At 38.0% G+C, this 72,089-nt stretch overlaps 7 protein-coding genes across 7 annotated transcripts; 3 read left to right on the top strand and 4 right to left on the bottom strand.

Annotated features, from left to right (window-relative positions):
* Positions 1-2,938: 2,938 nt before the first annotated feature.
* Positions 2,939-3,904, bottom strand: LOC125361862 (olfactory receptor 51G1). Its single transcript, XM_048360468.1, has one exon. It carries the CDS (start codon positions 3,902-3,904, stop codon positions 2,939-2,941), a length of 966 nt encoding a protein of 321 aa, XP_048216425.1.
* A 6,533-nt stretch (positions 3,905-10,437) lies between these two features.
* On the bottom strand, positions 10,438-11,397 carry LOC125362035 (olfactory receptor 51A4-like). The gene has a single exon (XM_048360690.1). The coding sequence runs from the start codon at positions 11,389-11,391 to the stop codon at positions 10,438-10,440; it is 954 nt and encodes a 317-aa protein (XP_048216647.1). The 5' UTR covers positions 11,392-11,397.
* Positions 11,398-22,597: 11,200 nt separating this feature from the next.
* On the top strand, positions 22,598-23,545 carry LOC125361889 (olfactory receptor 51L1). Its single transcript, XM_048360498.1, has one exon. It carries the CDS (start codon positions 22,598-22,600, stop codon positions 23,543-23,545), a length of 948 nt encoding a protein of 315 aa, XP_048216455.1.
* An 11,805-nt stretch (positions 23,546-35,350) lies between these two features.
* On the top strand, positions 35,351-36,304 carry LOC125361391 (olfactory receptor 52E2-like). The gene has a single exon (XM_048359839.1). It carries the CDS (start codon positions 35,351-35,353, stop codon positions 36,302-36,304), a length of 954 nt encoding a protein of 317 aa, XP_048215796.1.
* Positions 36,305-46,239: 9,935 nt separating this feature from the next.
* Positions 46,240-47,175, bottom strand: LOC125361392 (olfactory receptor 52E2-like). The gene has a single exon (XM_048359840.1). It carries the CDS (start codon positions 47,173-47,175, stop codon positions 46,240-46,242), a length of 936 nt encoding a protein of 311 aa, XP_048215797.1.
* A 6,449-nt stretch (positions 47,176-53,624) lies between these two features.
* On the bottom strand, positions 53,625-54,566 carry LOC125362001 (olfactory receptor 51G2-like). Its single transcript, XM_048360650.1, has one exon. It carries the CDS (start codon positions 54,564-54,566, stop codon positions 53,625-53,627), a length of 942 nt encoding a protein of 313 aa, XP_048216607.1.
* Positions 54,567-65,888: 11,322 nt separating this feature from the next.
* LOC125362004 (olfactory receptor 52E1-like) lies at positions 65,889-66,824 on the top strand. The gene has a single exon (XM_048360653.1). The coding sequence runs from the start codon at positions 65,889-65,891 to the stop codon at positions 66,822-66,824; it is 936 nt and encodes a 311-aa protein (XP_048216610.1).
* The last annotated feature ends 5,265 nt before the right edge of the window (positions 66,825-72,089 follow it).

Below are 72,089 nucleotides of genomic sequence, written 5' to 3' on the forward strand. Positions count from 1 at the left end.
TTTTATCCTTCTCCCCCCATTCTCTAAAATCCACCTTTCCACACAAGTGCATAAAATGTTTTGATCATATTTACCATCCTTAATCTACTAAGGCTGATATAAAAATAATATGGATTGGGTAACTTAATAAAAGTGGTTTATTTTCATAGTTCTGAAGGTTGGTGAAATTCAAGATGGCAGTATTGACAGGTTTGATTTCCTCTGAGGCCTCTTGTCTTGATTTGGGGCTGTCCCTACCTCCGGCTTCTCTCCACATATGCTCATTTCCTCTGCTTACAAGAAAACCAGTTTTATTAGATTTTGCTTCTACTTTTGCTTTTAAACTTAATTACCTCTTTAATTCCAAACACATATCCAAGTATGGGCACACCTTGAGTTCTTGCAAGTAAGGAATTGGGGACAGGAAGAGTTCAGCTCATACTTAGTCATAATCTGACTACTATTTATATTATTATTTATATATCTTATAACAAAAAAACATTGCAGGCTGGGAATGTGGCTTAGTGATAGAGTACTTGCCTAGCATGCATGAAGCCCTAAGTTTGATTCCTGAGCACCACATAAGCAGAAAAATCCAGAAGAGGTGCTGTGGCTCAAGTGTTAGCCTTGAGCCAACAGAGGCCAGGGACAGGCCCTGAAGTCAAGCCCCAGGACTGGCATAAAACAAAAACAAAAACAAAAACAAACCATACTTTGAATACAATAGAAGGATAACTTTTACTTCCCTCCCCCAGTAATATGTATTTATAGTCTCTGAGGCTGAGTTCTCAAAGGAGAAAACTAGTATTAGATATTATTTGGCTAGTTTGAATGCCGTATAGAAGAAGGGCAGGAGGAAGGAAGAGAGAAACAAGACACACATAAACATACAGAATGAGAAGGTTAATCTCTTTACATCCTCAATTAGATAATAGCAATTGATTTATATTGCAAGGAAGGTAATGTTGTCTGCTTTACATATTAGCCATGACAGTTTTCTAGGTGGGAAACAGACTATGTGGAATAACTGGAGTTTACAAAGTCAAAAGTGCACAATGTGAAGAAGTTCATGTTTGGAGGTTTATTAGATTTGTGATCAGCTCCTGCCCAAACACATCCCTACTGGTGGACTCTAGAAACAAGGAGTAATGAAGTGTTTGTTACTCCCCAGTGTTTCATGCACATTACAAATAACTGAAGGAGGTGGAAGTGTGGATCATGAAGCACTGAGTAACACAAGAATCTGCAACAATCTCATGGTGATTGAGACATAAAGGAGCCAGTACAAAAGGGAGAAATCTATTAGTATATATGTATACATGAGACCACCTATTTGAAAGATTTTTATCTCTATCTTACTAGGTGTTCATATATGTGACCCTGTAAAGTTATATAAGTATGGTTATTCCCATTGATTTCTCTTTTGTTGCCTTCCTCACAGGCATAGAAGAGGATCTAAAATGGGCTGTTGCTTAAAGTAGTCAACTTCCTTATCATGGTGAAATGCTACATCTTTGTGTTTTTCTTCCAGTGGATTCCTTTTTGGTATCTATAGTTGGGCCAAAATAATGAAAGGAAAGGAATTGCTGAGCCAACCCTTTTTCCTTCTCATGACTATAGGCAAAGCCCTCCAGGAGGACGCATCTAACTACATGAGCGTGTAAAGTCTTGTACTAGTTGTTATATGTTTCAACATACACAGGAATGAATCCATAAAACTGGCCAGTTACAGTAACTGAAATAAGGAATTTGGAAGGGAGAATTCAAACAATATAATTAAACCAAAAAATGAACTAGGAAACTCACATTGGAAAGGTGGGGATGGGTGGCTCAAGGTGAGGAAGATACACAAATAGAGGAAGGGGGAAGGATGCAGGCATAAATCTCAATGCATATCCTATGAAATTAGGAAAACATAGGAGGAGAAGTTGGGGTGGGAGGGAAGGAGAGTGATGAAAGGGGTCACATTGATCAAGATGTATTGTATTTATAAATGGGAACTGCTTTGTACAGTACTTATAAAGATAATAAAAACATAATTAAAAAGACAAAAAAAACCCTCCTGATCAATTGGGTCATATGTACCAAAACAAACAAGCATGGCGTAGAAAATATATGCCCACTCAGACATTTAAAAAACAGCAACTGTCTGTTTACCTGTGCGTATGCATGTGCACATTGTTTGATGTGGCTAAATGTAGATGAGAGAAGCCTCTTGCAAAGAAATAAAAGAATGTGCATTTTCCTTCTACCATTCCACTTGTGAAATGTATAATCACTAAAGAAAAAAACTGAAGTCCGCTATCTAGCTACTCAGATGGTGAGTTGATACTCCTTCACTCCAATTTCCTCTTTTGAGGATTATCCATGAAGTTTTTTGTATTGATTCTATCATATTCCTCTCCTGAATCTAGGTCATCAGCCCTTTTCTAATTGTCTTTCCATAAAGTAGGAAATGTGCTCCTTTTCCTACTTTTGAGAATATGTGTTTAGCAATGGCTGGGGTATAAGTGTGACTATGTAAAACTGTTGCAAACAAAAAAAAAGCCTGTGATTATAACAATGCAATAAACTACATCAAAATATACATTTTAAAAGTACAATCAATCCACCGACTACAGGATGATAAAATAAAACTTATGTAGTCTTTTAGATTAAAAAAGTAGTGATAGGTAACATTTATTGAGGATTGTGTATTTGCAAAAAGCACTGGGTTAGAGATTTACATGAATTTATCTATTCTTCAGCAATGCAGATAAAGAAATAAGTATTACGATTACTTTGAGATTTAGTATTCAACTGAGAAAACTGCAGCAAGGTAGATAACTTTTGAAAAGTCATCTAGCCCATATAAAGCACACTTTAAAAATTATTTTTGCTGTTATTAACAATTGGGAGCATGCTTTTCTAGCTGAAACCAAAAATACTTGTGAGCTCTAATGTGGCCATTCATACTAACCTAATCCTGACGGGAACAGCTAAGCGACTTCACAAATTCAAACTTCTTCAAGATCCTCTGGCGGATCTGCTTGGTCTTGATGCTGTAGACAATGGGGTTCATGAGGGGTGGTACCAGCAGGTACACATAGGACATGAGAAGATGCACAATGCGGGGCAAATGTTCCCCAAAGCGATGCACGAGAGACAAGCCGATCATGGGGATGTAGAAAAGTAAGACAGCACAGATGTGGGAGACACAGGTGTTGAGGGCCCGGAAGCGCTCTTGTGGAGAAGCTTTGCCCAGCACGGTGTGGAGGATGAGGGCATAGGAGAGGAAGATGAGCAGGGAGTCCACGCCCACCGTGCAGGCCACAACGAAGAGCCCATAGATGTGGTTGACAATGATGCTGGAGCAGGCCAGCTTCATGATCTCTAGGTGTAGACAGTAGGCATGGGCCAGCACGTGGGAGCGGCAGTACTGGAAGCGCTTCAGGAGGAACGGCAAGGGGAGGATGAGCACCGAGCTTCGGAACACGGAACTCAGCCCCAGCTTGACAATGCGTGCTGGGGTCAGGATGCTGGAGTAACGCAGTGGGTTGCAAATGGCCACATAGCGATCGATGGACATGGACAGTAGCACGGAGGATTCCACGAGAGACAAAGTGTGGATGAAGAAGAGCTGAGTAAAGCAGGCTGGGATGCCAATCTCTCTGGCATCAAACCAGAAGATACCCATCACGGTGGGCAGTGTGGAGAGGCAAAGACCTAAGTCTGTGAGGGCCAGCATGGCCAAAAAATAGTACATGGGCTCATGAAGGGTGGCGTCAGTACGAATGACATGGAGGATGGTGAGGTTCCCCAAAATCACTGTCAAGTAGATGGAGCAGAAGGGAATAGAGATCCAGCCATGGACATGTTCCAGACCATGAAAGCCCGTCAGGAAGAAAGTGGCTTTTTGGAGGCTGCTGTTGTAAAGGACAGCCATAGATTTCCAATCTATCTTTTTACCAACCTGAGATGCAGAATTGGAATCCAGTGGGTTGACAAGGTTGACTGCTCAGTCACCTAAATATGCCGGGAGCCGTGAGTCAGGAAGGGTCTGCAGAAGGGCTGGGGAAAAAGTGGGGGGCCTTATCTACTAGCTGTTCCACAGTGACTGGGAAAGGGTGTTGATAGTGGATTATCATAGCCCCCAAATACTCTGAGAGTCACTTATAATGGAATGTCCATTAATGCTGGTCTCAGAGATTCAACAGGATTACCATAGGTAGTATTTTTTTTTTTACCCTGAAAATGTCTCCAACCAATGAGTAAAGAAAGCAGTCATAATCTGTATCACCAATGTAGGAGAAATGGCACTATACATTACCCTGCATAATTGTCTACTACAACCAGGTATGTAGAAAGTGGTTTCAAATATAGTTGTAATTTGCCTGGGTATTTTGTTTCATTCCAGGGTGCAGAACCTTACAAAGATACAAGAGAAAGTTTGGTGAATGTTGAAATCTTTAAACTTGAAACACATGGTCAGAGTGATGTGTGTTTTCTGAATTTACATAATGCTCATCATTGGATAAGGAGGCAAATTGCATTTTTTTTCTTTGAACTGATGGATGGAACATTACTTTTGTTGGTCTTACTATTAGGAATAACGCATATATGAAATTGTCTTGAAAGGCAAACTATAATATGTGGAAGACACAAAAAAAGTAATCCTGGTTCAAATGAAGCAGGAATATACTAATAAACAAAACATTTTATTTACAGAGAATTGTTTGTAGAAAAGCTATTTGACTACCTTGATGAAAAGTAATGAAAATATTGCTCTGTATTCCTCCCTGATATTTTGATGAAGGGCAAAATTCATGCATGTAGTTCATAAATCTAAAGCCTAGAACTGAGTAGCTTTGTGAAAACAGTTGATACTTGAGAAAAGAAGGAATTCTAGGCAGGTGGCTTTGAGACTTAGTCCTGGTTGACACCAGGAGAGATGGGTTAAGCCAAGACATAATGCAGAGATGAACATGAAAAAGAGAAATGAACCAAACCTGAAGCGAAAGATGACAGAGAAGAAATCTGAAAGAGTGGAGAAAAGACTTTGTGTTTAGCTTAGAATGAGAAAACAAAGTCTAGAGACACCTGAGTGGTAATGCAAAGTTAGCTGTTCTGATGCCGATAACTTCTTATAATAACAGATTTGGACTGTCCTTTGCTCTGCCTTCACAACTAATTAGGTTGTAAAGCACTTTAGTGCATGCTATCTATGCAGGTGACCAGGGTACTATTTATCACATTTGTAAAAATTTACAATAGACCAACATATACTGTGATATCTATCTATCTATCTATCTATCTATCTATCTATCTATCTATCTATCTCGGCTACTTTTCTATAAACTAGTGTGAATTATGTCATTCAATCATGACAGCAATATGGATGAAAAGCACTTATTCTGTTTTTAAGAGTCTAGCATAGGGGAGAAAACTGTGGAATAGAGAGGTAAAATGATCTAGGTTAAGTTACAGAACAAGTAAGAGAAGTCTTGAACTTGAAATTCAAACCGTGAATGTATAGTACTAAGTCTATGTTATTTGTGTCATCTCCTTATACTATATTTCCTATTACTATTGCATAGAAAATTTGCTGTTATAAGAGTTAGATAATCAACAAGCTAAAATTAAAAAGTTAAAAGAAACCTTGTAGTTTTTCTTGGACATGTTTGTGAATAGACACCTCTACTTCATGTACAACAGAAAATAAACTGGCATTGGTCAGCAGTAGAGAGGAAACATCTCGGGGAATGAGTTAAGTTGGGGATATGGTACATGCAGTTCTCAGCAGGAATTCTTGGGGAGAGAGTGCAGAAAATGTTTGGTTTGGGTTTTCATTTAACTGAGAGCTTGAATTACAATACAGCTGCCACGAGTTTGGGGGAGAATTGCTACCAATTCAATGACTGGAAACTGCTTTAATGAGGCAAGGGCATAAAATTAGAAGGAAAAAAAGAGACAGGGAGTAGAGAAACAGGGAAACAGAATAAAGAAAGGATGTAATGTCAATTGAATCAAGTTAGTACTATAGGTTACAAAAAGATGAAGAAATGTAAGTTTTAAGAAGATACTGTACTTTTTTTGTGTGCTGATACTGGGGCTTGAACTCAGGGCCTGGGACTGTCACTTAGATTTTTCACTCAAGGCTAGCACTTTATCACTTGAGCCATAGCTCAAGGTTCATTGGAGATTAGAGTTTCATGGACTTTCCTTCCTGAGTTGGCTCTGACTTTCAATCCTCAGATCTCAGCTTCCTGAGTAGCTAAGATTATAGGCATAACCCATTGATGCCCACTGGTATTTATTATTATTATTACTACCATGTGTCTTGGCACTCTACAAATTTCCTCTCCTCTGTCAGTAGAGAGTTTCAGCATTTTAAAGTGCTCTCAGATCTGCTGTAATATTTGAATACAAGTGTAAGATAAGGAAGATAGAAATTATAATTGTAATTTTAAAGATTAATGATCATGCTCTGAATAATGACAGAAGAGATGTCAGGCAGGGGAAATGTAATGAAAGAATGAACATGACTTTTGAATGAGCACACACAACTATATAGCTAGGACTGTAGCCACTGAGCTTCTATACCCACTCCTCTGCCCTTCAGAACTTGTCTGAGCAGGGGTGTGGGGATGTGGCTAGGGTGGAGGGCTCAGTTTGTGGGCCTGCTTCCTTGTGTGGAGTCAACATCAGACTACTGACTGTTCTTCAAGTGAACCTGTCTGCACCACATACCTGTGCAATAGCCAAAGGGCTGGGCCAGCATGCTCCAAAAAAAGAATCCAGACCAGGCAGTAGCCGAGCTTCAAGAATATTCTTTGTCTAAAATACAAGATCCTTTTGAAGTGTCCAGGAGTGTCCTCAGAGGCTTCTGCTAAGGAAGAGAATCCCTTAGAGATTTCATAGGATCTTTAATTGAGGACACAGGTGGAAGAGAAGGTGGGGAGGGAGGGAGGAGTGATACAAACACTAATACCTAAGAATCAAGAAAAAAAAAGTCAAGTGTTAACTGGAGGGATCTATCCTAGTTTAAAATCTCTCCCCCCTCCCTTTTTGTTTTTTCATTTTTGCAAAGTATTAGAGAAGGTTTCATTAGAATAAGTGGGTACATCTGCTCGATTGCTACCCTGTAACTCAAGGTCCTGGGACAGCCTCATCGAAGGGGACCTCTGACGCCTGTATATAATTACAGAATAAATGTATACCATAGTTTATATCAAAGGATTCGGGTGCTGGTGGATCATGCCTGTGATCCTAGCTATTCAGGAAGCTGAGATCTGAGGATTGTGGTTTGAAGCCAACCTGGGCAGGAAAATCCATGAGACTATCTCCAAGTAAGCACCAAAAAGGCCTGAAAGGGGAACTGTGGCTCAAATGGTAGAAAACTACCCTTGAGCAGCAACTCACTGACAGCGCCATGGTCCTGAGTGCAAGCCCCAAGACTGGTGTGCACACCCACACCCACACCTGAATTATGTGCACACAAGTGATGACTAGTATGCTAGGATTACAAGGAAATGTACATGGTATATGAGCATGAAGACAGGAAATCTGATGTTCAGTAGCCATAGCAATATCTGTCCAGTTTGGAAATGATGAAATTGTGATTTTATCAAGTTAAGTGATTGAGGAAAAAATTAAGGATCTTCACTAATTTCCTTTCTTTTTATTCATTTGTAATCTATTGACTATTATGAGACTTCCCTACATGCTCACAGGGCATAATGAACAAATTCATCCTCTCCACCTTGGTCTTGTTCTTTCCTCCTCTTCTATTTTTTTTTTGAACAATGTTGGTAAATTTCATTATGAAGTGTGTAGGTATGTGTGATATAATTTCTTGTGTGTGATGTAATTTCAAAGCACCAGCACTGAGGACACCAGGAAGGAACATTTAATAAAAAGAGACAACCCTTTTAGGAATGAGAAGTCACAGTTCTCTGAGACAATGAGGGTATAACAAGGAAAGCATAAAGCACATGGTATAAGTAATTCACAAAATTTTGGTTTTCCAGGCAGATTGTTAAAATGGTAACAAAAAAAATTTACAGTAGAGAGTAAATCAGTGACCCAAGGGACTTGATTTGTTTTGACTTTTATATTGTTTATTTTTTAATGTAAATAATTTCATTTAAGTGTTTAGGTGTCTTGTCCACATCTAAAGTCTCATTTCTAAAATCTACTGCTACAACCTCTTTACCACTTTTAAAATGGGCAAATGAACAAAGAGAGGAAGGGTGTGCAAATGAAGCTGCCACACTCAATGTTCATATGTGAAAATGGAACGAGGAAAATTGAGGGGTGGGTAGGGTTGGAACAGATGGGGGAGAATAATCAAAGAGGTGATTTTGATCAAGATGTATTATACTCTCAAACTTACATGTTGAAATGTAACTACTTTGTACAACTACTTTAAGAGAATGTAAATAAATAGATCAGAAAATAAATACATAAATGTCAATATAAAGTTTTTACATTCTTATTTTGGAACACCCAAACATTCTCCTTTGAAATATATTTAGATATTTCTTCATTGAATAAAATCACATCTTTCTTATCTCACATGTTACCTTACCAAAAACTGTTTCCATGTTGTTAGCCCACTTTTGGGTTTTTCTCTTACGATTTTCACTAGTTTCACCTACATATGTTGATTATATTTCTTATTTACAAGTAAACTTTCTTTTGCAGACCATAAGGTAGAAAATTGTGTATTGTCTGTCATAAGTAGGATTCTGAAGTAGGATAATAAATTATTCACTACATAATTTCACAATTTTTACAATCATAGGATTCCACATAGTACAATTTTAAATATGTGAAAATGCATTTATTAATAGATTTAAACATACTTTCTATTCTATAAAAGTCTATAAACTTCAATTTATGCTTATTGATGAATATTGTAGTAGTTCACTTATAGTTAATTTAACACAACTATAGGGTTGTAAAATACTTTGGAAAGTTTATTGACACATATACAGATGGTTGTTATAGTATATAATAAAATTATGACACATATGATATATAAAACAACATTAAACAAAGTTAGCCATCACCTCAAGTAATGTCCCTTCAAATTTTTGTTTGGTTTTGTGCTGTTACTGAGGCTTATACTGAAGGCCTCTCATCCTCAGGTGAGCTTTTAGCTCAGGAATGGTCCGCTGCCACCTGACATATATATATGTAAAACTCTGCTTCTGATTTTGGCAAGTTAACTGGAGATAAGAATCTTGGGGATATTTATCTGCTTCAATTGTCTTTAAATCAAGATACTCATATCTCAGCCTGCTGAGTGTCCAGCAGTGCTTGGCTCTTTATAACAATTTTTACTTCACATGCATATTGGACAATTACCACACAAGTGTAATCTTTAAAACACAGGGTTTGCTTTGGTACTACCCTTTGTGTATTTGAAGTTGTTATACTGCACCTGTATTCATATATTCATTCTTAGTAATTTATATAATTTGAATATAAAGTTGATAGAACATAAGCTTATTCTATTAGGAAACAAAATAGAATAAAAATCCATGCCTCTATTATAATTACAGCTGACAACTCAGTAGGAATGCCACATTCAAATGAAATGTACAATATCAAACTAGTCCTATTTTAAAATTTGAGTTGGTTTCTACATTTATATTACAGTAATATTTATTTAGACATTAATGTATTGAAAAATCATTTTGAACAGAATATCTTTAAGAGGCTTAAGTTAATTTGGTGATTCCATCTAGATGCAGAAAATATCACATCTACATAACATGTATACATAAATGTGCAGGCACATGTAAATAGACATCACATAAAATTCCACTTAAAATTTTAATTCTGAATGAATATAACATGGCAATACAAACTCATTCATTTATTGTAAAATAATGATCTGTCAGCCTTAGTCTGCGTTAAACTTTTATCCAAATGATGTTCCAACAAAAATGTGGCAATGGGGACTAAGTATTGATTTTTATAGAAGTATTTGTGGAGAAGAATTTGAGTTTAATTTTCTCTGATCTGTGGCTGGGGACCACCTGTTAGATGAAGGGGCCGTAAAGCAGCTGCCCTACTTCCTCTATTCCTAGCTGGATAAAGAATCCATTCTAACTAGATTAATTTATCTTTGTGTCTCAGATACTTGTTTTAAAAATATGAGCTGAGTCCCCTGAGGTCTGTAGATTGTTGTGGGTGCTCTACTACTACAGTGAATATTCCTTTAAGCGTAGAAAAAAAGGTCATTCTATGATTAAAGGACTCTATCTATCTATGTCTGTATCTAGGAAAATTAGAATGTCTTCTATGTTTACATCAGGAACTGAATTCTAAATCAAACCCATAGATTCACAAGGGCGATTCTTCTATGCTTATAAACATGCTAGCAGATAGGGAGAAGGAGCTAACGTGGTTGTTGAATGAATCACTCTAATTGTTCTGGTTGTCACTTACTGATTGGGTTTTCACAGATTAAGAATCCCGGTGAGCTTTGTTCTGGCACAGTTTCTCTAAGACCAGACTTCTTATCTGTTGGCTCTTTACACAGTACACGATGGGGTTCATCAGAGGAGGCACCATCAGGAAAACATCAGCCATGAGGATCCTGACTAACGGAGAGCTGTTTTTGGCAAAACGGTGGATAACAGCAAGGGAGAGAACAGGGACATAGAAGATGAGCACAGCGCAGATGTGGGAGACACAGGTGTTGAGAACCTTGAGCCTTTCCTTCTGGGAGGCTATGCTCAACACCGCTTTCAGAATCATTGTGTAGGATACGAAAATAAATGTTATATCTAGGATGCCCGTGAGAGCCACAAATAAACCATAGACAACATTGACTTTGTTGTCGGAACAGGCCAGCTTCATGACATCCTGATGGAGGCAGTAGGAATGGGACCGGAGGTTCTTTTTGCAGTATCTTAGATGTTTTAGAGTTAAAGGGAAAGGCAGGATCAACAAAACATTTTTGAGAGCAAAAGCAAACACAATCTGAGCGACCCTGACATTGGTAAGGAGAGAGGTGTATATCAGAGGGTTACAGATGGCAATAAACCGGTCAAAAGACATGATGAGAAGTACAGATGACTCCAGAGCCGAGAATTCATGAATGAAAAACTCTTGGGCAAAACAAGCATTAAGGGAAATTTCTGGAGCATTGAACAAGAAAACCTTGAGCATTGTGGGAAGAGAGGAAAGGGACAGTCCAAGGTCAGAGAGAGCTAGCATGGAGAGGAAATAGTACATGGGTTCATGCAAAGAGGGCTCTGTTTTTATGAAAAACAGGATGGTACAATTGCCCAAGATGGCCACCACGTACCTGAAACATACGGGTATGGAGATCCAAATGTGGGCAGCCTCCATCCCTGGGATGCCAACCAAGTAGAACATGAAGACTTCATTTCTGGAGTTGTTGAGGATGGACATGCTGGTATGGACGGGAAACCAGATGAAAGGCTCAGAAGAGGTGAGTTGTCCTAGTGCAAACTGACTGGCCCAAATGGCTGGCTTTATTCTCTTGATATCGTTTTGTTCTTGTCAAATCAAGGGATATAGACATAGACCTTAGATAGGCATCTAAGTGGAGAAAAATGGATAGCCAAAGAGGTACATATCACAATCCAACTAAATTAAACACTGAAAGAAAAATAAAATTATTGGTCACCATCGATATCTATTCTTACTAGCTTAATAAAAGGACTATTATAGAATTAAGATAATTATTAAAATGTTTATTTTCCAGTTGAAAACCTGACAATTTGCCTTTTAATGTAAATATTATAACCTATGTCTTGATAAGGCAGTGTTAAAATCAGAAAAACTATATTTCAGGAAACATTTTTTAATGGTTTCTTTCCTTCATCTTTTCTCTCTCTTGGTCCCTCCCTCCCTCCCTCCCTCCCTCCCTCCCTCCCTCCCTCCCTCCCTCCCTCCCTCCCTCCCTCCCTCCCTCCCTCTCTCCCTCCCTCCCTTCCTTCTTTCTTCCCTTCCTCCTTTCCTTTCTTGCTCCCCCTCTCTTTCTCTCTCCTTCCCCCCTCCCTTCTTCCTTCCTTCCCCTTCCTTCCTTCCTTCCTTCCTTCTCTTTTGTTTCCTTGCTTTCTTGATTTGCTTAATTTGAGGTAAGAGTCTTAAAGAAATTCCTCCTCTGGCTGGCTTTGAAGCACAATCCTCAGATCTCAGCTTCTTGAATAACTAGGATTAGAGGTATGAGCTAGCAACACCTGGCACGTTTTAATTGTTTTTATAGTAACCTAGGAAACTAGGATATTCTCTGTATCACGGATATTCTATATTTCAATATATGATGCTTATGAGGGGATGTAAAATTGACCTAATGTCAAAGACTATTCTTATACAACATACACCAATGGTAACAGCCATTTATGTCTTCACTTCTAGATATGTCAGTCATGTTGTCTTCCATATTATATATTGAATCAGCTTATATAGCTGGGAAAAGCTTCAGTCTAGCTATCTAGTTAGATTATTTACCTTTTAAAATGTTTGATTCATGTGTGTTGTATGTCTTAGTGCATTTGTTAATTCATTTCTTATTTCTTAATTATTTCATTTGTGTCTGGTTTTAAATACATCCAAAATATTGAGTTTTATTTTGATTATATATATATATTCTTTTTGAATAAAGATAATGAATGTTTTTCTTCCTGAATTACTTTAAAAGGCTGTGCATTTCAGTTTGTGCTTATTAATTATTCTATTAATTTTCATTATTTTTGTTACGATGCATCCATATTGGGTTTAATGTATTTTTATCCTCAGTGACAAAAACTATTTTTAAATATTCCACAATGTGGAAGGATTGCTTTAGTCATATGAACAAATCCATTACCTTATGTTCTTAAATTATTTGTATTCAAACCAGATGAGATGCCTCTTTTATGTGACATTGGAATATACAAATCATCTCATTAGCTAGAGTCACTATGCTACGCACCAATATGAACAAATCTTTTCTTCTGCCTTCCTGAAATTGCACCGACCAATTCCTCCTCATTCCTCCACTTCCTTAGTGTTACATTAATTTTTTGAACTCTTATTTGAAATCTCATATTCAGTTGGCGTTTTCTTGATAGTTGGATGATATATTTTTTAAATTCATGCTGCCAGATTAGACATTGTCAATGGTTCTTTGTAATACCCAGAATATGCTAACTGACTAGGATTTATTTTCAATAATGGTTAAGGGATCTTTCCTCATAAGCAAACCTGAGTGCACTTTGGTCACTTTTTCCCATCTGCTGTAATACCTAGCTTGACATACGGTATAGACAGGTGGTGTGGTAACAAGCTCCACGATGGCTATGAACGTCTCGTCCCACATTGAGTATCTTCCCCTTGACCCTTGTCAGACATAGAGCACTATCATGGCAAGCAACATTCAGGCGAGGAACTGTCAGAAATTAAGATCTTTACAGTTGGAGCACCATGGCCCATGTATTTGGCTCACTTTGACACAATTATGTGTTTTTACACGAAATCCTATCTATTATCTATCATTTATCTCCTTCCTTATCTATCATCAATGTAGAAGTTACCTCGAAAAAAAACAATGGTGATGCTTTTACCATTTAGTATTTATATCTATTACTAATGTAAGTTTGTTGTAGACTGGAGAGAGATAGATCTGAGTTGTCTTACTATAATATGCTAAATACATTTTGCCTTCAAAACTTAGACACCGTTTTCTATATATAACTTATTAAAGCACACATTGAGAAACAGTCAATTTAGTGGAAAATTATTAGATTATATGCTGTTATAAATTAAGAAATGATGAAACAAATGTATATAAAATACTATAGCACTTTTTTTAATTTTACCATCAACCTCGTCATCATTTGGCAATATTTTTCAAACAGGTGGGTGATTTCTTAACAGTATGAGTTTCTGTTTGCTGATATTTTGAAGAATTCTGTTCTTACAGTCCTGAAAACTTGGCTGAATACTTCAGTTGTGATGAAAGCTATTCTGTTACTTGTCTAGCTTAAACATTATATATTTGTGTTAAATGCCTCGGCCATCAATGGAATGCTTATCTGTGAGAAAGCATATCCAGATCTTCCCTAGTCTTCTTTGTGACACGGATCTGAACGGAATGACAACAGCCTCCATTGAGGCTGTGCTTCAACAGGATTGTGGAAGACTTAGGTTTTGGTTGTTTTGTGTTTAACGTTAAGTAGAGTTGCTCCAGATTGTCGTCCATAGAGACAGAGGGCTCAATGTGTGTGGAATGCTAATATTGTTAAGGTAAATAAAATAATTTAAGAATGTGTGGCTTTTATCGCGTGGAGTCCTTCTTTTGTCTGATGTATGTATTAAACCCAACCGGTTCAGGCTTCATTTCCTCACACTCCCTGTTTGCTCCACCCCAAGGAATGTTTCCTGGACAAACATGGAGAGACATGGCTTCTCTTTCCATTTTCTCCATGTAATCTCTACCGAATTTTCTCCCTAAACTGCAATACTTTGCCAAGTTATTTCCAGTCTTTTGTTTAGCATATATTAACCACTTCAATGAAGCTTTTATTGAGTTTATATATATTAATATTTAAATAATACAGCCAGTTTTCTGCTAAGCAGGCTAATGGTGAGTACATCCTCAGATGGGAGCAACACAAGGGTAAAAGAAAAACAGGGTATCAAGAATATGCTACATATCACCATGTCATGTTTGATGAGATCCACAATGGGAACATTAGGGCTTTCAGCTACTTACCAAGCAAACTACAACTTGATGTGCACTTCAAAGTCTGAAAGGGATGAATTCAGGATGAAATCACCCAGCCCCAATTGCTAGGTGCATGCGTGCCTTCTGAGAGTCTGATTCACGTTCTTCTACCCTGAAACCCTTTAGTAGAACTAAGGTCTCTAGGGATGAAAGCTCCTTCAGCTGTTGCCCAGTGTAACTAAAAAGCCCACAGGTCTTAGTGTCCACTCAACTTGAGTTCGGCGGACTAGCATGGTGCTCATGGATTAGCTGTTTGTATTTCATTCCCAATGAGGCATTCCCTGCCCACAATCCCAGTGGATTCCTCTTTCACTTTACTTGGAGATTCTTCTGGAGAAGTAGCCACATTTCATTTTCTGAGATAATTAAATAATTGAAACCAAGTAATTAAAATGGTTTAAACAGTAAACTAATGGATATGTTTAATAGTCAATAGAATTCAATTATTATTCACTTATATTTAAATTGACTTCAACATGACTAAGTAATAGCTGATTGATATTAAATCAAATAATGTTTAATAGTTGTATACTATCTGATATTTAATAAATTTCAAACTAGATAGTTAAATCCAGGAGAATTGCAGATGTGGTGAAAGGTATGGCAAGGCTCAGAGGGAGAACAAGGTGGGGTCCTATCATGTGCCTTAGGCAGATCTGGTGCAACCACTAACTTCTGAAGCCCAAGTAATGTACTAGTGAGTCCAGCACACGAGACAAATCCTCAGCAAGCCCAAGGTGTTGTTAGGAAAGGATGCTCATTTCATTTCTCACTAAGAGCAACAGGAAAGATAAAGCCCTGAAATTATTGATGTGAACAGGGTCACAATTATAATAATAAAGGGGAAGATTAGCATCTGAATGGACTGAGCTACAGAACTGTAAAAGTACTATTTTATTAGCAGTAACTAATAAATGTCTGTATTTTAGGTTTTCCACAGGACAAAAACATCAGGCAGCTATAGTAATACTGCTTACCTTGAAGCCACCAAATAAGCCAAAGAAGGATACTGTGAAATTGTGAGCAAAGATCCTTTAAAACTCTCAAGCTCTTGCTTGCCTGGACTTCAGATCTGAGTTAGTTTCAGACTCTGAACCAATTGGTTAGAGATAAGAAACATGTCCCAAATAAAATGGTCATTGGATTCCATGGTACTTAGACACTGCTAAGGAGAACTATTCTGCTGCCTTCCCCCAAAGGAATTATGACCAATTGCATGAACCCTAAGTCAGGCACTTGGAAGAATAATGGATACAGGATAGAGATTGACATTGGTCCTTGGACTGCGTAATGTAATGGATTGATGTATTTGGTAAACTCAAACCCTCATAATTTCCCCTTGGTTTAATGAGCAAGAACTTCTCCAGTGAGGCTTGAACTCGAGGCTCACAGTCTTGTTTGTCTGGACTGGCTTTGAACCAGGATCCTCAGATCTAAACCTCCTGCTTAGCTAGGATTACAGTCATGGGCCACCCATGGCCTAACTTCACTATGACTTTTTATGTACTTTGATCATATTCACCTCCCCTAGAAGCTTCTCCCCTTCCTTCCTTCTTTCCCCTTCCAGTTTTTAAACAGAGTGTAGAATTTTTCATTGTCAGCAAAGAGCCACTTCATCAGTGAAAGCTCAAGAACCTTCTGTATTTCTGTATTGTATTTTTCTTGTAATATTGTTTTTATATTCTGTCTTACATGTATGGAATGCTGAAAAATGTTTTCCCAGTTTAAAAAATTACATTAAGGGAAGACATCATATTTTCCAATGTGATCCAAACATTGGTCCAATCTCTGTCAAAATTCTCATGTTTTTCCTTTGCAGAAATACAAATGTAAAGACTGAAAGATTTTTTAATAATGTAAATTAAAGTGTACACTTGCTTTTGGTAAAAAAAAAAAAAAAAGAACTTCTCCAGTGAAACCAAATAGAAGTCTGTGAAACTTTCTAGATTCCTGTAGCCAATAAATGAATTCTAAAACAATATCACACATCAGTGACAAGAATTATTGTGACGTCTCTATTACATTTTCCTTTTAGTTTATCAACATGACCTCTGCATGCTAGTTAAGTGTTTGGAAAATGAAGGTAGGGTTCTGTAGGCTCAACTACATAGTTGACATATGTGATATGTTTGTGTGTGTGTGTGTATAATATTTATTTGCTTGTCTTGATTGTATTTCTATCTAATTATCTGTCTGTCTATCATTTATCTATCTGTCTAGACTTATTGTATCTGCATACTTGATTCTGGAGAATACAACCTTAGACAGTGGATCATTTAAATAAAAATAATAAAATCTTTAATCTGTTGTGGGACTGGTTGGTACAAAAGAGGAACACACATAAAGCCAGCATTTGTGGTAGAAGAAGAAGGTATTTTAAATGCTACTGCAAGGTACCCACTCAACTTTTACACTGTAAATAGCAAAATTTATGGCTAGAGAACATATTCTTTGATAAATATAAACTACAAAATAGGAAAAGAAATAAATAGAAAATTGAAATATTCCTGTAGATGTTTATGAAAATAATCTTTTTCTGTATCTTTTAAAGTAGTTTCAAAACTGACAAAAAACTGAATTGTGTGTACTTGTTAACTATAAAAATCATAATTAAAACTACTCTTGAGTATCTGTTTCATAATGAAATCATATCAACTATATATAAAATATTCTGGTTTAAAGAGGGAATATTTTCTAAGTTATCTTTTAATGCTACTTGACTTTGAGAAAAATGTGACAAATATTTTTTTCAAATATGGAAGAAAATTTCAGGCCATTCTCAATGATAAGTCTTGAAGTAAAAACTCTAGAAAAAATTTAACAAGTATAAACCTGCCAACCTTAAAAAAAAGTGCTTTAAAAGGAGGAGGAAGGAAGGAGTTAGTGCTTATAATAGAGAAGTTAAGCCAGCTCCAAACTCACTGTGTTCACCTAAGGAATTATCACACATCCTCTCTTACTCCATACTGAAAAAAAGACCATGTTTTGGTTTCAAAATGTCTGATGTCGTAGATATTTCAATTCCCTTAAAACATTCTCAATAAAACTCTCAGTTTGTATCTTGCTATAGATCGATAAACATTCTGAAGTTTACAAATAAATGCAAAGGGATAACAATTTATAAAATAAGAGTGTGTTGAGACATCATACCCTCGTGGACATCGCGATGTTGCCTTTATTGTGCTTAGTATGGAGTCTTAACCCCATTTTCCATATAAATGATCTTTAAGTGCACAGCAATTAACCGTTCAGTGAGAAATGGCATAATGCTAACATGTTAACAGAATTGCCTGTCACTGTGCTTTATTACCATGGTTTTATATCATGCTTTTAACTAAAACTGGCTTCAGGATTGCTCTGGGTTAGAGAAATGATCATGAAGTTGCTTTCCTGTGCTCATGTGAGAAGTGCAAAGGCTTGTATTTCAAAGAAAGTCCTGGGACTCACAGGAGGCAGGAATGATACATTTTGTTCCGTTCCAGTATTAAGGTCATGCACTCTCCCACAGCTGTGATTAGGGGTTAAGGCAATCTTTTCCTCCCTGGAGATCTGGAAGCGAGTGAGTTCCTAATTCCACCCCAGGAGGAACGAGGAGTATTTACACACACAGAGGAAGCACTCAAGAGTCACTTCTCAGAGGCTTTCCATTAACTCCGGAGCGAGGCCCACGAAGAACCAGAATTGCAGCATCTATCATCAGTACAGGTGGACTCTTCTCAGGTGAGTGGAAACTGCATAAATACCAAGAAAAGTGGGAAGGTGGAAAAAGGAAAGAAAAGAACTTGAAAAATTAGCATTATGTGCAGAAAAGACACAAATCTGGTTAAAGAGCAAATAGAAGAAAAGGCAGTGGGAAGCAGAAAGACAGAGGAAGGGTGCTCAGATAGTACATGAAAATGGAGAAAGGAGAAAGTCACAGAAATAGAAACAGAAAGAGAAATAAGGTTAGTCAGCAAACATAAAACTGACCTTGAATTATTTGGGAAAGGGGTTATTGCTTATACATTAAGTAGTCCAGGTGATGCACTTGTCCAACACACACATTCCACAGAAGACTTAATTTTTAAATGATACATCAATAGTGGGGAAGATTTCAGCATAGTTTTTGTGACAGCTAATACTAAATAGTAAAATTATTAGATGGGCTATATGTAATCAATGAATGAGGTCATAATTGATATAAGTGGTATAATTCTCTGTGCACAATTTTGAAATGCATGACTTATTCTGTTTTGCTCCAAGCATAATCGTAAGCTATGATGGGCAGTGGAAAATGGCTTTTGATGCTTGTAGTTGGGATGATTAATAATCTACTAAAAATATACTCAGATAAGATACAGAGATAGTGTAGGTACAACCACAGGAAAGTGATACAGGAAGATCATCAATAATAGAGGCTACAGTAAAAAAAAAAAACACCACCACATTCTCTTTGTTTGAATTTTCTTAATTACTTGGAATAGGTGATTATATGACTTGGGTCTTTTCATGCCTCATTATTTTCCTCAGTCACTAGCTTGTATTTCTCTTTCATACTTAGAGATTAAATTATGCTAAAACTAAACAAAGAACAATAATATCTCATTGTCAATGATCTACACATCTCTAGAAGAAAATGAACAGAAAAAATAAAACAATAAAGGGACTGAGAAAGCTGTGACAGATAGAGTAGTGAGGAAAGGATAAGAAAAGAAGAAAAGGAGCTGGGAATATGGCCTAGTGGTAAAATGCTCGCCTTGTATACATGAAGCTCTGGGTTTGATTCCTCAGCACCACATATATCAATAAAAGCCAGATGTGGTGCTGTGGCTTAAGTAGAATGCTAGCCTTGAGCGAAAAGAAGGCAGGGACAGTGCTCAGGCCCTGAGTCCACGCCCCAGGACTAGCAACAAAAACAAAAAACAAATAAACAAATATCTTTAAAAAAAAAAAGAAAAAGAAGAAAAGTAGGTATAAAAATTCAGAGGTAAACTCTGGCTACCAGAAAAAGGCAAATAGATGGAAGGAGAGAAACTGGATGGACTTGCAACCATGTAGGATGAATAAGACTAGATATCTAATATATATCCCACTTAAGGACAATGGTGAATAATGTACTATAGTTTGAAGATTTTTTTTAAAGATTAGATGTTCTTTTTCAAAAAAGTTGTCAAAGTGATGTACAGAGGGGTTACAGTTTCATATGTAAGGCAGTGAGTACATTTCTTATCTAACTTGTTACCTCCTCCCTCATTTTCTCCCCATCTTCCTCTCTCCCCATTTCCATCCCCGCCGTGAGTTGTACAGTTGGTTTACACCATATAGTTTTGTAAGTATTGCTGTTGCATTGGTTTGGCCTTTTATCCCTTGCCTCTTGATTTTGAAATTGCCCTTCCCTTCCCTTCCCTAGTTCCAGTACAAGTATATACACTATCAAGGGCATCAAAATAAGTTCCAGTGACATCAGGGGTAAAACCATGAGAAAGAAATACAAAAGAAAAAGGGCATAATTTCACATGGTATGTTGAAAATAACAACAGTGTTAAACCACTTGTTTCCATAACTTGGAGTTCATTTCGCTTAGCATCATCTTATGTGTTCATATGAACATAGCTATTGAACTATTGTGATCTTGTGTTAAGAGATTAGATTAGCTCAAATATTATTATTACACATGTTCACACAGGGAAGATTTTCATGGAAGGTAATTTGATTGGTTGTAATAGTTATTTACACAAATCTATCAAAATGTCATGATGTAGATTTTAATTTTATGCAATAAAAAGAAATGCAAAATCGAAATAGGCGCATTTCTATCTATTCAGCTATGGAGAGGCCTATATTTGAAAATTTCCAAACATTAAAATAATCACATAGGAGAATCACTGTGGAGCAAAACATTGTAAACAATGTCAATTTGTTATTTTTTTCTGGAAACTTACCTGAAAATCAAGGAAAATGTGATTTATATTAAAGTTGCAACTAAGGAGAAAATATAGAGAAATTTTCCAGCACAAGATAAATAATTTTTCCATAGTGGCCAGGATGTTTGCTATGGTTTCTTATATTTGTCTGATGTGTGCATGTGTGTGCTTTTGTGTGTCTGATGTGTGTGTATGGTATATGTGTGTGTATGTGGGTGTATAATGAATATACAAATACTAATGCTTAGATTGTTCTGATGAGCTCTGCTGTACAGTTGGAAGCAGAAAAAAAAGCTTTTTGAGCAAGGAAAAAGATAAATATGTTGTCAGCTAGAGGTTTTAGGAGATGGGGAAGACTCAAAAGAAGCATTTGCTTCATAGTAGAGCAAAGTAAACACCTTTCGTGAGAGTTCTGCTTGGTGGGTGTAGAATTCCATGAATACCTGGACTGTTTTATTCAAGCAAGAAGGTGAAAGCTCAGTTTAGCCTACTCGAAGCTGGAGTAGAGTATCAGAGCTGAGTCTGACCCAGAGGGTGAGAGGTACATAATCTTGGACAAAATGAGAGAATTTTTAAATTTAAATTTATTGTAAAGGTGATATACAGAGGGCTTACAGTTATATACGTAAGGTAATAAGTACATTTTTTTGAACAGCATTGCTTCCTCTCTTATTTTCTCCCACTTCTACCATTCCTCTCTTCCCCAACTGCAAAGTTCATTTCTAATTAGTGTCTAGTAAGTATCAGTTTTGCATTGGTTCACCCTTTGTCCCACTGTTTCTGTGATTCCTCTTTCCTTCCTCAAATCAGATAAACTTATATACAAGATACAGGATACAAAAATTAAAAAAAAAACAGTGACAAACAGTATTCCCTGTAATCAAAGGAAATCAAAGGAAAAAAACAAAGAAAGGAAAAAGAAATAACTGCAAACAGTACGATAAAAGAAATCCTCTGAGAAATGTTTCTTGATTCATTTAAAGGCTAGATTAACATTTTCTTCCATTCTGCAGCTATCAGAGTCCGAGTCAAGTTCTTTTTGGAGTTAGAGATTGTGTAGTTTAAGAGTTTTACCCTTAACACTAAAGAATGAAGATAAGAATGAGTCAAAAATGAGAAATGTAAAAATCAGTAAATGAAAGCCTTTTATGAAATACAATCGAGAAATAAGGCATCCAATGCTGGATACTCAGAGTTCAATGACATGAGTTTCATGGCCACTTCTGCAATGTCTTTCCAGTGGGCTAGCTCTTAGTCCTCCACTAGACTCTCTCGAGTCAGAGACTGGCGTCTGCCAGGAAGGAGGAGCCACAGCTGCACAGGGCTTTCAAGTCAGCCAGCTTGGACTTCAAAGGATAAGGTGTTAAAAATTTCCTAAGGGGAGTCAATAGGCTTGATTAGACAGGGAAACTGTAAGAAACCAGACATGGATATGCGAATTCCTATTTCACCACTTAAGCATTAAATATTCCATTGCTTAAATGTTTTCATTATTAAATAAAAGAATCAATTTGAAAGGAAACTACACTGAATTATTGGGATTCCCTGCAATTGTCATGTCTGAAAATACCCAAAGAAGCTACTGATTGGCCAGAGAAAATTTCTGACAAGAAGTTTATGCAATTTCATTGGCATACATTCTGACTTTTCTTTAAGTTTACCTTTACAATATATTGTAAACCTTCCTCTGTCTCCTTTTGTGTTGCTTAGAGTTTTTCAATGACCCTAATGAAAATCTAAGAACTCTTCACTGAGAGATGATGATATTTATGTGCTTTACACTTCTCTTTCTATTTTACTGTTCATGAATTCCTTTATATCATTCTTCCTTAAAGAACCATAGAGGATTCTTGTTCTTCAAGTAGGACGTTAGAAGAATGATATACTTTGAGCTGGTTGCTTTGTATGTACCCACACAAGATAACTTGGAGGGATAAAGACCATCAGAGTGTAATCTACGTTGTTCGCCTCGTTCTTCACCATGGTGCTCTGGAATAAGAGTGAAGCTGTGGAGCCCGTATTTATCCTGAAAGGCTTCCCGGGATTGGAGTATGTTCACTCTTGGCTGTCGGTCCCATTCTGTGTTGCCTATGTCGTAGCGTTTATCGGTAATGTCACCATCCTCTCTGTCATTTGGGTAGAGTCCTCGCTCCATCAGCCCATGTATTACTTCCTTTCCATCCTGGCGCTGACGGACCTGGGCATGTCCATGTCCACACTGCCCACCATGCTCTCTGTGCTGTGGTTGGACGCTCGAGAGATCAAGGCAAGCGCTTGCTATGCTCAGCTGTTCTTCATCCACACGTTCACATTTCTAGAGTCTTCAGTGCTGCTGGCTATGGCCTTCGACCGTTTCGTGGCCATCTGCCGGCCCCTGCACTATGCCACCATCCTTACCAACAGTGTCATTGGCAAGATCGGTTTGTTCTGTTTACTACGAAGCATGGGCGTGGTGCTGCCCACACCGTTGCTGCTCAGACGCTATCACTACTGCCGTGTCAACGCCCTCTCCCACGCCTTCTGCTTGCACCAGGATGTCCTGAGGCTCTCCTGTTCCAACGCCAGGGTCAACAGTGTCTACGGATTGTGTGTGGTCCTTGCCACCCTGGGCGTGGACTCGGTCTTCATACTGCTGTCTTACGCTTTGATCCTGAGCGCCGTGCTGGGGATCGCCTCCCGGGAAGAGCGGCTGAAGGCGCTCAACACCTGCGTGTCCCATGTCTGTGTGGTGCTCATCTTCTTTGTGCCAGTTATCGGGGTGTCCATGGTCCACCGCTTTGGGAAGCACCTGTCGCCCATTGTCCATGTCCTCATGGCTGACATCTACCTGCTTCTTCCCCCCGTGCTGAACCCAGTCGTCTACAGTGTCAGGACCAAGCAGATTCGCCTAGGAATTCTCCGCAAGTTCACCAGAGGCAGGAGGTTTTAACGAACCTGTAATCTCTCCTTTCCCCACTTGTAAGAACAGGCTAGCTATCTTACCATGTGGTAAGTGAATGATTTATGTCTTGGGTCATGATTATATGCCTAAGTTCCTATTTCTTGACTTCCTAAATAAGTAAGCTGTGTGGATTGTAACTGTACTGTCATTCAGATTTTGGGGGGACTAAATTGTAGTAGACTCTATTGCTTCATGCTTACCTATGATCTTTAGGAAACTTAATCATATATAATGTATATAAAAGAAATGGAGAGTGTGAGAAACTGTACACATCTGTTAACATGTGGAATGATTACTATTAATGATATATAACATTAACTTTCGTTATGAAATGTCACCATAGATACATAGTTTCTGTTGGACATAATATTTTAAGATATGAATGTAAGATGTATTATAATCTTTTCTGGTCTACATGAACTCTTTTCACAGTGTGCTTGATTGTCAGAAAACAGTGTAAAAACGTGTTCTATTGTTAGTGTGTTTAAAAATATCTGCCTACTATGTTATTTAAAGTTCAATAAGAAGACAACCACACTGGGTTGAATGGAGTTCACGGAATACCAGCATATATGATTATTAACTTGGTCAGGAAAACAACTTTCAAGGGGGATGAAGACAAATAGATCCCTAGAGCTGAGGGAGAATATTCAAGGAAGGAGCAAAATTGGAATAGGAAAGACCTTTCAGGATCATGAAGTTGAGACTTCTTTGGAGAATCTATGGTTTCTAGCTACTCAAATGTCAGCAAAAGTTGCACAGTTACCCTGAGCAAGAAAGAAATCTTCCTGTGGGGAATCCTGAACCAAGGCTACCAATGTAGCACCCTTTCTGAATGAGGAAGAAGGAAGCACCAGCCAGAGAAACAACATGGATAGGAAGCAGCTGGAACCTTCTTGAAGGAGAGATAGGCAAGAGATCACAGTGTGGACTTTGATAAGCCAGAGACCCTCCCTGCAGAAAGCAGATAGCTAACAGAGTCACTGAAAGATTCAGAAAGTCTAACCACAGGCCTACTGCTGAAATATGATGGTGTGAGTGCTGTAAATATCCACCACATTGCCTCCCCTTTCCATAGGGAAGAAGAAACAGGAAGTATACTAGAATTTCTCTTACAAGTGTTTCTGCAGCACCCTCTACTGGTCAAGCTCAACACCATGTCCTCTGCATGGATAGATGGATGGATGGTTGGATAATGTTCCTTGGGTTTGGTTACACTCTTGCAGAGTAGGCAATTTGAAGACCATGTTGGGAGTTGGAATAAAGGCATTTTTTAGCTAGCATTTTAACTAATATTATCAATGTTATTCAATGTTATTATTCTGTGTAATATTTGTGAGCTTTATGTGTTATTTTCCAAAACTGGATATTCATACAGTTTAGAGTTACTTTTATGGGTGATGGTATCAAGGTGCATTTTATATGTCTATGACTTTCATTCAGAATTATTTATTAAAGAGAGAATTCTCCCTACATGATAGCCTGGGTCATACCATGTGAATGTATCTGTGTGGGAATAATTCTATTCTTTCTATTTTGTTTGATTGGACAATGATTTTTCTACCATCCAATACTGATGTTAACTACTGTAACTTGATAGTTTATTATGGGGGATGTGCATCAGCTCAATAGTTCAAATACTTCAAATGTCTATAACTCTCTGGGAATTTATGATTTTATATTAACTTTGTATGATGTATTTCATTTTGATAAAATCTGGACCTTATATACCAATTTGGAGTGATTGTCCATTCTTAAAATATTTTCTGCTGATCTGTAAGAAGTGTATCTCTGAGACAAAATGCGACATTTTTACATGTCAATAATCTTTGACATTTTAAGAATAGAAATATCTCACATATTTTATAGTTTTCTTCTTTGTATTTTTATGCCAGTTGTAATTAGCATGCTTTAAATGTTAATTTCTGTTTACAGTTGCTAGCTTATTCCTTTTATGTTTAAAATTGGTAACTGGACTTGTCATGATTTAAAAGCATTTTGCATTTACTAATTACTTATTAATATTGTTTGTGAATAATAACAAAATTTGTTTTCTTCCAAACTGTGATTTGTACTCCTTTATCTTACCTAGTTATAGTGAGTAAGGATTTCAGCACATTTTAAAGACAAATGTAGTGAATATTTTCTTCTTTTTTGTATCTGGAAAAATTGTCTTAATATTCCATAATTCAGATTGATAAACATTGTAGTTTCCTCTTATAAATATGCCAGAGAAATTCTCTTCTATTTTTAGTTTTATATATCCTAGTATGACTATTAAATTAATTTTCTTGAAATTCAAAAGGTTGTATAAGGAGGTTACAATTTAACATGTCTAACTGCTTCTTCATCAGAGTCACCATTTCTCTTATTCTAGTTTATATTATCAACATTAAATTTAGGACAATATTGTCTTTATTAATCTGAATCATGAAATTATTTTCCCATTGTAATATAGCAAATTCATTTGTGTGATGTTTGCTTGTAAAATGACTTGGATGCATTTATTAAATCTAAGTTAATCATTGTATATGTGTGTGTGTCTGTCTGTCTGTGTGTGTTTGATGTGTGTGTTATATGTGGTTATGTCTTATTTTAGATTTTAATCATTTTTATGGGAATCTAATGTCTTTTATGTCATTTTTACACAAATTTGTTTATTCAGTTTAGGAGTACAGGTTATTCTGGCTTCACAAACTTGAATCACTAAGAGATAATCATTCATTTTATATTTTTTATGCTGAAAAGCGTTTAATAGTATGTCCATTGTTATTGAAGTAGTAAATAGGAGTTATTATCTGAGTTTTTATGATCCTGGACAAATACCCATTGATAGCGGCAAGCTTATGTTTATCCAATAGGGAAACGAGAAGATAAACACTCTAGCTAATCTAGCATGGTACTGCGGCTAATGCCACACTATTTAACATTCTAGGACATGGAGTTTCACAGTTGCAAACCAGCTTAGGCAGGACTATTTTCAAGCTTTCAACTCCAATTAAATATCAAAACATCAAATTCGATGGTTGGCTCAAGTGGTGGAGTGTCTGCCATGAACTAGAAAGTAGAGGTAGATCAAGGCTCCTGAGTTCAAGCCCTAGTACTTACACCCTCCCCCCCCCACACAGACACATTCTAAATCAGAGACATTTCTAAGGTAAATAGATGGTGTTATCTAGTTACCTCAGAAGACCTAGTGTGCTTGTGCAAAATGGAGATTCTGAAGATAGAGGATGTGAAGGTGAGCATCACACAATGAGATAGTAATCATGGGAATGTCAAAGTGATAACAGTTATTAGTGATAAAGGATAGCAGGATCATGTTTTATGACAGGATAATAGTTTATGATGTAAAAACTAGTGAGGAAAATATATAAACAGTTAAGATTTCTAATATACTATTATTAGTATAGTATATAAATCACTATATATATATATGAGCAGTGAAGGTGGAAGCCAATTATACTCTCTATTGTTTCTGCTTCTAAAATTAAGAAGAGTAAGAGCAGATACTAGAGTTTGGTGATGAGTTCCTTTGTAATGAGGATTGTTGAAGGAGACTACAAGGTGTGATTATGTTGATGGATAAACACAGATGAATGGACCGTATGAATTTTGTAGGAAGTTCTAGAAAAAGTTGTGAAATCCTCATTGTGTCTGATTAGGGTGTTAAAAAAAAAGAACCTGTATTTGTGTCCTACTGTAACCCAAGCCAATGGTGATTTGAAGATAGATAGATAGATTCGATTAGATTAGAATTAGCAATAGCATTTCAGAAAAGTGTTTTATGCCAGGAAGATAAAAATATACCTCAAACTGAAAGGAGTAAACAACGCAGATGGGTTAATATTAAAAATATCTCAACAAACAGTACAAGAAATGTATCCAATGCCCAACGTATGATACTGTAACCTCTCTGTACGTCAGTTTGATAATAAAAATTTGAGAAAAAAAATATCTATGGTAGTCTCCAGAATTCATACCATTTTGCTACTTCTTCCTGTGTGTGATGTTTCATTTCATCTATATATTTTAGTTGAGACTCTTCACTATCTCGTTGTTTGTGGAACTTACACTCTGTGTCTGAAAGATAAAATAGTTTCTGTAACCATGAAATATCCCCCAAACTTTTACCTAAAATTCCTTTTTTGCCAGTCCTGGAACATGAACTCAGGGCCTGAGCACTGCCCCTGAGCTTTTGTGTGTGTGTGTGTGTGTGTGTGTGTGTGTGTGTGTAGCATCTGGAAGCCACATTTATGTGACATATACACACACACACATATCTCTGGTGCTATAAAATTAATGTGGCATATATATATATGTATATGTCTATATACATATATGTGTATATATGTATATATATGCCACATTAATTTTACAACACCAAAGGGATATTTTTAAGATTTCATCCCACTTTGATCTCAAATTTGCACAGAGCTCTGGGACTAAGTACTCAAGGAGTTCTCCATAAACTCTTAGATCCTGAGAGAAAAAGGTCAGAGAAATCTGAGAAAGACAGAAAGAAAGAAGAGAGAGAGAGAGAGAAAGAAAGAAAGAAAGAAAGAAAGAAAGAAAGAAAGAAAGAAAGAAAGAAAGAAAGAAAGAAAGAAAGAAAGAAAGAAAGAAAGAAAGAGGAAGGAAGGAAGGAAGGAAGGAAGGAAGGAAATAAGTTAGGGTAGGAAATAGAAGGAACAATGGAAATTAAAATAAAGCTAAGAAGCTAAACAATCTGCCCAATGTCATTTTATGTAGTAGGTTTTAACCCACTAGTAGAATTGGGGTATTGGTTTGAGAGCTTTTGCTCTATGACATAAAATTAAACTTTCTCTCTTAAAAGGATGTTCCAGAAGGACAGCATGAGCTCTGTCTAAAATTGCTACTCCAATACAGAGCTAGTTAACAGACATTACAGGAAAATGAGAAGCCTTCCTACCTCCTTTTCCTTCCTTCCTTCCTTCCTTCCTTCCTTCCTTCCTTCCTTCCTTCCTTCCTTCCTTCCTTCCTTCCTTCCTTCCCCCTCTCTCTTTCTCTTTCTCTCTTTTTCTCTCTCTCTTTCTCTCTCTCTCTCTCTCTTTCTTTCTTTCTTTCTTTCTTTCTTTCTTTCTTTCTTGTTATTGTTGTGTTGCTATACAGAGGGGTTACAGTTACATTTATCAGGTAATGAGTACAATTATTTTGAACCATGTCTCCTCTTCCCTTTTCTTCATGACCCTGGCCTAGAGCAGGCACTAGAGAGATTGTATCCTTTCAATCACTGCCTCAAGGGGATATTCTCATCAAAGACTCTCCCCAACCAACACAAGTGCTCTCATAAAAACTGACTAGGCTGAGAAAGCCCAGACAGAATTCTAGCCTGGTGCTCAGCCTGGTGAGTCTTCCCTGTCCCTCAGCTCACAGGCTCCTAGGGGAAGAAGGGGCATAGCAGAGATGACAGGAGATAAAGGATACATACAGGGAAGCTTAAGAATATTCTAGAAATAAAACCCCAAAATCATCATTAGCAAAATACTACCTAATGCTAGTTGAAACATTACAATTTCAGCCTGATTCTAGCTGATGTATCCTTTATTCCATATGATAACTGATGAATTGTGAACAGTTTGGTTTCTTTTGAAAAGTGGTTCAAAAATATGTTGAAAGAATTGTGTATTCTGTCTTCAGTTATAGACTTAATAGCTGATAACATTATTTGTATTCTATAATTGTCCCACAGTTAGTTAATAACCCTAAATTCATGTGAATTCTATCATATTGCCGTGTTTTGTTATCTTCTCAAAGTTTCATATATGGGAATACTGTTTGGAAAAATCAAAGTATACTACTGTCTTGTTTGGGAGAGGAAAGAGAAGGAAAGAGAAGGGAAGAGATAAATGTTAGAATCAATGCTTAATGAATTATTAAAGGTATTTAAAGACTGTAAAGATAAATCTAGAGATGTAAAAAAAATCAGAAAGCTCAATACTTCGATATTCCTTATTCTAGAATGTGTGAAAATGCAATCTGGCACCTTTATAAGTGTCAGCACTGAAAACCGTAGTGAAATTTATTGGAAGGCATAGAATCACCTTCTTGAGAAATTCTATTCTTGAAAAATTCTATACATATTTGAATCATAATGCCTCAATTTTTATTTTAAAGTATTTTTTAAAATTTATATTTTCCATTCAGTTTCAACGTTTATTTTATTTTTTAGTTAACATATTTTTTATTGTCAAAGTGAAGTATAGAGTGGTTACAGTTTCATACTTAAGAAAGTGAGTACATTTCTTATGCAACTTGTTACCTCCTTCTTCATTCCCCCATCCCCATTTCCCTCTTCCCCATGAGATGTACAATTGATTTACACCATATAGTTTTGTAAGGATTGCCACTGCATTGGTTTGATTTTTTATCCTTTGTCTCTAGATTTTGGTATTCCCTTTCCTTTTCCTAGTTCCAATACACATATATACAATACCCAAAGTACTAAAATCAGTTACAGTGATATCAGGGGTAAAACCAAGAGAACGGAATATGGAAAAAAGAAAAAAGAAAAAAAAGATAAAAAAAAGAAAAAAAAGGACATGTTTTTTCATGGCATGTTGAAAATAACTACAACAATGATATACCACTTGTTTCCATAACTTAAAGATCATTTCACTTAGCATCATCATATGTATTCATATGGGCATGGCTATTGAGCTATTGTGATCTTCTGCTAGGACTACCCTAGATGTAAACTAATTATTCCCTATGCGGTTAACCATAGAGTCCATGTTTCTTTGGGTCTGGCTCACTTCACTTAGTATGATGTTTTCCATGTCTTTCTATTTCCTTGTGAATGGGGCAGTGTCATTCCTTCTGATAGAAGCATAGAATTCAATTGTGTATATGTACCACATTCTCTTGATCCACTCATCTACTGAGGGGCATCTGGGTTGGTTCCATATTTTAGCAATGACAAACTGTGCTGCAATGAACACAGTTGTGTTGGTGCTTTAGTGTGGTCTTGCTTGTAATCTTTTGGGTAGATGCCCAGAAGTGGGGCTGTAGGGGAGCTTTATGTTTAGGTTTCTGAGGAACCTCCATAACACTTTCTAGAGTGGGTGGACAAGTTTACACTCCTACCAACAATGTAGCAGGGTTCCCTTTTGGCCACATCCACTCCAGCATTTGTTATTATTAGTTTTTCTGATAATGGACATTCTTACTGAGGTGGGATGGAATTTCAGTGTAGTTTTGATTTGCATTTCTTTTATGGTCAGTGATGTAGAGTACTTCTTCATATGTCTCTTGGCCATACTCCTTTCCTCTTCGGATAAGTCTCTTTAGGTCTTTAACCCATTTGTTAGGGGGCTGTTGATTCTTTGAGGATTTGTTTTGGAGGAATTTAATTTTTTTACTTCTATGTATATTTTAGAGATGAGGCCTTTGAGGGTTGTGTGGCTGGTAAAGATCTTCACCCAATCTGTGGGCTTTCTGTTGATCTTGCAAGCTATGTCCTTTGCCCTGCAGAAGCTCTGCAGTTTGATGCAGTCCCATTTGTCCAACCTTTCTTTGATTTGTTGCATTTCTGGCCCTTTATTAAGAAAGTTTCGTCTTGTGCAAGAAGCCCAAGTGTTTCTCCTATTCATTCTTGAAGTGTTTTTTTTTTTTTAGGGTATCTGATTTTACCTCTAGGTCTTTGACCATTTGGAATTGATTTTGGTGCAGGATGATATATATAAGGATCCAATTCTATTTTGTTACAGGTGTTGAATCAGTTTTGCCAGCAGCATTTTTTTTGAAAAGGCTATCTTTCTTCCAGACTATTCTTTTTTTTTTTTTTTTTTTTTTTTGCCAGTCCTGGGCCTTGGACTCAGGGCCTGAGCACTGTCCCTGACTTCTCTTTGCTCAAGGCTAGCACTCTGCCACTTGAGCCACAGCGCCACTTCTGGCTGTTTTCTGTATATGTGGTGCTGGGGAATTGAACCCAGGGCTTCAAGTATACGAGTCAAGCACTCTTGCCACTAGGCCATATTCCCAGCCTTTCCAGACTATTCTTTTAGCTCCTTTATCAAAGATTAAGTAGCCATAGGTCTGCTGGTTCATTTCTGAGTCTTCAGTTCTATTCCATTGGTCCTCAGGCCTGTTCTTGTGCAAATACCAAGCTGTTTTTATTATTATAGCTTTGTAATACAACTTGAAGTTTGGTATTGAAATTCCTCCAGCACTGTTCTTTCTACTTAGGACTGATTTTTCTATTTGGAGTCTTTTATTGTTCCATATGAATTTCTGGATTGCTTTCTCCATTTCCTTAAAGAATGGTATTGTGATGTTGATGAGTATTGCATTGAATTTGTAGATAGCCTTTGGCAATATTGCCATTTTCACGTTAATCCTTCCAATCCAGGTCCATGGAAGGTTTTTCCATTTTCTTAGTTGTTCTTTAATTTCCTTTTTCAGATTTTTAAAGTTCTCTTTGTAGAGATCTTTCACTTCTTTGGTTAAGGTTATTTCTAAGCATTTTATGTTTTATTAGGCTATTGCAAATGTGTTGCTTTTCTGATTTCAGCCTTGCTCTTCAGATTGTTGGCATATATAAAAGACATTGATTTTTGAGGATTTATATCATATCCTGCTACTTTGCCAAAGTTTTGGATTAGCTCTAGTAACTTGGGAATAGTCTATGGGGTTCTTTAGGTATAGAATCATGTCATCTGCAAAGAAAGAAAGTTTAACTTCATCTTTTCCTATTTGGATCCCTTTATGTTTTCTTCTTGCCTTATTGCTCTGGCTAGGAATTCTAGTACTATGTTGAAGAGGAGTGGAGACCGCAGACATCCTTGTCTTACTCCTGATTTTAAAAGAAATGGCTTTAACTTTTCACCATTAAGCATGATGCTTGCTGTGGGTCATAAAAATTTAAATTTTGTTGTAAAGGTGATGTACAGTTACATGAGTCAGGTAATGAGTACATTTCTTTTTGAACTGTGCTACCCCTTCCCTCATTTTCTCCCACTGTTTCCTTTTGCCTCAAATTTTTAAGAAATTAAACTTTATTAATTTAAATACTGTGGAACTATTTTACTCTAGTAGGATAGTGTCCTAACTAATTTTGGACATGCTTTTCTCAAAAATATCTACAAATATTGGCTCCTATGTAACCTTTTTATGATCACTATAGCATAAGCTTGAATTTTGAAAGGAAACATATTGTTAACAACAGCAAAGAGTTGTTGGCAATGAAACACATTCAATAATATCTATTTAATAAATATGCAAGAAATGTTAATAATTTTAGAGCTCAAGTTTTGTGTATCCTATAATGCAAGAGTCTTATAGCCATTCAGCATTTTGTATTAATTATTGAATTGAGAAAATGAGTTTTAATATGTGATGAAATAATTATATATTACCTATATTCCGGAGAGACTCATATTAATAAACTTTTTGTTGGATTTTCATATCTATAAGGTATACATTACATATTTGCAGCTCAATTAATTATAAGAAACTGATCAGACATATTAATAAGCATCTAAAATTTTAAACCAAAATGTCTGTTAACAGTATCTCAGATTTCCATCTCATACTATCTGTCAGAACCTGTACAAATAACAATAATCTTGACCTTTTAGGCAGAAGGTTAATTTTTCTCATTGGGGCCTTTATGCAATTGACTGTCTTCTCTCATAATTTAAAGTTTCTTCTATTGCTTTTCCTTCAGGTGTAGATTATATGTGGAGGTTTTCATAGTGTAAATGTATTTCAGGAGACATTCTTGAAGCATTCCACATTTCCAATTGGATACTGATATGAATGCTAATTGTAATGATTCTATAGCTCAGATTGGTATTAGAACCTGTAGGAGCACAGTAAAGGAAGGGATCAGCTCTCTATGAGGTCAAGCAGAAAATATCAATGGGAAAAGAGGGAAAAAAGCAACGTGATTTTAAACCCAGATCACAGCCATCCTTGATTTCAAAGATAAGACAAGGTAACTAATAGTCTCCACAACTTTTCTTCTACAAGGGATTTTTTTAAATCATTCCTGAAGATCATATCATCAGAAATTACCCTTCCTATCCCAAACTTCATCTATCTATTGATAATTTACTTAGGCTTTAACAATATTGTATCATAACAATATTAAAGACATTATAATACATACAAGAAAAATATTATTCACTTCTCCGTATTTCCTATTTGTATTCTATTTTTTGTGTGTATCCTCTTTTCTGTCTTTATCTTCCATGTGGCCTACTCATAACATTTTCTGGATGATTCTTTGATACTTGGATTCTGAACCATTACAAGTTAAAATCAAAGTATCCAGGATACATAATTTCCTCACATTTTATTTGAAATCATGGATTATATGGTCATTTCTTTTTGTTGTTAAGAAGGCTAATAGGTAGCTCAATTTTACCCATCACTTTTCAGCTATGTATTTATTAGCAAAAGTAAACACATGGAGTCTAAACCAGGTGCCAGTGGCTCACACCTGTAATCTGAGCTCTGAGATCTGAAGATCATGGGCAGCAAAGTCCATGAGACTCTTATCACCAATTAACCACCAGAAAATCCAGATGTAGATCTGTGGATCAAGGGTAGAACACTACCCTTGAGCACAAAAGCTCAGGGACAAAGCCCACACCCTGAGTTCCAGCCCCAAGACTGGCACACTCACACAAAGCCTAGTAATTGAGAAACTGTTACATATGAGTACACTAGATGAAAGACATTTTTTGACTCTACATTGCTCTCCACTCATGAAATTCATAGAAAATTCTGCTTCCAAGAACCAATCCTACTTTTACTCCTCCAGTTAATAACCAGTAGACCTTTCAGTGGCATTCAAAAGTCTGTTGCCATGGTATTACTGAAGAGAAACAGCCGGGAGCTGCCCCCAGAGCCCCTCTAGCCGCCAATGTCTCCGGTTCCTAGCTTTACTTCTCTTGTCATGTGGATCATCCCTTGCCCTTCAAATTTCATTCAATGCTTTTCTACTTTGCTTAATTTCCCAGCTCTTTACAATAGCTTTACAATTCTGGCACATCTCTTAAAAGTCCTTGATTATTATATCACTCATAAAATATGCGAAATTAATGATCTTGAAAACACTGTTCTAAACTATGGTTATTATTTTGCAGAATCTAATATAAAGCCTTGAAGGAAGCCCATTAACAATTACTGGCTGATGTTGCTTAAATCCCCACTCTCTATCTCATTTTACAATTGCATGATTAAATATTAATAAATCAAGTTTAATCCTTTAAAGTGATGTTAATGTTTTGGCATAATATTCGATCAACTCATGTGTGTATGGAATAAAGCTGTTACTCATCCTGTGTGTTACCTTATATGTTGGCATTTAATCAGATTGAATTTATTTTCAACATTATATTTAGGGCTGGCAGACAAGCAGGGTTACTCAAGCTTCCAAGAAATCCTATTTTTGTTGGTGAGAATAAAAGATGGTAGCTAATGAAGACAATGCTTAAGTCAAGTGATTAATTCATGATGTTATTGACAAGGTTATTGATAAGTTACCAAGAAAGAGGGTGAGACTATACTGTACAAAATGTTTTATTTTTACTCACTGTTTAAAATCCCCCTAGGGAAGAAATTTGAGATATAACTTATCTAAAGAGCTCTGTGCACACCAAACTTCAAACTCACAGAACCACAAAGAAAATGCCTGCAGGTATATAATATCCCTCATTTTATCTTTAGGACTCCACAGCTACGGCAAACCATGTGCACATTAAGAACCTGAAACAGGGATGAACATGCATTTCTGAAGACTGGACAGACACATTTCTAAGCATCATGCTTTTTCCCAATGAGACCCAGTTTCACCCCTCTTCCTTCTTGCTGCTGGGGATCCCAGGACTAGAAGCGCTTCATGTCTGGATGGGTTTTCCCTTCTGTGCTGTGTACATGATTGCACTCCTGGGGAACTTCACTCTGTTGTGGGTGATCAAGGCTGAGAGCTCCCTACATCAGCCCATGTTCTACTTCCTGGCCATGTTGGCCACCATTGACTTGGGCCTCTCCACAGCTACCATCCCTAAGATGCTTGGAATCTTCTGGATTGATCTTAGAGAGATCCTCTTTAAAGATTGCCTTACCCAAATGTTTTTCATCCACAAATTCACACTTATGGAGTCAGCTGTCCTTCTGGCAATGGCTTATGACCGCTATGTTGCCATCTGCAACCCTCTGCGATACAGCACCATCCTCACCAGCAGGGTTGTTTCTGGGATTGGTGTTGGTGTGTTAGTGAGGGCAATTCTGTTTGTCACTCCATTTGTATTTCTGATTCTGAGATTGCCCTTCTGTGGGCATCATGTCATTCCCCATACCTACTGTGAACACATGGGACTTGCCCGACTGTCCTGTGCCAATATTAAGGTCAATATTATTTATGGCTTATGTGCCATAGGCAATATGGTGTTTGACATCATAGCCATCGCACTTTCTTATGTCCAGATACTCCGTGTTGTGTTCCAACTCCCATCTCAAGAAGCCCGCCTCAAGTCCCTCAGCACGTGTGGTTCTCACGTTTGTGTCATCCTTGCCTTCTACACGCCAGCCCTGTTCTCCTTCATGACCCATCGCTTTGGTCGCAATGTCCCCCGCTATATCCATATACTCCTGGCCAATCTTTATGTTGTGGTACCACCCATGCTCAATCCTGTCATATATGGAGTCAGAACTAAGCAGATATATGACAATGTGAAGAAAATATTATTGAAGATACAAGGAAAGGGAAAAGAGTAGATCCTAATCATATGACGTTCCATAGGCAACAATGAAAGGCCAGTCAGCAGAATGATCTGTGAAAACTAGGTTCCAAGGTGAGGCTGTCTATGAGAAACCCGGGATCTCTAACTGAGATCTCTATCTGAGAAACCTGGGATCTTCTTCTGCCAGTTCTCAGCATCGGTTCCCTTCCTCATTAGCAAATTGTTTTTCTTTTTTTTTTTAAAAAAAATAATTACTTATTTATTGTCAAAGTGATATACAGAGGGGTTACAGTTTCATACATTAGGCCATGGGTACATTTCTTGTACTATTTGTTACCTCCTTCCTCATTCCCCACTCCCCCTTCCCCATTTCCTCTTCCCCCATGAGTTGTTCAGTTTGTTTACACCAAATGGTTTTGTAAGTATTGCTTTTGGAGTCGTTTGTCTTTTTATCCTTTGTCTCTTGATTTTGATATTCCTTTTTCACTTCCCTAGTTCTAATAATACCAGTATATACAGTATCCAGGGTACTCAGATGAGATGCAGTGATAGCACGAGGACAACCACAGGAAGGGGATTCAAGAGGATCATCAAGAAAAGAAGCTATGGTTTCACATGGCATGTTGAAAGTAATTACAACAGTGATATAACAGTTGTTTTCACAACATGGAGTTCATTTCACTTAGCATCATCTTATGTGTTCATAAGGGCATATACTTTATGTATGTTTACCGTTACTTCAGCCATTGTCTTGGGGCATTTGGGTAACTAGCGAAGTGTAATATAAGTAATACATTTGCCTTTTTCCTAATAAAGGATTTTAGAAATCCTTTGGAAATTTTAGTCTATTTATCCACATTCTGATTTATAATGCTGCCACATATGTACATATTTCCTTACATGTTTTCAACATTATGCATTTGATTGATTTGTAATATCTATGTCAATACTTCCACACAGTTGCTATCATTCATTATTCATTCTTTCTTGCATCATCAAATTGCCATGAACAACAATGTAACTTTTGTGTGTGGAAGATACATAAATGCTTCCTTTGTTGTCACTTCTTGGTGAATTTCTTCTGTGTTTGTTTGTCTAAAATAATTGCAGTCCATTTTGATTATAGTGATATTTTGAGGCCATAGAATTCTAAATTTGATTTTTTTTCTTAGCAGAATGCTAGATATGCTATTTTATTCCTTTCTGTATCCCTAGGCTTCAACTAGGAATCTTTTTATTGTTTTAAAGGAGATGAAACTATTCCCAGGTTTACATTATCTTTGAAAAGGCTTTATTTGTATTTTCCTTAAATGTTTTATAGTTTGAATCCTTGAGTTGATTCATTAGTTTTACAAAATTTCCTGTCATTTATTTGTCACACATGTTTCTTGCTTGGTGCATTATATTCTTTCATTCTTAAGGAGCAAGAGCAAATCTTCCCCCTTTTTAATTTAAATTTCCTTGTAAAGGTAATGTACAGAAGGGTTACAGTTACATGAGGAAGGTACTGAGTACATATCTTTTTGGATAACATTACCCACTCCTTCATTTTCTCTCACGTTCCCTCATGGCCTCCTTACCCGTAAGTTGTAAAGACCATTCCAACATAGTATCTAGTGAGTATCACTGTTGAATTGGTTCACTCTTTTTCCCACTTCCTCTGTGATTCCCTTTCCCTTGCTCAAATCAGATAAACTTATATACAAGATAAAGGGCACAGAACTAAATAACAGTGACAACAGGGAGTAGCCTTATTGTAAAGGTGATATACACAAGGGTTACAGTAAGGAGGCAGGTAATGAGTACATTTCCATTGGTGTGGGGCACACCCAGCTGGCCCCACCTGTGTGTCCCCGCCCCGGGGTCACGTGGGGCAATTACGTGGAACCGGAAAGGCGGTTCTAGCTGGTCCCGCCTCCCAGCCTTGGGACCACGTGTGGCCAAGATGGCACCTGGAGGTGAACCCGGAGGCGGTCCTGTGGGCTGTGAGGTAGAATTAGGCCGCCTCTTAGGATTGGTCTCTCGGGCCTCCACCCTTGACGGACAGCTCAGGCCGCCCCTCATAGCCCCTAGCTAGGTGTGCACACACCCCTCCCCCTCCTGCCATTTTAAGGCCAAAGCTCCTCCCAATAAAGTGAGACCATGCGTGACGCTCTCCCAGGCTGTCTGATTGTCCTCCGGCGAAGGGGGGCTGGGTGCGGGCGGTTCCTCCACCCTTCACCTTTTCTTGGCCCACCTTGTTTGGGGCGTGTTTCCCCGCCTCTCCTGCTGGCCAGAAGAGTGCTGGGGGTGAAGGACCTTGACAGCTGGCGCCCAACGTGGGGCTCAAGGAAGCGTGGGTTTAGAAACTACCGGCGAGCCAAGTCAAGCGAGGTCTGAGCGGTAAGGGTATCCCTGGAAAGGATGGGGCAAACTCAAAGTCAGCATGGCGATCCGGCACTTCGGGTGCTGAGTTTCACTCAAACCATAAGACTAGACATCTCAGACTCGCAGGCCGAAAGGATCCGGGAGGCCTTGACACGAGCCACCCCTTGGATGGTGAAAGCCCCCCAGCAAGCACATGTAAAGCCATCTTGCAATAAGCTGACATTTTGACAAAACTCAGGGCTAGGCAGGGCAGATAACCACCCCCAAGGCTAGGCAGGACAGATAACCACCCCCAAGGCTAGGCAGGACAGATAACCACCCCCAAGGCTAGGCAGGGCAGGTAACCGCCCTCAAGGCTAGGCAGGGCAGATAACCACTCTCAGGGCTAGGCAGACAACCACCCATGATTACTGGAAAAACCGCAAATTCCCTTTAAGGAAAGGACCAATTAGAACCCTGTAACTATGCTTCTTGCTTCTGTAAACCGCTTCTGCAAACCCCTTAAAAACCCCCCACAAATCGAGCCTCGGCGCGCCATCTCCCTGCGAGGACTTGGACGCCCGGGTACCCGCAACCCTCAATAAACCTCTTGCTGTTGCATCCATCGCGTGTCTCGCTGATCCTTGGAAAGGGGTCTCCCTAGGGAAAGACCACCCAAAACTCGGGGGTCTTTCAATGGCGTATGCTAATCTGTTTAGCTGGGCTACATGGGAACACTTAGAGCAGGCAGTGGAAAGGAGGGAAGTCGACTTGGGAGAGGAGCTCCCTCTTGTAGTCCTCCCAATCCTCCAGGCCCTTAAGGCCTGCTTTTCCCCAGGCCCCCTAAGGGGGAGCATCTGGGCCTGGGAAGGATCTGCGGAGGAACGTCTTGGATGGGAGGGAAACAGCCCTCCCGCTGCACAGGAGGAGAGGGGCTCAACGCCTCACTCTGATGAGCCCATAGACGAGCCTTGGCCCGATCCCCTGGATCCCGGGCCAAGCCCCTTGGCCCTGGGACGCCTGGTGAACTAGCAAGGTGGGGGGGGGGGGCGGCCTCCTCGGCCTCATCACCCCTCCTCCAACAGAGTCTTCCCACCATGTTGCACGAACTCGGAAGAGGATCACTCTGGGGACAGTAAAGGCCCTTTTAAGACACTCACTCTTCCCTCTCCTGAGGTGGCTTTAAAGAGCCTGGGAAGCATTTGCTGAGAAATGGCTTGGATGGTGGGGAGACAGCTCCCTGGCTGCCCAGGAGGAGAAGGGCTTATTTACTTAACATCTGCTTGAAAGAGACAAAAAATGGTTTTCTGTTCTTTTGTTGATGTTTGCTAAGTTTGGAGATTTGGTGAAATTTTGATTGTTGTTGGCTAAATCCTAAGCTTTCGGAGGAGAATAGAATAAGTTTTAGCAAGCACCTCCCACCCACGCCCCAGATAATGGGTGTACCAAATTCCTGGAGGCTAGGCAGGAATGTGGAGACTCCAGCTCCCAGTAACCCTGTCCCCCACTCTTTGCTTAAGTTTCTGTTTGCTGAAAAAGGTTTTTGTTTTCTAATTGACCACGTGGTTCTAAAATATGGGCAAAATAATATCATTTTGCCACTGGAATTCCAGGAAACTTACATGGCCAATTCAAAAAAAAATAAAGGGGGGGGGGTTGTTTCTAAGTGTGCCCCAAAGCTTGTGCACAACTGTCTGTCTGTATGTCTGTCTGTTTGTCTGTTGGTAAAACATGTAAAAGCTGGCATAATGGTTTCAAAATTACTTGCTTTTGACTACTATTTTAACTTGCTTTTAAGTCTTATGTTAAACTGATCCTTGCAGCCTATGGGTGGAGTCACACTTAACAGCCTGGAGGCAATCCTGACTCTTATCACCAGACTCCAAGCCAAAAAAGATTTTACTTCTCCATTTTTCTCTCCTGTGCTCTCATAAACTTTATAGGATCAAGGGACCAGAGTCATTTTGGAACGAGTGCACAAATGTGGCTACTAACCTCAATTTTCCTTACCCAGGATTAATAATTGCTTTATAGGATGCAGGTTAACATGTGTGATAGCTGCATGGACTGTGGCAGTCCGTGGCTACAGGAAGCTGCCTGGTTTCACTACTAGTGATTCCTTACTCTCTCTCTCTCTCTCTCTCTCTCTCTCTCTCTCTTACATGGAAAACTGCCCAGGAAATACTGGGAGATTTCAAATGTCTTTAACCAGTCTGTGTAGAAATTTGCAGGCAACCCAACAAGAGGAAGAAGCTGAGACTTTTACATTGTCCTGACCCTTGCCCTCTTGATTGTTATTCATTTCTGCTCTCTAACACCTGCCGGTAAGGTTAAATAATATGATATAATTTGATTTGATGGCACCTATACCTTGGTGGAGTTACAAAAACTGTTAGGTGAGATTAACTGGTTAAGGCCTTGGCTTCACCTGCCTACAGAAGATCTGCTTCCGCTTTTTTTTTTTTTTTTTGGCCAGTCCTGGGCCTTGGACTCAGGGCCTGAGCACTGTCCCTGGCTTCTTCCCGCTCAAGGCTAGCACTCCGCCACTTGAGCCACAGCGCCGCTTCTGGCCGTTTTTCTGTATATGTGGTGCTGGGGAATCGAACCTAGGGCCTTGTGTATCCGAGGCAGGCACTCTTGCCACTAGGCTATCTCCACAGCCCCCTGCTTCCGCTTTTTGACTCTTTAAAGGATAAAGACTCCACTGATGTTATTACAATAACTTCATCACATCAAGCAATATTTAAAAAAATTCAGACGGCCTTAAACATGGCACAATTGGCTTGTTATAGGCCCGAATGCCCTCTTTGTCTTTGGATCCTTCCCAGCTCAGAGCTTTCCTCAGCCGCCATCCCTCTGGTGGGTGAGCCTCTCCAGTGGGTACATGCATCAGTAGGAGGGGCTCCCAGGGTTTACTCCCAGCTAGACCAGCTAGCTGACCTGGTAGTTAAGGGCAGGGATATTTCCCTGAGACATTATGGGCGGAATCCTGATGTGCTAGTTATTCCCTAACAGCTGTCAGATTTTGAGTGGGTTAAAAGAAACCATAACCGGGTGTCTAGTGCCTTAGAGGGTTTCATGGGGAAGTTGGTCTGCCATTATGGCACTTCAAGATGGGTAACCTCATTTTCGAGGTTACAGTGGACTCCCCCCATACTTTTCTCTACCAAACCTCTTATTAAAGCTGTAAATGTTTTTACTGATGGAGGAAAAGCGGGATCTGCTGCGGTGATATACTCCACCTCCTCCCTTGCCAATAGGAAAGAAAGCACCCACTACTTTGAGCCAGTTACAGGGTCTGCACAGTTTAAGGAACTGTACGCAGTTGCCCTGGCACTAACCCATGTCCAGCAGCTGATGAACCTGTTTTCTGACAGTTTGTATGTAGTTAATTTGTTACCAACCCTAGTGTCCTCATATATTAAACTAGATAAAAATTCAATTATGCCATTTCTGCAGGTCCTGCCTCTGCAATCTCCTGGAGTTAACCCCAGAGGCCTTAAGCTTAATGTTATCTGGCAAACTGATGTAACCCACTATGCTCCCTTTGGAAAATTAAAATATATATTTATGTCCATAGACACCCACTCACATGCTTGTTGGGCAACTGCCCATTCAGGTGAAAGAGCCCGGCATGCTGAAAGCCATTTCCTACAATGTTTTGCCATCCTGGGGCTACCCCTACAGGTAAAGACAGACAATGGGCCTTGCTTTATAAGCAAACCATTGCAAACATTTTTTTCAAATATGGAATATTAAACACACCACTGGAATACCGTACAATCCAAGGGGTCAAGCCATAATCGAGAGGAATAATAAGACCCTAAAGGACCAATTATTGAAACAAAAAGGGGGAGGCAGCCCCCGTGACCAGTTAAGGACAGCCATGCTGACATTAAATATTTTAAATTTCTCCAAAGACCAACCTCTGATGGCCTTTCAGAGGCATTGGTCAAATCAGACACCTTATTTAAAGGTGGAAGTCGAATGGAAGGACCCCCTTACTGGATCATGGCAAGGTCCTGACCCGCTTATTAGCATGGGAAAGGGCTTTGGATGTGTTTTCCCAATTGGAGAACCAAGCCCAATTTGGATACCTGCTAGAAACCTAAAATATTCTTCATCAGAATAATTACCCAAGAGCACTCTCTCTTGAGGTATGTTCTTTGTTCTCTCTAGGAATAAAAAAGACATGGTGGATTTCTTCCTGCTCCTCCCTGGAAATACAGGAAACCTGCCTGCGTGTATCAGCGGTGGACAACAATGGAGACAGCCAGCCTCCCTTCCTTCCAGTACCCAGCCCTGCTTGTTTCTTGGACTCTACCTTGGCGTCTTTTATGGCACAATGTTTCTCTGTGGAGATAACGCCCACAGCTATTGCAAAGAACTGGAGTGGAGTTGCACTGTTATTTCCCTTTTGCCTTTCCCCTGTTGCTAAGCTTAGGGGCTCCTGTTGGGGGAAGAATAGGTGTTGAGGGCCTTGGCACCTTGCTTCAATGTTTATGATAAACTGTCCACTAATGATGTGTTACGTTACTTGCACCTGGCTGCCGTGGACCTCCAGAACCACCAGGGCCTGGACCTGCTCACTGCCAGAGAAAGGGAACGCTGCCTGCTTTATCCTGAGCAACGCCAAAACAGACTGAACTCCAATTTTCCCTAGACTGAGCCAAATGGGTGGCTCCCTTACTTTCTCCCCCTTGTGGGAGACACCCCCCATGATCCTCGTGTTTACATTTGCCTTATGTTTGCATTTGCCTCTGTGTTTACACTTGACCCTTGCTAGGGTAAATAGGCTTCCCCTATTTCTTAAACATTGAGCCAGAGCTGTCCAGTTAATGGTGGTCTGGCAGCATTATGCTGTTTTTAACCAATTGGGAACCCTATGAGGTTAGCCATAGCTCTTACCAGAATGTGCAGGCATGAGGCAAAATAATACCAGGGCCTCCTCTTGAATGTCAATTCCTCCCCCCCAAGTTCTTCCACTGGGCTGGCAAGCCCTGCAGGTAGGTTTGCCTGAAGAGCTAGAGTGGTAGTCAATGACGGGTAAGATTCTCAGAGGGGGACAACCTAAGACAGGCACACTCTCAAGTAGGGTGGTCACCTGATAATAAAAATAAAAAGGGGAGATGTGCGGCACACCCTGCTGCCCCTACCTGTGTGTCCTCACCCTGGGGTCACATGGGGTGATTATGTGGAACTGGAAAGGCGGTTCTAGCTGGTCCTGCCTCCCAGCCTTGGGACCTCGTGTGGCCAAGATGGCGCCTGGTGGTGAACCCGGAGGTGGTCCTGTGGGTTGTGATGTAGAATTAGGCCACCTCTTAGGATTGGTCTCTCGGCCTCCACCCTTGACGGACAGCTCAGGCCGCCCCTCATAGCCCCTAGCTAGGTGTGCACACACACCTCCCCCTCCTTCTGTTTTAAGGCTGAAGCTCCTCCCAATAAAGCGAGACTGTGCGTGACACTCTCCCGGGCTGTCTGATTTTCCTCTGGTAAAGGGGGCTGGGTGCGGGCGGTTCCTCCACCCTTCACCTTTTCTTGGCCCACCTCGGTCAGGGAGCACTTCCCTGCCTCTCCTGCTGGCCAGGAAAGCGCTGGGGGTGAAGGACCCCGACATTTTTGAATAGGGTCACCACGTCCCTCATTCTCTCTCAGGTTTTCCCCTCCCAACTTCCCTCCCCTTTTTCCTTTGTTTGCTCTCAGTTCCAAAGGGTTATTGATAGACAGCAGAGTAACTTATTGATTTAGTACATGATTTTCCAAGCCACACAATCAAGTTTAATTTAATGGTGGAATTGTTTTTCCAGTGCTAGTTTTATAGGAATATCAAAATAAAACAAATATTAGTGCAATTTTTTCTAGAATTAAAAATTTAGGTATTTTTTCTTTTCAAAGTTTTTACATACTGAAATCTGTGAAGTAATTTTGTTTTTATTTTTTAAATACATAAAGAATGCAATTCACTAAAACACAGCAGGCAATTCTTATGTGTATATGCACACAAATACAATCAGAATCACACACACACATTATATATTATTCTACACCAAATGCTAAAACTATGCCTACTAGAAAGCTTTTAGTGCAAAAGAATATAAGTATAAATATATATAAACGTATCTACATTCTCATATGTGATAAAAATTTAAGAGTAAACATTATAGAATTAGAATATAAATACATATACATATATCTATATACCCATGTATATATCATTGAGATCATTGAAAATCATTGAAAATATGACAAGTTAATAAATAAATTTATTTAATATTTATCATATGGCATGAAATGGTTTTAAATTATTTCATTTTTAAACATGCTAGAGTTTAGTTTCTGCTACTTTTATTGTGAAAAAATGAAACAACTCAACTCCTGATAGATGATCATAATTCACCTTCCCCAAAATATGATACAACCATATCTATAATGCAAAATTAACCTTCTTCATCATGTCCAAATCCTGTTCTCTGTTTCCTTTTCTTTGTTATACTTTGAAACTTTTTTTTAAAAGACAGCTTTGAATCTATAAACAATGTCGGACATACCACTATTATGCCCAGATTTCGGGGTCCCCAAAGACCACCTAGGGGCTTAACGATGTAATCACATGAGAGTCTTTATTGCAAGCTTGAGCCTGGGCTCACGATTGTCACGGACGCAGCGGGTCTGAATCAAGAGCCCCGATCCTCCATTCAGCAGGGTTATTATAGGGTTTTGGGGAACATTCCATGCGTCACATCATCACACAGCAAATCATGTCACACCGTGGGAAAATCATAAAACAGCAGAGCAACTCGCAGCAAATCATTTCGTACCACCGGAAAGTTATAAAATAATTCTTAAGAATGATTGGCCTATGAGGTAACAAACAGTACAAGAAAGGTATCCAATGCCTAATGTATGAAACTGTAACCTCTCTGTACATCAGTTTGATAATAAAAATTTGAAAAAAAAAAAAAAAAGAATGATTGGTCTAATCAATGGTGGGAACGGGCCTGGTGAAGGTGATTGGCTAGTTTATGGGGTTCGAAATGATTGGTTTAGGCAAATGATCTGGGTTGGGTCTCAAGGATGTTGCCCCAGACATCCTTAGCTTGAGGGGGCATCTGGAACTTCAGGTATTTCCTATTATCTCGATCTGGGTTGGGTCGCAAGGGTGTCCTAGGAGTCATCCTTAGCTTGAGGAGACATAGTAACCCATATTTCAGGAACAGAAAACACACTGGCCACACCTCAATACATTTCCTTTGTGCCACAATGGCTAAAGCATTCTCACTTTAACTGACCTCTGGTCAAATGAAGTCTCTCTGGCTACCTTCATTATTTTAGACTGCATTTTGTTCAGGCTTCACATTGACATGTTCTGCAGTTATTGCAGGAAGCTTCAGGGCCCGGTCAGGCCCAAGCTACAATATAGAGGTGCACCAGCTGCCCAGGCTCTTCACTACAAATTCTCAAAATAGATATTTCCTTTTTTATGTAATGTTATTTTTACCTGTTTTCACATAGATATTCTTCCCATATTTTAAAGCACAAGTAGACAAACATGCTTAGTAATTTTTGTATAACCAGTATTAGATCACCTAGAGTAAATGCAGACAAGATATCCCTTCCTGCCACTTACTTCTGGATGAATATTCTCAATACCCTTTCTCTGATCTGTTTAGTTCTGACTCCATAGATGACAGGGTTAAGCATCGGTGGAATAACCACATACAAATTGGCCATAAGGATGTGAATATATCGGGGAATGTTTCTGCCAAAACGATGTGTCATAAAAGAGAAGAGAGCTGGGGTGTAAAAGGCCAAAATTACACAGACATGGGAACCACAGGTGCTCAGAGATTTGAGCCTGGCTTCCTGTGAGGGCAGACGAAAAACAGCACGGAGAATGTGGACATAGGAGACAGCAATGGCGATGATGTCAAACCCCAGAAAAGCAATGGTGTATAGACCATATATGATGTTGACTTTTATATTTGCACAGGCAAGCCGAGCCAGGCCCATGTGCTCACAATATGTATGGGGGATGACATGATGTCCACAGAAGGGCAATCGCCAGATGAGAAATACGAATGGAAACACGGTGAGGAACGACCTCCCAATCACCCCCAAGCCAATCAGCAACACAATCTTGTTAGTAAGGATTGTGCTGTAACGCAGAGGGTTACAAATAGCTACATAGCGATCATAAGCCATGGCTAGAAGAACAACGGACTCCATACCGGTAAAGATGTGAATGAAAAACATCTGAGTGAGGCAAGCACCAAAAACGATCTCCCTGAGATGAAACCAGAATATGCCCAGCATCTTAGGAATGGTGGCTGTGGATAAGCCTAGGTCAATGGCAGCCAGCATTGCCAGGAAGTAGAACATGGGCTGGTGAAGACTTTGGTCACTCCGGATCACAGACAAGATGAGGAAGTTTCCTGCCAGCGCAGTTACATACACGGCGCAGAAGGGAAATCCAATCCAGATGTGGTTGCTTTCCAACCCTGGGATTCCCAGCAGCAAGAAAGTGGAGGGATGGTACTGGGTGTCATTGTAAGGGGCCATGTTGCCAGTGGCTGCAGGCGACTGCACTCCTAGCAGATGCATGCTGACCCATCATGGAGGGCTTCAAGCTGTCACTGTGATGTTTTCTTACACTGTGGATAAAGGGAAGAGGACATAGCTGATCTTTTCTACCTCATTATCAAAACAGAAACAGAAATGTCCTAGTATGTTAGATGGCACAAAGACTGTGGCATTTTCTACATTATTTCCTGGTTAAAAAAAAAGTTGATTATTAAAAAGATCAGGGGGAGATGAGATGAATCCCCCAAGTGGAAGGATCCCACCTACCTCTTGTACATGCTGGCTGCCTCCTCAAGAAGCTGGAGCACAAAGCCACACACACACCCCCACCCTGTGTGTTGAGATTTTCAGAAAGGACTAACTTCCCCAAAGTATGACCAAAAAATTTAGGAAAAGAACATAGGCAACTTAGAGATGAGAACCAGATCATCATATCCTGTTGACCAAGGTGTTATCAGTAAAGGTCAGTCATATTTTAGCTGATTGTCCTGGATAGGATGAGGCGAAAAGAATGAGGGAGGAGGTGACATTGTACAAAAGGAAATGTACTCATTATCTGACTTATGTAACTATAACCCTTCATGCACAACCTTCCCAACAAAATTTAAAACATAAAAATAAAAAATGAAAAGAAGAAAAGACTGTAAAAGATTAAATAAACAAAAAATAAAACAAATTCAAATGTTCCAAAAAAATCAATGTATATCCTACATAGTAAAGATGAATGAGGGAAGGGTGAGTAGGGAGAGATAAGTAAGAATGTTGAAAGTTGAAATTGTTGAAATTGATCAAGATCTTATTCATCACTGCTTTGTTAAATGTCAACTCCTTTCTACAACTACACAATAAAAAAAAAGAAAAGGGAAAACTATAAACTGAGAAAAATCCCTAAGTAGAACTATACAGAGCGCAATAACAACCAGCCACATGATGACTGTTCTTTGTGATAATATTTAACATTACTCAATGAGCTACATAGATTATTTGAATTACATCTAGAAGGAGAAGTGATTCATGATCCTTCTTGCTTCTTATGTTTTAGTTGAGCACTTGCTGTGTTCCCCAGGCTGGTCAGGAGGCTGAAGAAGGACCTCTGCTCAAGACCAGCATGGGCAGCACAGGTACACGTCATCAAGCCTTGCCCATACTCATCTTTCTGGAATAAGCATCTTCAAAGTTTCCAATGCAATGATCTGCAAAGTGTGCTAGATGAAACTCTGGTAGCACACAAGACAGTAATAGTTTACTTTCCTTATTGACCCATATGAGTGACCCAGAATACTCATCATTTAGCCAAAGTAACAAAGAGAAACCAAGAACATACACAGGAAATTAGATGATGAAGGTCACTCTGTCTCATGATGAACAAGACACATGCAGGCAGCAGCACACTCTGAATCTGAGGGAGTGTTTACAGCACCCCTGACATTTTGATCTAGAAAACCCAGGTCATACAAATCTTCCTTCTTTAGTGTTTAGTGGTTAATAATTGGATTCTTTTTCAAAGGAAATCAGTATGGAAAGCATTTGTTGAAATGAAACAAATTTAGATTAAGAAATGAAATGATGAAAATCTATACAAAGCAGGGAGAGATGTCCATGTCAGCAGAGATTTTGTTCAAAAGCCTTTGTGTGAAAGCTGTAGGTATTGGGAGAACATGTGGAAGTTATACAGAGGAATGTGGGAAGGAGATGACTCCTTGTGTCCCAGGAATATGCATACAAATTGTGGTGACTTTTTTTTTTGAATTTTTACAACATTTTTGTGGTGACATTTTCTTAACCTTGTCATATAGTAAAATAAATACAAGAAGTTTTCATAGAACTGGTTGTTATGGAACTTGTTATCTTGTTTTATAAGAAACCCTAAATCATGTAAAGAGTCAGACTAGTAAAATGATACAAATGATGAATTTGTAATTTCTCAGAAGCATGTGATAGGAACAACAGTGCAAAAGGAAAATTTAAAGGTAATAAAAGTAGACACAGAGGGGCCTCATATGGACCTAAAATGCCAGAAACTAAATAATTGACAAATATGGAGAAACAATGTTTCTTCTACATATTTGATATGAAGTTAATGAAATGTTTATCAACCCATGATTTTAATCTAAATTCTAGACTCACTGTATTTTAATGCTTAAAAACTTTAATTTCTGTGACATTATATGTATACATAGTATAGATAGTACATATTAGTTAAAACAATCTTAAATATATATATATATATATATATATGGGTATGTTTGAGAAGAAATAAAATCACTATGTTCAATTAGAGATTATTTACCTGTTATCTTTGTATTCTGTTCCTTAAGTAAGTAAACTGCCAAGACTTTCAATAAAAGTAAAATTAAATGTAGCTTAAATGCTAGTGAATGTATTGTAACAAGGGCCCCAAGTTTTGACTGATAGATTTAGTGAATTAAGAAAACCCTAAGTTCACTGCCTATCTTGTGAATTTAAGGTAATAGTTTGGGGATAATTCATGGTCACAGAAATTATTTTTCTCTTTCAGACATTGTAAGTTTCATAAAGAGCTAGATAGTGAAAATTGCCAATTGTGAAGTATATGCATCAAATGAAACATCACACCCAGGAAGTGTTAGTAAAATATTGTGAATTCTGAAGCATAACATGAATTTTTTTAGTGCTAACCCATCTGAACGGTTTATTCTTTTCAGTATGGGATGACATTTTTATCTGCCTGGCACAAAACAAGGCTCTGAAATGTTTTGGGCTAATTTTAGTTTCTATCTGTCTGTCTGTCTCTCTCTTCCACACATACTCTATATGTAGATATCTATATCTACATCTGTCTGTCTACATATCTACCTTTCTCTCATATAAATGTTAATATTTGGGAGGGAGAGAGAGAGAGATACACTTGTAATCACCATTGGCCCGTGTTACAGTGAGACACAATAAAGTTTTTTTTTTTTAAATCACCAATAGAACACAATGAAGATTTTAAAATGTTATCTAGAACTTCCTAACTTGAAGCATCAGACCCTACAATTAAAAAGATAGAAATGCAAACAGGACTTATTAGTGACTTTTTGCTATTAAAAATAAATACAAAAATTTCTTCATGTAATGGATTAGTGGATCAGTGTCTGCTCCTTCTGACGGCTCTTCGTGTCCTTTCCTCTTTCTGTCTGTGTGCCATTCTATCTATGGGTAAGAGCAAGGCATTGTGAACTCACCAAACTGCCAGCCAAACTTGCTTTCTGTGTTTTCAAGAATATCTGAACAGGCAGCACAGGTTTCCCGCTTTTGGTTGGTGCTGTCTGGGAGGTAGCATCCCTGAGGTCATATTTGTGAAGGACAAAATGTCCCAAAGGTCTCTGTGTTTAAGCATGCTTTGAGAAAAATAGAAAATCCTCTCAGGGAGTTTGCTGGTTCATAGGGATCAGTAGCCACACACTTTAGAAGCAGTAATGTGCACCTGAGCCTATTTGAGCCACGTATGCCACTTGCCTAGAAGATTAAGGTTAGGGGTAAGGGATAAGACAAATATGACTATCACATGTCAGTAAGGAGGAATTCTGTGATCTTAGAAATTGTCCACTCATGACTAGGTATTCAAACCTATATAAAATTCCAAAGAAATTTAAACACACGAATCATTATAAAATTGGAGAATCAGAATAAAATGAATTGATTGTATTAATTCTCGCATCTTGACTATAATATAATATCATTACTTTGTAATTTGTTTCTTATGGAAGAATTTGAAAAGTATACATGATTTCTTTTCTTACAATAGTATGGGTATCTGTAATTATCTAACAAATTCTAATAAACATTTAATTCTATAGAAATAGGGCAGAATCTAGGAACCCCAAATTATGGAAATATGTGGTTATCATTGTTGTTGCTATTTTCAACAGACCATGTGAAATTATGCCTTTTTCTTTTGTCTTTCTTCCTCATGGTTTTTACCCCTGATGTCACTATAACTGATTATGAAACACTGGGTATTGTATATACATTTATCAGAACTAGGAAAGGGAAGGGGAACATCATAATGGAGAGATAAAGGGTAAAAGGTAAACCAATGCAACAGCAATACTTACAAGATAATATGCTGTAAACAAACTGTACAACTGCGGGGGAGAAGGAATTGGGGAGGAAAGGAGGGAGAAGAAAAATGAGGGAAGAGGTAACAAGTTTGATAAGAAATGTACTCACTGCCTTACATCTGAAGCTGTAACCTCCCTATTTGCCGGGCTCAGGTCGCCTCCCCTGGCCCGGGGATTCAGGCTCTGCTCTCCTCTAACCGCTCCCTTTCTCACCCTCTGCCCTGGTCACCTGACCCGCAGGTAAGGCCAGAGTGGAGTGGGGGGCTCAGGAAAGACCTCAGGTGCACACGGCCATACGAGATCGCTTTACCTCCCTCCTTACCCGTGAAGAAAGCCAGGCGTGGGCGGATCTCAGAGAAGCTTCAAGAGCAAATCTGATTTAATAAGGGAGGGGCTAAAGCTGATATAGTAGATGGCAATGAGAAAAGGGGTCATCAACCAGAGATCTGGCGATAGGCTGGCGAGCTTGTCATAGGACCCCCTCATGAGCTAATGTCACTTGGATAGCGCTACCCCAGGGGTGAAAAGCCCGAGAAAGGGGAGCACATGGGCTGGCGAGAAAGTTGGGGGCTGGTTGCAAAGCCAGTTCTTCTGGTTCCGGACCCAGAGAATTCTGGCCTGCTTCCACATTCCCCCAGGGCTGGGGAAAGGGCGGCATCTCCGGAGCGCTCTCCAATGCCCTTCCCCCTCAAGGCCAAAGCTGAACCCCAACACCTGTACATGACCTTGACAATAAATAAATAAAATTTAATAGTATTTGATGGTTTTGATTAAATATATCGTGTTATTTTTAAAAATCTAAACTGATGCTCTGATCTTGAGTCAATGCTAAAAAGCATCTATTGCTGTGTTCAGATAAAAATAGTTTTTGCTATTACCGCCAGTTTTTAACTTTTGAAATTCTAGAGAAAAAGTAGAACATTGTTTTTTCATTATCTGATGACCGAAAACAAAGATTGTTATTTAGTTAAAAATCAAAACAACCCCAATGTGAGGAAGTAGTTTATTTTACAAAGCAGGCCAACATATAAAGTAATATCATCAGTGTGGGACTAGCTCCCACCCGTTGGTACACACTTGGAAAATACCAATGAAACAGGAAACTTGTTGCTTTGCTAGGCAAATTCCAGCAGCACAAGACATCTGAAAGCCTGGATTCAGAACCTTAGACAGGGGGCACTATTATGTGTGCAATATTTAGGTGAAAAGAGTGCAAGGGACCTGCACATGCTGTGTCAAGGCAACATGGTTATAACTGCCTTCTGTAGATGAGAAACATGGCACACCAAACCTGGCAAACAATCCACAAAACTGCTACTCCACCACTTCACAAGCAATACATTCCACCCCTACTCAGTGGATTTCCTAGTATGTCTCTGCTACCCTGTTACAGCCTATGGATACATATTCATTAAGCATTACTGGTTCTGAACCAGTGGAATTTTTCTTATGTACAAAGAATGTAGTAAGAAAATAATAAGGCAATTGGTGGCTACTCTGAACTGTGTGTCTAGGGGGCAGTTGGGTAAATGACTATTACAGGGATGCTCTAGCTCTTTGGGCTGATTCTGAAACTCCAGAGTACAAATAAGTCATAATAAAAAGGTGAGCGATTGGCATTCTCTGACATCATTAGATAGAATGTCAGAATAAGGTTATGGCCCACAAATCGGTAGTTAATACAAAGTGTACAAGTTCTCTGCCTGGACACATCTTTAGTAATGGTCTGCTGTAGTTCTCTTCCATATGCAAATTTCTGTCATGCTCACTAGCAGAATTGGTTGGGAAAGAGAAGGATTCTGCTGTCAGCTGAATTGTATAAGCAGACCCTGGATTACAAATGCTGCAGCCCCACTGATGTAAGAAAACAAAGACTCAGGGCTACTTCACCTAATTACATCAGGGCTTTGAGGAGAAAAAAAAGAAACTAATAGGAACATCCCAAAGCCTCTCTGATGCTGCTTTTTTCTTTTCCTGTTTCTTTATTTTTCTTTTCATTCTTTCTGTTTGGTTTTCCAAATATGTAGGCTGCAGCCTACACATACATCTACAGCAATGGGCCTTCTTTTATGCTGCTACAGAGTCCATCTGGGGAGGGAACAGTACAGGAACTAAGGGAGAAATGGGGGAATATGCTCTTCATCCCCCAAATGTCACCATGAGGAAGTCTGTGTGCCATGCATAAAATAAAGGGGGCTCCTCAAACAGATTGTTCTTTTACACGGACACTGAAGACTTGATATCTTAAAGGCAAAATAGTATCTTTACCACTGGGACTCCAATGTCTACATTAATTCATAGAGCAGGAATGGGGGAAATGCTGTGCTATAAAACCTATGCCACCTAAACCTTCTGTTTCCTGAATTTCTTGAGGATTCTCTCGCGAATCTGCTTGGTTTTGACACTGTAGACAATGGGGTTCATGAGGGGCGGAACCAGCAAGTACACATTGGCCATGAGCACATGGACGATTGGGGAAGCGTTCTGCCCATAGCGCCGGATCATGGATAGTCCAATCATGGGTGTGTAGAAGGTGAGTACTGCACAGATGTGGGAAATGCAGGTATTGAGTGCTTTCACTCTCTCTGCCTTCGATGCTATACTCAGCACTGTGCCCAGGATGAGGAGATAGGAGAGGAGGAGAAGCACTGAATCAAGACCCATGGACCAGATGACCACCATGAGGCCATAGATACTGCTGACCCGACGGCTGGAGACAGTTGTTTTGATCAGGTCCTGGTGAAGGCAGAATGGGTAGGAGAGAACATTAACAGCTTGATATTGAAGTCTCTTCAGGAGAAAGGAAGCTGGAAACACCAGAGCCAAGGCTCTTCCAGCAATCGCTAACCCAATCCCAATGATTACACCATTGGTGAGAATGGCCGCATAGCGCAGAGGTTCTCGGATTGCTACGTAGCGGTCAAAAGCCATGGCCAACAGCACAGCTGACTCAATGATTGAGAAAACATGAATGAAGTACATCTGGACCAGACAAGCATTGAAAGGGATTTCTCGGACATGGAACCAAAAGACACCGAACATGGTAGGCAAGGTAGTAATGGAGAGACCCAGGTCAGTGAGCGCCAGCATGGAGAGGAAATAGTACATGGGTTGGTGGAGAGAAGGCTCGGTTCTGATGATGAAGAGGATTGTAATGTTCCCTGTGATTGACGTGGCGTAAACCAAGAAGATGGGCAGTGAAATCAAGTCATATCTGCTCTCAAGTCCTGAGAAACCTGTCAGGAGGAAGCGGGGGTACAGGGAAGAGCAATTGAAGACAGACATGGCGCTGATGGCACACTCCACCTACTGAAGGGGAAAACAAAAAGAATGGGAAATTAGGATAGAACTCGGCACCATGACAAGGAATATCATTTTGGTGTCAGGTGCTCTCTATTTTGTGCTTTTAATCATATGCTGCTGATTTTACCTCTTGTATTTAGTATTTTACCAATTCATTCATTCACCGCTCATTCTACAATTCTTAACAACTTAAAGAAAATTAATAGCGCTAAAAGTACAGCACAGTATAGGGACTACCTTCAATTTCTTATAAGGTAGTGGATTGAGTTATGGGGAAGAATAGTGGAAGGGGAAACACTGGCCAAAATGCATTCTACTCACATACTGACATAGTGAACTGAAGCCCTTTTTACAACTACTTAAAATAATTTTTAAAAATGCTAAAGTTTAGATATAAAACCACAAGATGATGTAAAATACACAGAGCAACTAAGGTGATCTGGGGAGCTGAGGGAAGGTTTACTGATGGTGTTCTTTTAGCTCTCTAATGACAAATACAGGACACATCAAACTGAAAGACTATTTTTTTTGTACTGACTGGAACTCATATAAATACAGAAATGTGTTTGAGAGTATTGTTATTCCATTCATGCTTGGGAATTTCAGTGCAAGAGCTCCAAGGACCAAACTCTTCCTGTAGTACTTTGTGGTTGCTGAGTTACCATGGAGTCACATGTGCTTTAGGTGGATCTTACTTTCTATATGAATGTACTTTTTGTACTATTTGTATGAAGGAGTTTTATTTTTTATTTGTCCACCTATGCATATAATGTGCTTGATCAAATTCAACATTTCTATCATAAGCTTCTTCCTCTTGTAATAAACAATTTGAATGTCTTTATTATTTTATTTTTATATATGTATATAATGCACTCCAATCCTGATCCTCCAATTACCCTCTCCTTTCATCCTCCCCCATCTTCAGATTTTCTCAAAAAACTTTCCTATGTACACATTTTAATATACATACTTATATATGATAAAATTGAATTTATAAATTAGGCACACTAATAGGTGATCAATAACAAATAAGAAAACAGAATAATTACACGAATATGATGTAATAAAATTCATTGTAAACTTTTAGGGATTTATAACTGGGATTTTCTACTTAATATTTTTAAACCAAGGTTGATAGTAGGAAATTGAAATAGCTTAAAGCAGAACTGTGCCTAAGGGAAGAATTCTTTTTTTTTTTTTTTCAAATTTTTATTATCAAACTGATGTACAGAGAGGTTACAGTTTCATACGTTAGGCATTGGATACATTTCTTGTACTGTTTGTTACCTTGTCCCTCATGCCCCCCTCCCTCCCACCCTTTCCCTCCCCCCCCCCCGGAGGTGTTCAGTTCACTTACACCAAACAGTTTTGCAAGTATTGCTTTTGTAGTTATTTCTCCTTTTTTACTAAGGGAAGAATTCTTATAAAAATGAACATGCATAATTTAGCAGCACTGCAACTCGTGAGTGGCACCTCATATGGCTACCAGAGCTAGGTTTAATTAAGAATGGACCAGGAGAGCTGGGATGGAGCTCAGTGGCAATGTGCTTGCCTAGAAAGTGATTGATTTCTGTATTCTTTGTCTTATATGTAAATTTATCTGATTTGGGGAGGGGAAGGAGAAGCACAGAAACTGAGAGACAAAGGGGGAACTAATTCAACAGTGATACTCACTAGATACTAGGTTGGAAATAAACAATACAACTTAGTGGGGAGGGAGGAGAGAAGGGGAAGACTGGGAGAAAATGAGGGAGAGAGTAACACTGCTCAAAAGGAAATATACTCATTACCTTACTTAAGGAAATTTAACCCCCGTGTACCTCACCTTTACAGTAAAAAAGATAGTGAAAAGAAAATAAGACTTAATAAAAGGGGGTGGGGGAAGCCCTAGCAGCCCCATGGCCATCCAATTCCAGGTGATCTTGGCACCATGCAGCAATAAACATTTTTGCATATCATACTTTTTGTGACAGAGTACCCAAAATTAATACAGCCCATTCATCAGTGTTTTTGCATCAATATAATCACACCTTATAATCTCCTTTGACAATCCTCATTATAATATAGTCATCAAACTCTACAGAGATGGTGGGCATTTTCCACTCTCATTAATAGTATTACTCTTCTTTATTCTAGAAGCAGAAACAATTAAAAGAGAACAATTGACTTCCACCCTCACTGCTCACATATATATATATATATATATATATATATATACACACACACACACACACATATATGTAGCGATAATATACTATTCTAACAATGGAATGTTAGAAATCATAAATGTTTATATGTTTCATTACCTGTTGTTATGTCATAAACTATTCTCCTGTCATAAACTATTATCCTTCATGACTGATAACTGTCATCACTTTGACATTCACACATGATTATTACCTCGTTTTGTGATTCTCACACTCAAATTCTGTAATTATCTTCAGAATATCCATTTTGCCCAGGCACACTAGGTCTTCTGAGTTAACTCCAGAAAACTCCATCCTATTTACCTTAGAAATTTCTCTGATTTAGAATATTCAAAATTGTGTGTGTGTGTGTGTGTGTGTGTGTGTGTGTGTGTGTGTGTGTCAGTGCTAGGGCTTGAATTCAGGGCCTTGATCTACCTCTACTTACTTGTTCATGACAGGCACTCTACCACTTGAGCCACCCATCCAGTTTGTAAGTTTGATAGTTGGAGATGAAAGCTTTTAAATGTATCTGCCTGGGCTGGCTTTGAACTGTAGGACTACAGATCCCAGAATGTTAAATAGTTAGGAATACTAGCATTAGCTGCAGTACCCTGCTATATTAGCTAGAGTATTTATTATCTCGTTTCCCTATTGGATATAGACACAAGCTCTCGGTTATCAGTGGGTAGTTGTTTATAATCATGAAATATCAGATAACTCCTAATAACAACTTCTATAACATTGTATATATTAATAAACACCTGTGAGCATAAAAATTCTGGTAATTATATCACTTGGTATAACATTCAAGTAAATGCATTTCAAAGGCCCCATATGTTGCAAGAGACTTGAGGGATAGTTTGGGATGCAGTAAAGCCAAATGTGAACTGAGAAGAAGTAGCCATCACTTGAAGTATATCAACCATGTATGACAATCACTCAAAGGCGAGTGTTGTCCAGGAATACCCAAACAATCACATAAATACACAGTTAACTGGAGATTCTCTTGAAAATTATCTCTCCAATACCTGAACTTTACTCATAGAATTACACAAAAAATGTAAAGGTGAGAGAGAAGAGACATTCAAGTCATCAGCAATATCATTGGCTTCATCACATTTAAAATTATACAGCAATGTCTTAGAAACAAAAACAGAATGATTATACAGCAAAAAAAGAGAAAGAAACAAAAAACACCAGGGATTTTAGTACATGGATTCTCACTAGGGGCACTGATCGTGCCTGGAGTTGACAATAGTATCACAGCCTAGAACTCCTTTGAGCAGTTTTGGGGATGATAACTGGTCTCCTGGCAGAGGGAACATCATTCAGTACCTCTTACATATCAGAGTAGTGATTTCACATTAGCATAGTTAAGTCCAACATCCTAATCTTTTTCACACTTCCTGAATTGTAAAATAAATAATGTGACAATTTCTTACCCATCCTTCTCACCTGAAAACTTTCTTGCAGGCACAGGTAAGATCACAAGTGTGGACAGAAATGCACCCAGATAAGGGTTAAGGGTGGGGACTTTTAGTATAAACACTAAGGAAGGGCAGAGCAAATCCACAATCAAATCCACAATGTCTCCTAACGCAGATAATTCTCCAAGAAATTGGAAATGTCCAGAGGAAAGCATTGGACACGTTGCCAGTGACTACAGACCCAGGATGTTATATTTTTCCATGCAAAGGTCTTGACTCCATCTAGCATGGTACTTCTTCAGCATCACATTTATATGGTTAATATAGCAACTTGTCACCTCTTTTCACTAGGACATTCCCTCCTTTGGGACCACTTCTCTTCTTCACTACAACCTCTAGGGAGGAAAAATTATGTTGAAGCTACTTCTCCAGCTTAAGGACAGAAGTCATAATTTGGACTCTGAGATTGAAAAGTAATTGAGAACTGTTCTGGGAATCATCTCATAGAGAAAGACACTGGGCTCAGTTCCTCAGAATGACTTCATTTATTTTAGTTAATAGTTTTAATGACATGATAGTTGTACAAGGGGAGTTTCATTGAGACATGCCCACATAGGCATCAAATATACCCTAAGCAATCCTCTCAGTCTCCCCTCCCCCATCATCATATCCCATATCCCCTCTCCAGTTCATTATTATTATTGTTTATTGTTGTTGTTGTCATTATTATCTTTAAGTTGTAAAAAGGAGTTGTCATTTAACAATGAAGTTCCTGAAAACAATATATCTTGTTCTGTCACCACCACAACTTTTGTAGGATATACATTAGATTCTTATCTACACTTTCCCACTTTCCTTCTCTTCATTCTACTTCTCCTTTCCCTTAGACTCCTCAGCTTTCAAGTATCTGCTTCCTGGTGTTTTATATTGCTGAACTTTGGTTTTGCCTAAGGAATTACACTACTCGAGATCTGCATTGAATCAACTGCATTTTAGTTACTAAAATTAGTATGTACTTGCATACTACCACAACAGTACCAAGAAAGAAAGAAAGAGAGAGAGAGAGAGAAAGAGAGAAAGGGAGAGAGAAAGAAAGAAAGGAAGGAAGGAGAAAGAAGAAAGAAAGAAAAAAGAAAGAAAGAAAGAAAGAAAGAAAGAAAGAAAGAAAGAAAGAAAGAAAGAAAGAAAGAAAGAAAGGGTGGTTTCTCAGTTACCTGTAATGTCTGTTAACTAGCTCTGTATTGGAGTAGCAATTTTAGACAGCTCATGCTGTCCTTCTGGAACATCCTTTTAGGAGAGCAAGTTTAATTGTATGTCCTAGAGCAAGAATTCTCAAGCCAATACCCCAATTCTACTAGTAGGTTAAAACCTACTACATAAAATGACATTGAGCAGATTGTTTAGCTTCTTAGCTTTATTTTAATTTCCATTGTTCCTTCTATTTCCTACCCTAACTTATTTCCTTCCTTCCTTCCTTCCTTCCTTCCTTCCTTCCTTCCTTCCTTCCTTCCTTCCTTCCTTCCTTCCTTCCTTCCTTCCTCTCTCTTTCTTCTCCTTCCTTCCTTCCTTCCTTTCTTTTTCTTTCTTTCTTTCTTTCTTTCTTTCTTTCTTTCTTTCTTTCTTTCTTTCTTTCTTTCTTTCTTTCTTTCTTTCTTCCTTTGGTTTCTCTGACTTTTTTCTCTCAGGATCTAAGAGTTTATGGAGAACTTCGTGAGTAGTCTCAGAGCTCTGTGCAAATTTGAGACCAAAGTGGAATGAAATCTTAGAAATATCCCATTGGTGTTGTAAAATTAATGGGGCATATATACATATGTATACATATATATATGCCCCATTAATTTTACAACACCAAAGGGGTATATATATATATATATATATATATATGTCTATATCACATAAATGTGGCTTCCAGATGCTACTCAGAAAGGGGATTTTACTGCACTGATTGACAGTTCTGGAAGGCACAAGTGAATGAGGTGCAGATTTCTAGTAAGCATTGGTGGCATGCATGGAGAAATGTCAGGACAGGGCAGACTGAGAGCTGAACTGTGTGACCAGGCCACAGCAAGTAGGAAGGAAAATTCAGGAGTCAATCCTGATATTTTTAGGTTCAATTATAATACACAAAATATTAGGAATATATTAAATCATAAACAATATTTATGAGCTATAAAACATTAAATTGAGATGATTTATAAGAAATTGGTTGGTTGTATCAGGTGAAAGCAATTTCTGTGGTAGTAGGAAGAGAGAAGCTAGTGGAGGCCTACTGGGGGCAGGATCATAGATTTAATCCTGTAAACAATGCCCATCCTGCAACACTGTTCTTGCCGTTTTATTTCTTCTGGGCAATGGTGTTCTAATGCCCAAAGTGACTGTACTGTATAGAACACAGAGCACTCAGTCAACTTAGAAAGTTCCTGCTTCCTCTCCATTAGAATAAACTCAAAGGGACAGAGAACTGTCTTTCACTTGAGTATGCTTTTGTATTGAACAAACATAATTTTTTAATGGTTAGAAAATTAAGATGTAGCTAAGCTGAATGACACAGAGATAGGCTTTACTGAATTAAATCTGCTATAAAGGTGTCAGGTACCTCATTTTAGGTAGCTTGCTTCATTTGTAAAATTTTGAAGACATCATTTAATATCTTTCTCTTTCCCTTCAGATTATTGCTAACATCAAGTGCTTCATCGAGGCACTACTATCCAGGTTTGGACCACAGTTACTGTGCATCAGATTATTGTGGAAGCTTTCCTCCTGTCATTGAAACCCTGAAGTTTGGGGTAAGTGAAATTTATGAGAAGGGAGGAAGCAATAGCAGGAATGATTACAAAACTCAGTTTACCTATTTGAGGGAAGAATTAAACCAAGAAGCAATCAATGGCTAGTACACAGTAGTGAAGATAATGTTTTGAATGCTATTTATGTGGTTCATATGGTTTATTCTGCACTTTCAATAAAGTTTTGTATGGAATAGTATATCCCATCAGAGCCCACCAAAACTTAGGAGACAGCTTGCTGGAAAATTCAATTTGTATGAGTCTTTATAAAAATTAATTCTGATTACTATATTATTTTTTTCTCAAATTTTTATTATCAAACTGACGTACAGAGAGGTTACAGTATCATACGTTGGGCATTGGATACATTTCTTGTACTGTTTGTTGTTTTTATATTATCCTGATCATTAACAACATTTATAAATTTCATACTCTGACTTACAAAAGTTTCCAAAGCTTCACATATGTTAATTTTGAATACATTTAACACATTTTCTACTTACAACTATGTTTTGCACTGTGAAATATACGAAGTTTTAGGTGATGAAATAGATACAATTTAATTATTGTGCCCCAATTCTTATACCCACTATGTAGAGAAGATGCCATTCAAACCTATATATATGATGTAATATTATTCATTTGTTTATTTCTCTGTACCTTGTACGTCTAGCTCTAGACATCTTTCTCTTTCTAGTAAATTAAAAATCCTGGAATCCCAGAAAGAAGTTGGGATTTGTGATTAAACCAACTAGCCCTTATTATAATATACATTCAGCCTCAGTTGGTTTGGTGACTGCATTCAGTGATGGCTAGTTACCAAGCTTCAACTTTTTCATGATTTTTATGTCCATTAAATTTCATTCAAGATGGTGTAGGATAGAGAAATGTGATGAATTTGATCAGATAAAAGAAATATAAGTAACCTTGGCAATCAATAAAATGGAGGGAAGGGGCCCACTGGGGAAACATGCGTAGCACAACATATAAAATCACTTTGGACTTGTACCTGGGATTGATAAAAGCAACTAAAAAGAACCAAGATTTTTGCGTAAGAAATGTTTGAAGACGATGAATCATAGGACAGCCCCTCTTGCTTAGTGATAAGCCAGAGCATTCTTAATTATCCTATAGTAGGAATCTTCCCCAAGAACTGGGATGTTTACCTCTATCACCAATGACATCACAGTCTCTATTTGTGGAATGACTACCTCAGTACCATGAGAGTTTCTGTTCTCCAAGGAGCATCTATTTTTGTATACCCCATTTTAAGTGAAATAATTAACAGTATAAATCTGGCACTTTGGTCAGAGTGAAGGAAAATGGAGACATTTTGGAACAGGTGAACAAGCACATGGAGACAACTTGGCTGGTAAGTCTGGCTTGTGGACTTGAAAGATGTCACTTGGGAAACATTTTATTATGGCCATTTCACTGAAGTTTAGTTTGAAAATATTAAGATGAAAGAAGAGGAGTAAAGAAGAAAAGCTAAGTGAGGCATTGCTTAGGTAAGAGTATAACAAAGTGACAATTTATCCAGACTGAGGTGTATATTCTGATAACAAAGTTATTATTAAATCATATCATTAAATATTTGGAAAAATGATTGATATGTATGTATATATGCAATTGACTTTATAACTTTCTGTATTGTCTCTAAGTCTTTCTATCTTAGTCACTTCTTTTTTGACAATTTACTGTCTATATTATTTTAACCAAAATTTTTAATTTTAATAAACCCATTAATTTAAAATATTTGGAAACCTGTAATGCATTAATGTATGTATATGATATGTAATGATAAAATCAGAGTAATTGACATAACCATCGCTTTAAATATTTATCATTCCTTTGTGTTTCAAGCATCCAAAATCCTCTGTAATTGCTTCTTTGAAATATAGAATAAACAGTTACCAAAGTTATTCTAATGTACTATAGGATATTTTAAGCCATCCATTTATCTATCTTATCTCACATACATATTTTATTACACTGTACTCAAACCCCTCTATTTCTATGTTTCTGGGCTCTATCTCTATTAATTTGATCATTAGTTTTCAATTTTGTCCTCTTGAAAGAAACAAAACTATCATTTAAACAGAAACTATCCTAAGTCCAAAACTGACCTATTTCAGTGAGATGTCTGAAGGTGATTCTGGAGACTTTATAGACAAAGAAAGAAGAAAGTTCTATATCCACTGCTATATTTTATATATTATATTATACTTATTTGTTTTGGGACATAAACTTTTACCTCTTTTTATCTGTCTTTTATGCAAATGTCACGTGTCCTTGTCTCTCAAACCTTCACAGTCTAGTTACCCTAAAGTTCTTTGATCATGTACCTTACTATTCTGCAATGAACTGGGTGAACATTAAAATAATCCTTCCCAAGATTATCATGGGATCAGTGTTTGCACACTGTCATAAATCCATGGAAATCTCTAACTTTAAAGTGAGAAAATAGTTATGATTCCAAGAATCTCCAAAGTGATAGAGCCTCCAAAAGAGAGGAAACATCTTATTCAGCTCATTGCTCTTTGATTTTCTCATTCTTATTCAGCTCATTGCTCTTTGATTTTCTCATTCTAACAGTGAACTTCTGTAAGTTCAGTTATTTCTGTTGCCTTATTTATCTCACAGACAAAACCCTGCCATTCTTAGTAAGTTTGAGACCTTCTTTGTAGACACATTTTTATTGTAACATTTATTTATTTATTTATTAATCTTATGTTTAAGTAGTTGTATAAACTGATTTAAATTCAACATATCAGTTTAGGAGCATAATGCATCTTTTTTTTCCCAATTTTTTATTATCAAACTGATGTACAGAGAGGTTACAGTTTCATACGTTAGGCATTGGATACATTTCTTGTACTGTTTGTTACCTTGTCCCTCATACCCTTCTCCCCCCTTCCCCTTTTCCTTCCCCCCCCCCGAGGTGTTCATTTCACTTACACCAAACAGTTTTGCAAGTATTGCTTTTGTAGTTGTTTGTCTTTTTTTTTTTACCCTGTGTCTCTCAATTTTGGTATTCACTTTCAATTTCCTAGTTCCAATACCAGTATACATGGTTTCCAATATACTCAGATAAGATTGCAGAGATAGTGTAGGTACAACCACAGGAAGGTGATACAAGAACATCATCAAGAATAGATACTACAGATATACATGGGACGTTGAAAGTAGCTACAACTGTGATAAAACAATTGTTTCCATAACATGGAGTTCATTTCATTTAGCATCATCTTATGTGTTCATAAGGGTATAGCTATTGGGCCTTGTGAAATGCATCTTGATTAATGTTACCACACTCAACATTATTCCAAGATCTCCCAACAGCATACATGCATTCAATTTTTTATATTATTTTTCAATGCATGGGATATGAGTATAATGAGGCAAAAACTTTACTATAGGAAATGAATGACAGGATAAAACATGGCAAACCATGAAAGAATCATGTTAGATGATGAAATCAGTATTAATATTTTTGTTATGGAGGATGACAAAAGGGAAAGCCCATTTCAAGTCAGGGTTAACAAATTTATATATAAATTCTCCTTGGTTTCTTTTGGGCTGGATTGCAAATTGCAACTCCTTGATCTCTGACTTCCAAGTAAACAGTATTATATATAATATTACTGAGCTAATGTTTTAAAATCTCAAGTTATGATTTTAAACATTTGCAAAGATATCTCTGTCAAAACCATACCCATGGAAAAATTAAGCCTTGTATGAAATGTTCAGTGTCACTTATCTCACATGACAAATTAATTATGCTTTTCCCCCAAAGAAATATGAGTGTAGAATCCAATGAACACAATGGTAAAAATGTGGAGAAATAGCTGTCCGTATACACCAGTGGTTGTCCTTATATACCAATGGTGTGTTGAGATTTTATAAAAAAAAAAAAGTAAAAAAAAATGGAACCATATGATACAGCAATTCTTGTTTTGATAACATAGTCATGAGAATTGATATAAAAATGTAGAATAGAGTGTTCTAAACAATCTGGAATGGGTTATTGCTAATAAATATTAGTAGCACTGTTAACATTATAGCACTACCAATAAAAACCTAGAGACTTAAATGTTTGATTACAAGTGTACAGATAAAACAAATGTGATAGTTATAAAGAAAGAATATTACTCAGGTCCAAAGTTAAAGTGCTTCTACAGGAGACAATATGGATGAAACTTGAATACATTATGCTATATAAAATTCTTTAGAAGTATTGAAAGAAAAGTGTCTGAGGCTCTGCACTGAGCTTTGTGCATAGAGATCCACTACCAATCAAAAAACTAATGTAGAGATATATGATGAGAACCACTGCAGAAAGACCAACAAATGAGATTGTCAGACAATTCATAAATCTATGAAAAAGAAGTTATGATGAGCTCAAAGCTTAGAGTGGCTTTATTAGAGAAATAAAAAAAGAAACCTTGAGGGGGCTAGAAAAATGTGAGGTGTGAGCTGAGAGGGACTAAGAGCACAAAAATTCAAAGCTATCGCAGGAGCACATGCAGTCTCCACAGGCCACTAGCACCTCCTTTTTGCCTAAGATTAAAAAGAATGTATATGTGTTAAAGATGACTAAGTCTATATGTGTACAGCTTTTACTTGATATCATTAATAAAAGTGCATTTAATTATGCTTTAGGTATGAATGAAAAGTATAGTAAATCAGACAACATGGTTGAAACAAACCCAACACAGCACATGTTTAAGTTTTCAAAAGGACCATACAGTTACATCATTAAAGGCTTGGTTATGAGGAGTACTAAATAATGGTTTTATGTAATTTTCCAGGAAATTGGTAACATAGAGTAGGAAATGCTGGAGACTGCTGGTTGAAGACATCCTTGATCAAGAACAAGTGCTGGTGTCAAAGGGCACGTGAAGCATGGTGTCTGGTAACAGCACAGAGTTGCATCCCCACACTTTTCTTCTCCTGGGAATTCCAGGACTAGAAGACGTGCATACCTGGATTGGGTTTCCATTTTGTGTTGTGTATTTGACGGCTCTTCTGGGAAACATCACCATTTTATTTGTAATCCATTCTGAGCACAGTCTCCATCAGCCCATGTTCTACTTCCTGGCCATTCTGTCATCCATTGACCTGGGCCTGTCCACATCCACCATCCCCAAAATGCTGGGCATCTTCTGGTTTGACCTGAGAGAAATCACATTTGAAGGCTGTCTCATCCAGATGTTCTTCATCCACATGTGTACAGGCATGGAGTCAGCTGTGCTCTTGGCCATGGCGTATGATCGCTATGTGGCCATCTGTAACCCTCTTCGCTACACACTGGTGCTGACTAACAAGGTGGTATCAGTCATAGCGCTGATCATCCTCCTGGTACCTTTCTCCTTAACTATGCCTTTTATTCCCCTCATCCTCAGACTGCCTTTCTGTGGCCATCACATCATCCCCCACACATACTGTGAGCACATGGGCCTTGCCCGTCTGGCCTGTGCCAGCATCAAGGTCAACATCATCTATGGCTTATATGCCATCTCTAACATGATGGGTGATATCTTAGCCATTGCCCTCTCCTATGTGCAGATCCTCCGTGCTGTCTTTCGCCTTCCTTCCAGGGATGCCCGACTCAAGGCCCTCAGCACCTGTGGCTCCCACGTCTGTGTCATGCTGGCCTTCTACACACCTGCATTCTTCTCCTTCATGACCCACCGGTTTGGCAGAAATGTTCCTCAATACATCCATATTCTTCTTGCCAACTTTTATGTTGTTATCCCACCTGCTCTCAATCCAGTTATTTATGGTGTTAGAACTAAGCAGATTAGAGAGAAGGTAATTATGATTTTTAGAAGCAAATGACAGAATTTGGATATGAGAGAATAAGAAGCTTGAGGTTATTTTTACCGTAGACACATTATTTTATACTTGGGACACATTGTAAACTATATTGAGATTTTCCAGTTACATTAGTAAGAAAAAGCAAGTAAAAATTTCCCACTGGGAATTGAATGTAAGGCCACTTCCAACCAAGCATCAAACTTTCAGCAATGAAATGATGAATAAAATGAAATTTAGATAAAAAGTAATTGAAGTATTGTCTTACGTATGTTTTTCTGATTTGGGAAAGGGAAGAGAAAATACAGAATCGGCAGGAGAAAGGTCAATCCAATGCTCACTATACACTATGCTGGAAATGAACTTTACAACTTGGAGGGGATCAAAGTTGGGGGTGGAGTGGACAAGGAAAAATGAGGGAGCAGGTAACACTGTTTAACACTAAATGTGCTCATTATCTTATGTAACTGTAACTTTTCTGTATATCACCTTTTCAATAAAATTAAATAAAAACCATGTTTTTGATAGATGATCTACATATATGTATTCTTCTGTGTTTATGAATCCAATTCTGTAAAGAGGACATTTTCTTTTACAGTTTTGGAGGAAACATTAAAAAAATAGAGTCCTATGTTGTTCAGATGGAATTGAATATGCCCTCTGAATCCAATATATCATGACATAATTCAAATAATTTGTAAATTTATGCCAGGAAGGACACATTTTTAGAATGTATTTCAATGAAAGAACCACAAAAGTTACATTTGTTCTGTAACTATTTTTACAACTTGTATGGAGAATGTTTTGACAATACTTAAATCAAATAGAAATCTAATAAATGAGAGTTTTTGATTGTCAACTGAATGATGGGATTCAGTTTACATGGTTTCTTACATCTATAATAAATTTATCTATCTCTATACTAAAATATTTCATTTTGCCTATGAATCAGATATTAGTTCCCCAAACTATCCCCTGAGTTAAAAATCATGACAAACTTTTCAATATACAATTATTTTATGAGGAACTTTACAGTAACCTTTTTATTGCTAATGGAGCTATGTGATATGAATAACTGTTCTCTCACCTTCTGTATATACGTGAAACAAACTCAGGAAATGATTTCTTCAGGCACATGAGTGTGAGAGAGAAGAGATACAAGATGAGGTTTTCTTGGGTCTCAGGAAAGTATCCTTGACCATGAAATAAGCTGATTACCAGTTGCCTACAACAGAGAGATATGTTTTGCTATTTCAGATGGAATCCATGGATGAGACCCAATATTGACATTAGTTGGCAAGAACACTCTAGTATAGAGGATCATAGGTGAAGCAATCTACGTCATAGGGAGCAGAGTGAGGAGTTACTAATTACAGAAAGCACAGGCAGAATTCTAAAATGGTGAAATTATGATTCCTGACACTGTAATGTTAGATGAATGATACCATACATTTGTTAATGTTCATAGAAGTTGCTACCCCAAAATATGACCTTCATGTGTGCAAGTTAGAAAACTTCATGTATGAGTTCAGAGGATCAAAGGGTTGAATCCAAAATGTGTTAAAATTTCTCACTGTACTACAAATATAGCAGAAGAATTGTTAAGAAAATGCACAGGACTAGGAAATTATGTTTCTGCATCCTACTAGATAAAATTTTCCTCAGTTAGCTATAGTCTAACAATTCCTTAAAAAACAATAGTCATTAATACAGCTAGAACTATATGGAGGTGAAAAGTCAGATGGTGGCCGTGGGTGGGTGTTTATTGCGCAGGGGGGTCAGGTTCCTCATTACTGGATTTAGATAATTACATAGAATGATTCTAGAATGTTCCAGATAGTAATGAATAATAGAGAGTTCACCATGTTTAGATTTATATATGTGATCATCATGATGAAGATAGATGATAGATAGCAGTCATCATTGTAATCAACTCACTGTAAGATTGTGGGGAAGGTAGTAAACAAGATAAGCTGAAACTTCTTACTTTAGTAGAAAGGAAGAAAGTATCCCCTATGTACCCCACAAATTAGGAACATATATTCATGGAGACAAGTCAAATGGACCCAGGTTCCAAAATGATATAATTTTCAATGTCCAGAGATTGCTGCTTTGCTAAATAGTGAAATAGAATTTGACTAATTGCTGAAATATAAAATAAATGTTCATTCATTTCAACTGATATAAAGAAATTATTAAATGCATACATGGAGGAAAATTATGCATCTTGTATGGAGACTAATTCCAAATAATTTATGAGAATTCAACCTCGTCATGGAGGCTACATATTGGAACTCAGTTCCCTAGCATACATGAAGAAGGAGGGGAAACAGCTTCCTTGGTACTTTATTAGGTGGGCAATCTAGTTCAGCTTCCATAGGGATTCAGTTGATCTGAGTCATTAGCCAGTGAGGAGCTATATTGATAGAATCCACCTTGGATATGCAGACATTCATTGATGTCATAATTGGTGCATGACCTTCGTAGTCATCCTTCCCACAACAATTAGCACTGGTATAATCATGGGAAGATTAATCAAATTATTCTCATCTGAGGGAAAATTTTCAGAATGCTTGACCAGAACTCCTAAGACCTGTTAAGTCATGAAATCCAGACAGCAAGTTGGAAGAATGGTCACAGGCAGGAGGATTCTAACTTTACTAGTAAATGTTCTGTGGAATCAGGTGACTTGCCTAACTATATATATGAAATCGCCTTGGACTTGTATCTGGGGCAAGTGAAAGGAAATTTAGAACAATAGAGAATGTAGAACAGTGAGAGAATACATGGGAAGATAGCCTCTCCTGGCTAGAGATGAGCCAGTATATCATTAATCATCCCAAGCTACATCAGCTAGTGAGCATTTATCTTTATCATCAATGACATCATCCTCTATATTCATGAAACATCTACTTCAATGCCTCTGAGAGACTCTGTTCCCCAGGGAGCATCTATTTTGCTACTCTCCACTTTAAGAACATGTAATTAACAGTATAAATCCTGTGCTTCAGCCAAGGGGAGTGAAAAATGGATATATTTGGGGACAGGTGAACTAGCACATGTGGAATAGCTATTCTGGTAAGTCTAGTTTGGGGACTTGAAAGAGCGCCAAGTAACCATTTTCTGCAGTCATGTAATTGAGGTTTAGCCTGATATTTAATTGATATTAAGGTGAAAGAAGAGGAGTGAAAAGGAAAGCTAATGAACATGGTAGGCCTTGTCTGGATAATAGGATAACAAGGTAACAAATGACACAGACTCTGGAAAAAACTATGGATAATCATATCATTATATATTGGAAGAAATGGTAGATACATGCATATTCAATTATCTTTAGAGCTTTCTGTGTTTATGTCTCTCTGTATCTTTCCATCTGTTCCATTGCTATTTTGCCTCTTACCATCTTTTTGTATGTTAATATTAATGAGTCCTTTTAGTTTAAAAAACATTATAACTGTACATTTTATGGAGAACAGGATAGTGTGTTAATACATGTATAAAATGTGCAATTATTATATTAGGTTACTTGATATATTGATCATTTCAAACATTTATCATTGCTTTTGTGAGATACATTCAAAATTCTGTAAATATTGCTTTAGTATATGTAATCAATTGTCAAATTCCCTACTATGCTATAGAGAACTTAAAGCTATTTATCCATCTTACTCTCACAATTATTTCTCATATTCTCTCCATCACCCTCTTTCTTCTCACTGAGTTTCTGGGATTCTGTTAACCACTAATTTGATCATAATTTTCAATTCTATCATGTTAAATAAAAAAGAAGTGCACTTGAAGCAGAAACTGTCTTAAGCCCCAAACTGAGATTTCCTTATTATCAGATATTACAAAGGTGATTTCAGTGACTTGTGTCCATTATTGTCCTTGAGAGTATACTACCACCAGCATTCAGCTCTCTTCTACTGAAGTTTCCCATTTTCCTTATCCCCTAAAGAACCAGATTCTAGTTAACTGAAATATCTTTGATAATGGAACCTGCTACTTTTACAATCGTCAGGAGATTTGTGTTGAGCACTAATTTTAAAATTAAAGAATAATTAGAATTTCAAGAATCTCCAAAGTGCTAGGGCTTCCAAAATAGAGAATACATAACCCATTTCAATACAATTCATTATATTTCTCATTTTTTCCCTCTAGCAGGGTAGTCTAGGCACACGAAACGCCTTATGAGTTTTGTGTCTGTTATGTTGTCATATTTATCTCATACACACCACTCTGTTTTTCATATTAATTTTGAGAGATGCTGATTAGGTATAATTTTGAGTAAGTGGAATCTGAGTACATAAGGGAAGGAAATGCTTTTGTACAGGTAATGAATGCCAGGGACAAGACAAAACACTGAAGACTCTCACAGTGTTATAGTATAGTGAAATCAGTGCTGACATATTTGGTTTGGAGGTTGACAGAAGGAAAATACATATAAAGCCAGGTTTACAAGAAAATAGACTATGCTTTATCCCATTTATTTAACTTATTCTAGTGGATAATTTCTAAGTGATAGTATAGGTTCAATATCATTATAGTTGTTAAATCTAATTAATTCAAACAGCTTTGAAGAGATTCTGAGTTACTTGACCATATATGATCATTTAGAATGCACGGAGGCAGATCTCTGAAATTGAACTCTAATCTGAGTATTACCTAAAGTCAGGGTTTGCACTCTCTTTTCTGAAGCCTCTCTTCTGTGAGCAGTTCTGGAAAGTGCATGGGAAGTCTCACTTTCCTTCCTGAGCACATTAGCTGGTGATTGCAAATGGACATGCACATAAAACTGCTTACATATGCAACCTAGAGCAAAGCAGACTGTTATCAAACACTAGTGCAGCCAAACCCAAAACTGAAAGCAAATCAGCTTTATTCAAGTTTGAATTCCATGTTCTAATTCAGTGCAAAGTAAATATCCACTGGAAAATAATAGAGCTTAAAAAATAGCACAATGTAAGAGTAACTTGTGAGGACTGGTTAGAATATGACACAAAGAAATAAAGTTAACAAGGGCATGAATGAGGAGTGAAAAGAATGGAGAGAATGGCAAAGGAAGCATATTTGGGGTGGGGAACCAGAATACCCTGTTAGTATTTCTTTTATCGGTTTTTTCCTTCATCACCTGGCTCTTCCCCCATCTATCTATATTCTAATACTTCTCACATTGAGACTCTTTCTCCTAGTAGATTTTAGTATATCCTACTCTGATGTTATTTGCATGGTTATTTCATAAACATCCCTTTGAATACATTTGTTAAATATTTTTAAAATAGCATGATG

The sequence above is a fragment of the Perognathus longimembris genome, chromosome 13, assembly GCF_023159225.1.
Source record: "Perognathus longimembris pacificus isolate PPM17 chromosome 13, ASM2315922v1, whole genome shotgun sequence".
In the NCBI taxonomy this organism is placed as follows: Eukaryota; Metazoa; Chordata; class Mammalia; order Rodentia; family Heteromyidae; genus Perognathus; species Perognathus longimembris.

Coding starts and splice junctions, on each gene's coding strand:
- LOC125362035 (XM_048360690.1), bottom strand. CDS start 11,391: ATGTCCATCCTCAACAACTCCAGAAATGAAGTCTTCATGTTCTACTTG.
- LOC125361862 (XM_048360468.1), bottom strand. CDS start 3,904: ATGGCTGTCCTTTACAACAGCAGCCTCCAAAAAGCCACTTTCTTCCTG.
- LOC125361391 (XM_048359839.1), top strand. CDS start 35,351: ATGCTTTTTCCCAATGAGACCCAGTTTCACCCCTCTTCCTTCTTGCTG.
- LOC125361889 (XM_048360498.1), top strand. CDS start 22,598: ATGGTGCTCTGGAATAAGAGTGAAGCTGTGGAGCCCGTATTTATCCTG.
- LOC125361392 (XM_048359840.1), bottom strand. CDS start 47,175: ATGGCCCCTTACAATGACACCCAGTACCATCCCTCCACTTTCTTGCTG.
- LOC125362004 (XM_048360653.1), top strand. CDS start 65,889: ATGGTGTCTGGTAACAGCACAGAGTTGCATCCCCACACTTTTCTTCTC.
- LOC125362001 (XM_048360650.1), bottom strand. CDS start 54,566: ATGTCTGTCTTCAATTGCTCTTCCCTGTACCCCCGCTTCCTCCTGACA.